General features: G+C 38.1%; 1 protein-coding gene across 1 annotated transcript; it reads left to right on the top strand.

Moving 5' to 3' along the window:
• The first annotated feature begins 18648 nt into the window (after nucleotides 1-18648).
• RBBP6 (RB binding protein 6, ubiquitin ligase) lies at nucleotides 18649-50805 on the top strand. Its single transcript, XM_029219690.1, has 18 exons — nucleotides 18649-19883; nucleotides 24488-24587; nucleotides 26857-26893; nucleotides 31274-31318; nucleotides 33409-33497; nucleotides 33612-33708; nucleotides 34060-34199; nucleotides 36932-37104; nucleotides 38531-38634; nucleotides 38750-39084; nucleotides 41270-41366; nucleotides 41472-41550; nucleotides 41661-41715; nucleotides 43009-43077; nucleotides 45161-45523; nucleotides 45807-45908; nucleotides 46746-48503; nucleotides 48808-50805. Exons 1-18 carry the CDS (start codon nucleotides 19718-19720, stop codon nucleotides 50387-50389), a joined length of 5391 nt encoding a protein of 1796 aa, XP_029075523.1. The 5' UTR covers nucleotides 18649-19717; the 3' UTR covers nucleotides 50390-50805.
• The last annotated feature ends 21284 nt before the right edge of the window (nucleotides 50806-72089 follow it).

Genomic DNA, 72089 nt, shown 5'->3' on the forward strand with positions numbered 1-72089 from the left:
CCACTTGCAGCAACAGGGACGGACCTAGAGATTATCATATTAAGTGAAGTAAGTCAGTCAGAGAAAGACAAATGTCATATGATATCACTTATATGTGGAATCTAAAAAAATGATATAAATGAACAGATTTACAAAACAGAAATAGAGTCACAGATGTACAAAACAAACCTATGGTTACCAAGGGGTAAAGGGGGTGGGGGAAGGGATAAATTGGGAGATTGGGATTGACATATACACACTACTATATATAAAATAGGTAACTAATAAGGACCTACTGTATAGCACAGGGAACTCCAGTCAATACTCTATAATGACCTATATGGGAAAGGAATCTAAAAAAGAGTGATTACGTGTATATGTATAACTGATTCACTTTGCTGTACAGCAGAAACGAACACGTTGTAAATTAACTATATTCCAATAAAAAATTTTTTTAAATTAAAAGTGTTGTGATTCTATGTGTTGGTATGAATGGAGATTCACAGACACTCCTTTACTGCTGGTGGAAATATGAGTGGGTACAACCACTTCGGAAAACAGTATGACATTATTAAAGTTAAAGATGTATAATTCCTCTCCTCGTGTATATATGCAATACATGTATACATCTGAGAACATTCATAAGATCATTGTTCATAATGCTGTTGGGAACTTCCCATATGTCCATCTATGGTAGAATGCATAAATAAATTATGGTATATTCATGCAATTGATACTATACAGAAATGATTATCTTTTTGATCTCAGGACTCCTTTACACTCTTAAAAACTACTAACCAAAAAAAAACTGCTAACCACCCCAAAGAGCTTTCGTTTACATTTATATCTATACGTATTTACCATGTGGGAAGTTTGAACTGAGAAACTTTTTAAGTGTTTGTTAATTCATTTAAAAATAATAAATATATACCATAACATAAATAATATTGTTATGAAAAATAACTTTTTTTAAAGCCTAGCAAAAATGGTGACATTACATATATGCAAATCTCTTTAATGTCTGCCTTAATAGAAGGCAACTGCATTCTCATATCTACTTCTGCATTCATTTGTTGCAATATCTCACCTCATGTAGTTCCTAGAAAGCTCCACAGTACATTTTTTCTAGAAAGCTACACAGTACTCATGAGAGAATAAAGATAAAAAAGGCAAATCTCTTCTTAGTATTTATATGCTATGTGTGTATACTTGGTACTATGAAAACAGTTTTGACCTCTTGGATGGTCTGATTTTAAGAAGCACCACTATATAGCGATGAAAATGAATGAGCTACATCATTATATGCCTCGTCGTAGAGAGTTCTCTCAAACATATTGAACAAAGGAAGCAAGATGCAAAAGAATACGCTCAGGGGAAGGGGGAGAATGGGGAGTTAGCGTTTAGTGGGTACAGAGTTTCAGTTTTCAGTTTTGCAAGAGTAAAAATGTTCTAGAGATGAGTGGTGGTGATGGTTGCACAATACTGTGGATGCACTTAATATCAGTGAAATGTACACTCAAAGCTGGTTAAGATGGTGAATTTTATGTTACATGCTGTTTTCCCCCCAGTTAAATGGTTCCTTAGATATGACACCAAAAGAAAAAATTGATACATTGCACTTTATCAAAATTATAAACTTTTCTGCTTCAAAGGACATCATCAATAAAGGGAAAAGGCAAACCATATAATGGGAGAAAATATTTTAAAATTATATATCTGATAAGGGAACTATATCCAGACTATTTAAAGAATTCTTAAAACTAAATAACAAAAAGATAAATAACCCAATTTTTAAATGTTCAAGGACTTGAATACATATTTCTCTGAAGAAGATATACAAATGGCCAATAAGCACATGAAAAGATGCTCAACACCATTAGTCATTCAGAAAATACAGGGACTTCCCTGGTAGTCCAGTGGATAAGACTCTGCGCTCCCAATGCAGGGGGCATGGGTTTGATCCCTGGTCAGGGAACCAGATCCCACATGCCACAACTAAGAGCCCACATGCTTCAAGTAAAGATCCTGCACATGGCAACGAAGATCCCGTGTGCCACAACTAAGACCTGGCACAGCCAAATAAATAAATTAATATTTTTTAAAAAGAAAATACAAATCAAAACCACAATAAGATACCACTTTATATCTACTTGATGGCTGTAATAAAAAAAGAGGCAATAACAAGCCTTGGTGAGGATGTGGAGAAACAGGGACCCTCATACATTGTTGATGGGAATGTAAAATGGAATAGCTATCAACTATACTTCAATTTAAAAAATTAAAAAAATAAAAATAGGGACTTCCTTGGTGGTCCAGTGATTAAGACTTCGCACTTCCAATGCAGGGGGCGTGGGTTCAATCCCTGGGCGGGGAACTAAGATCCCACATGCCGTGTGGCATGGCCAAAAATATTTATTTTAATTTAAAAAAATAAAAAATAAAAAAAATGGAATAGCTGCTATGGAAAATATTTTGGTGGTTCCTCAAGAAGTTAAACATAGAATTATCATATGACCTTGCAATTCCATTCCTATACTCAAGAGAATGGAAAGATCTGTCCACACAAACACTTGTGTATGAACATTCATACAGCATTATTCATAATAGCCCCAAAGTGGAAACAATCCAAATGTTCATCAGTTGATGAATGGATAAACAAAACTATACAATGGTATACTATTCAGCCATAAAAAAGCTGGACAGGGGACTTCCCTGGTGGTGCAGTGGTTAAGAATCCACCTGCCAATGCAGGGGACACGGGTTCGAGCCCTGATCCAGGAAGATCCCACATGCTGCAGAGCAACTAAGCTCATCATGTGCCACAACTACTGAGCCTGCTCTCTAGAGCCCGTGAGCCACAACTACTGAGCCCGCGTGCCACAACTACTGAAGCCCCCATGCCTAGAGCCCGTGCTCCCCAACAGGAGAAGCCACCACAATGGGAAGCCCACGCACTGCAATGAAGAGTAGCCCCCGCTCGCCACAACTAGAGAAAGCCCGCGCGCAACAACGAAGACCCAAGGCCACCAAAAATGAATAAATAAATTTATTTTTTAAAAAGTTACAGAAATTACTCCAGCCTCAATTTTTATAACACATTGTCTTAGAGACTTCTTTTAAGAATGATTAGCTTCTGTGTCACAGAAATATTTTTATTAAAGTATATTAATTCCTTTCAGTTTTTCTTTGTTAGTAAGTCCAAGTAAAATTAAATGTAAAACTTGTATTAAAAAACAAAAAAGAGAGAAGCCACTGCAAAGAGAAGCCCACGCACTGCAACGAAGAGTAGCCCCTGCTCGCTGCAACTAGAGAAAGCCCGCGCGCAGCAACGAAGACCCAAAGCAGCCAAAAATAAATAAATAAATCTATTAGGAAAAAAAAAACAAAACTGGACAATTATTTGGCAAAAAGTACTAATACATGCTACAACATGATGAACCTTGAAAACATGAGCTAAGTGAAAGATGCCAGACACCAAAGAGCACGTGTTGCATGATTTCATCTATATGAAATGTCCAAAATAGGCAAATCCTTGAAGACAAACTATGGTTTGGGGCAGGGTTGGGGGAGGGGAGGTGGGGTCAGGCAGGCATGCATGGAGAGTGACTGCTAATGGGTTTCTTGTGGAGGTGACAGAAAATGTTCTAAAATTAGTGGTGATGGCTGCGTAACTCTGTGAATATACTTAAAGCCACTGAATTTATATGTTTAAAAGGTAAATCTTATGGTATGTGGATTATACCTCAATAATGCTGTTATAAAGATATATGGTGGCAAACAAGCATGTGAAAAGATGTTCCTCATTATTAACTATTAGGGACATATATATGAGATACTCCCACATATCTGTTAGAATGGCCAGAAAAAGGAAAAAGACGGACAATATCAAGAACTGACAAGGCTGTGGACACACTGGAAATCTCATACATTGCTGGTGGGAATGTAAGATGGAGCCACTTTGGAAAACGGTTTGGCAGTTTTTTTGTAAAGTTACACATACACGTACCATAAGGCTCAATAACCTATTCCTAGGTGTTTACCAAAGAGAAATGAACACATGTTCATACAAAAACCTAAACATGAATTTTATAGCAGTGTCATTACCAGAACAAGAAAACCCAAGGACTTCCCTGGCGGTCCAGTGGTTAAGAGTCTGTGTTTCTGGTGCAGGGGGCGTGGTTTTGATCCCTGGTCAGGGAACTAAGATCCCGCATGCCGCACAGCACAGCCAAAAAAAGGAAGGGAGGAAGGAAGAAAGGAAAAAAAGAAAGAAAGAAAGGGATGACCCAAATATTCAAATGATGAATAACCAACCATGGTTCATCCATGCAATGCAAGAGGAGTCCGCAACAGAAAGGAATGAACTGTGGCTATAACAATATGGATGAACGTCAAATTAAATAGGTTAAATGAAAGAAGCCAGCCCCAGAAGGCAACGTACAGTATGATTCCATTTATAGGATGAGCTGGAAAAGGTAAAACTGTAGGGACAGGAGACAGGTCGATGGTTGTCAGGGGCTGGAAGTAGAGGGAGGGGTTGACTGCAGAGGAGCACACGGGAATTTTGGAGGCGACGGAAACAGCCTACATCTTGACTGTGGTGGTTGGTACGTGATTGTATGTGTCTGTCAAAATTTGGAAAACTGTAAACTAAAAAGAGTGAATTTTTATGTATGGAAATTATACTTCAGTGATTCTGACTTAGAAAAAAAACAAAACCAAAGGGGGAAAGAAAGTGGTTCTTCCTCTCATATGGTTGGACCAATCTAATTCCATTTTCCCTTCCGAGAAAGCAATCACTGCTACCAGTTTGTGTATCCTCTCAGCTTCTCAGAAATACTCTAGATATATACAAGTGCATATGTATATATGCATGTATATATATATACATGCACAGATATGTATACATACAATTTTAGAAGCCTATTATACACTGGTTTTTACTGTGCTTTGCACTTTATATATTTTGAATATCCTTCCATATCAGTACAGAGCAGGCTGTCTCATTCCTTTATTTATTTTTTTAATTAATTTATTTATTTTTATTTGGTTGTGCCGGGTCTTAGTTGTGGGCAGGCTCCTTAGTTGTGGCATGCGAACACTTAGTTGGGGCACGCAAGCGGCATGTGGGATCTAGTTCCCTGACCAGGGATTGAAGCTGGGCCCCCTGCACTGGGAGCGCAGAGTGTTAACCACTGCACCACCAGGCAAGTCTTTTTTTTGAAGCAGGCAGATAACTTGGCTGAACTCAAGCTGCAGGCTGCCCCCCGCCCCACCCCGGATCTTAGCTGAAGTGTATCCGTTCACTTTGTTTAACCGCAGCTGGAGTTGCCCTGTATACAAGGGTTCTGCTAGAGATTGGAGCAGGGCTCACGTATAGAATGGGGTGGGGGGGGTTCCTCTTCTCTGGATCTCCCTTTCCAGGATTGCCCCCTCAATTTCCAAAGGCCGTGTTCATGCACACTTAGCTCTCTGATTCTTCAAGCCAGTAAACCAGGCATTCTGGCAGAGATGCAGCCACCCCCACCCCCACCCCCTCTGCCCTGCCTTTGAAAATGGGACATACACCCGGGTCCTGTCCCTTTCTTCTACGTGACAACACCCCTTCAGCAACGGTCTGTTTTTGGTCATTCTCCAGTGCCCTCAGGTAGTTAAGTTTTTTACATTTTATCCAGCATTTACAGCTGTTAACTGCACAGGACTGATGTGGGGAGGTGCTCGGCCATGACTGGGAGAAGGATTTTGCCTCACTCTTTCTAATGGCCACATTGCACCTTCAGGACAACCCTGCAGGAAAGGTAATATTATTGCCCCCTGCCTGCAGAGCAGTGGGTCATATGGGCCCATTAGACCCCAGATCCTTTGAGCATTTTGGGATCGAGTGTGATTCTTTTTCCAAAGATTTTATTTTATTTTTTAACCATCTTTTAAAATTGAAGTAGAGTTAATTTACAATGTTGCATTAGTTTCAAGTGCACAGCAAAGTGATTCAGTCATATATATATTCTTTTTCAGATTCTTTTCCATTATAGGTGATTACAAGATATTGAATATAGTCCCCTGTGCTATACAGTAGGTCCTTGTTGTTTATTTATTTTCTATATAGTAGTGTGTATCTGTTAATCCTAAATTCCCAGTTTATCCCTCTTCCCCCTTTCCCCTTTGGTAACCACAAGATTGTTTTCTATGTCAGTGAGTCTATTTCTGTTTTGTAAATCAGTTCATTTATATCATTTTTGTTTAGATTCCACATATGTGATATCATATTATATTTGTCTTTCTCTGTCTGACTTACTTCATTTAGTATGCTAATCTCTAGGTCCATCCATGTGCTGGAAATGGCATTATTTCATTTTTTTATGGCTAATATTCCATTGTGTATATATACTACATCTTCTTTATCCATTCATCAGTTGATGGACACTTAGGTTGTGTCTTGGCTATTGTAAATAGTGCTACTATGAATGTTTGGGTGCATGTATCTTTTCTAATTAGAGTTTTTGTCTTTTCCAGATATGTGCCCAAGAGTGGGATTGCAGGATCATATGGTAACTCTATTTTTAGTTTTTTAAGGAACCTCCATATTGTTCTCCATAGTGGCTGCACCAATGTACACTCCCACCAACAGTGTACCAGGGTTCCCTTTTCTCCACATCCTCTCCAGCAATTTTTATTTGTAGACATTTTGATGATAGCCATTCTGACCAGTGTGAGGTGACACCTTGTTGTAGTTCTTTGTGGGTTTGTTTTTTTTTTTTTTTTGCCCATGCTACGTGGCTTGTGGGATCTTAGTTCCCCGACCAGGGATTGAACCTGGGCCCTTGGCAGTGAAAGCACAGAGTCCTAACCACTGGACCGTCAGGGAAGTCCTGATGCCTCATTGTAGTTTTGATTTGCATTTCTCTAATTATTAGCGATGTTGAGCATCTTTTCATGTGCTCGTTGGCCATCTGTATGTCTTCTTTGGAGAAATGTCTATTTAGGTCTTCTCGCCATTTTTTGATTGGGTTGTTTTTTTGACAGTGAGCTGAATCAGCTGTTTGTATATTTTGGAAATTAATTCCTTGTCAGTTGCATTGTTTGCAAATATTTTCTCCCAGTCCATAGGTTTTTTTCACTTTGTTTATGGTTTCCTTTGCTGTGCAAAAGCTTTTTTCTTTTTTTTGATTGACAATGTTTTATTTCTGTTGTACTGCGAAGTGATTCAGCTATACATATATATATATATACATTCTTTTTTACATTCTTTTCCATTATGGTTTATCACAAGATATTGAATATAGTTCCCTGTGCTATACAGTAGGACCATGTTGTTTATCCATTCTATATATACTAGTTTGCATCTGCTAATCCCAAACTCCCATTCCACCCATCCCCCACTCCCCCTTCCCCTTGGCAACCACAAGTCTGTTCTCTGTGTCTGTAAGTCTGTTTCTGTTTCATAGATAGGTTCATTTGTGTCGTATTTTAGATTCCACATATAAGTGATATCACATGGTATTTGTCTTTCTCTTTGACTTACTTCACTTAGTATGATAGTCTATGTCCATCCATGTTGCTGCAAATGGCATTATTTCATCCTTTTTTATGACTGAGTAGTATTCCATTGTGTATATGTACCACATTTTCTTTATCCATTCATCTGTCAATGGGCATTTAGGTTGTTTCCATGTCTTGGCTATTGTGAATAGTGCTGCTGTGAACATAGGGGTGCATACATCTTTTTGAATTATAGTTTTGTCTGGATATATGCCCAGGAGTGGGATTGCTGGATCCCACTCTGTTTTTAATTTTTTGAGGAACCTCCATACTGTTTTCCACAGTGGCTTCACCAACTTATATTCCCACCAACAGTGTAGGAGTTTTCCCTTTTCTCCATACCCTCTTCAGCATTTCTTATTTGTAGACTTTATAATGATGGCCATTCTGACCAGTGTGAGGTGGTACCTTATTGTAGGTTTGATTTGCATTCTCTAACAATTAGTGATGTTGAGCACCTTTTCATGTGCCTGTTGGCTATCTGTATGTCTTCTTTGGAGAAATGTCTATTTAGGTCTTCTGCCCATTTTTCTATTGAATTGTTTGGTTTTTTGTTATTGGGTTGTATGAGCTGTTTGTATATTTTGGCAATTAATCCCTTGTTGGTCATATCATTTGCAAATATTTCCTTCCAGTCTGTAGGTTGTCTTTTCATTTTGTCTATGGTTTCCTTTGCTGTACAAAAGCTTGTAAGTTTGATTAGGTCCCATTTGTTTATTTTTGCTTTTATTTCTATTGCCTTGGGAGACTGTCCTACAAAAACATTGGTATGATTCATAGCATACAGCTCTTAGAGTTTTGAAATGCAGTCTGTAACCACCACCATGATCAATGTATAGAACAGTGTCATCACCCACAAAAGTTACCCCATGCCTCTTTGTAGTCACCCCCTCTTCAAACCTCAGCTTTTGGAAAGCACTGATTTTTTTTTTGTCCCTATAGTTTTGCTTTGTAAGAATGTCATATATATATATATATATATATATATATATATATATATCTTTACTCTATTCTGTTTTATTGTTCTAGATATCTACACTATCTCTAGTACAGTGCTGTCTGGACTATTTTTTTAACATCTTTATTGGAGTATAATTGCTTCACAGTGGTGTGTTAGTTTCTGCTGTATAACAAAGTGAGTCAGCTATACACATACATGGGGATATATGTTTGGACTTTTTAGCTTTTATAGTAGGTCAGAAAATCAGGTAATGTGAATCTTCCAACATTGTTCTTCAATTTCAAAATTGTTTTGGCTATTCTAATTCCTTGACTTCTACAAATAAATTTTAGAATCAGCTTGCCAATTTCTACAAAAGTCCTGCAGGGATTTTGGATCAGAATTGCACTGAATCTGTAGATCAGTTTGGAGTGATCAGTGTTAAAACAAAAGCTTTTAAGTTCACTTAGGTCCCATTTGTTTATTTTTGCTTTTATTTCCATTATTCTAGAAGATGGATGCTAAATGACCACAATTCACGTCAAAGAGTGTTCTCCTAGGAGTGTTCTCCTAGTGTATGTTTTCCTCTTGGAGTTTTATTGTATCTGGTATGACATTTAGTCTCTAACCCATTTTGAGTTTGTTTTTGTATATACTGTTAGAGAATGTTCCAATTTCATTCTTTTATGTGCAGCTGTCCAGTTTTCCCAGCGCCACTTATTGAAGAGACTCTTTTCTCCATTGTGTATTCTTGCCTCCTTTACTGTAGATTAATTGACCATAAGTGCATGGGTTTATTTCTGGGCTTTCTATCCTTTCCATTGATCTATATGTTTGCTTTTGTGCCAGACCATACTGTTTTGATTACTGTAGCTTTGTAGTATAGTCTGAAGATGGGGAACCTGATTCCTCCAGCTCTGTTTTTCTTTCCCAAGATTGTTTTGGCTATTTGGGGTCTTTTGTGTTTCCATACAAATTAAAAAATTGTTTGTTCTAGTTCTGTGAAAAATGTCATTGGTAATTTGATAGGGATTGTGAATGTGGTTTTTTGTTTTGTTTTGTCTTTTTATTTTGGCATCTATGCACTTAACCACGTGCAACCTAGAATGTGGTGGTTCTTAATCCTGGCTGTGCATCAGAACCACCTGCATATCCCGCCAAGCCCTGCTGAATCAGACTCTTTGGGCTCTACTTTGGAAAGAAGCTCCATGGCTCAACACAGAGTCAGGGCTCAAATATGGGCATGCCTTTCCCCTCCCGTCTCCCTTTTTCTGCCTCCCTGGGGAAGATTTCTACCGCCAGCCTCTTCCTCTACCAAGTCTCAGACCTAGATAATTAGGGTTACCTTTGACCCATTCCTGCCAGATCTATGTCACCAGCCTGCACAACAGGTGGAACAGGCTCCAGGAGCTGCAGGAAGAAACAGCTATCCTTTGGATCATCCTTCTCCACCTGTCAGGAGGCATAACCCTGATTACGTGACTGCTGGGAAGGATGCTATGAGCCATGGTGTATGTGCCACCCAATCTCTGCATTTAAATAAACCACACCTGACAGCCCCATGCTATCCTGAGCCCCTTCAAGTTCCTGGAACCTCCCAGATGCTTCTGAAGGTAATTGTAGTTCAGCTGTGGTACCAGCCACACTTAAATTGCCCTGAATATTAACGTGGGAGGGAGTTCTCATACACCTCTAGGACATTCCTCTCTAAGTCAAAATTTGTTCATATGGCTTTTATGGTCCTATGTGATTGGGCCCCTGTGTATGCCTCTGGCCTAAGCCCTGTCACTCCCCATCGTTATCCATACCTCAGCCGTCCCAGCCTTTTGACTGTCCCTAGATCACACCTCAGGACTCTTGCACATGCCACTCACCCCAGCTAGAAACTTCTTCCCTTAGAACTTCACACTCAAATGTCACCTCCTCACAGAGGCCCTTCCTGACCAGCCAGTGTTAAGTCACCCTCACCCACCGCCCTGTCACTCTCCATCTCCCTAACCCAGTTTAATTTTCTTCATAGTACTTATCACATTCTACTGTTATCCTCTCTCTGCTTGTCTAGTTGCTTATTGTAGCTCTCCCCCACTAGATCGGAAGCTCCAGGATAGCAAAAGACTTGCGCATCACTGCTGTATCCTGCATGCCTCGAGCAATGCCAGGAACAAGCCGTCACTCAATAAGCAACCGTGAGAGAATGATACCTTTTTCATCAGCAGCAAACCAAAGACAGGTAGACACCTGAGGCAGGCACAGGGGACAGACACAGCGAGGAACCCCACACAGGGTAAGTCAGCTCACCCACTGGGTTTGAATCCTGGCTGCATCACTACTAGCTGTGACCTTGGTCTCACCTCTGGGGGATGTAACCTTGGACTTCCTTCTCTGATCCTCGGTTTTCCTCCTGCATAAAACCGGGAAAAGAATCAGACCTACCTCACAGTGTCATAGTAAAGGTAAAGGAGATACTACACTTTCAGCATGCAGCACAGAGCCAGGCCCATTGGATCAATAATCCTGGATGCAGAGTGGGATAGGGGCGTGCACAAAGCCTGAGAGATGGCCTGTGTACCTAAAGGCGCCCCTGTTTGCACTTCCTTAAAAGGTAGATTCAAGGCCACTGCCCTGTGTTAATCTACCAAGCTTGTTACTGCTGGAGAAGCCAGACAGAACCACTTATCAAGCGTCCTTTTGGGGCTCCACAAATAATTATCTGGGGCACCTGCCAGGTGCCTGAGGGAAGACAGGTGAAGCCGATGAGGTCTGTGCCCTCTGAGAACTTAATCCAGGAGCAGAGACAAGATAAAACACAGGATCAAAGATAACAGAGGGTAACTGTGAGACGGAAGAAGGCCGGGGACAGTCTGTTGGCAGTGGATCAGCTTTGCTCCTGGTACACAAAGATAGGATGCCCCTCCCCGTGGGCCCCTCCATAGGATGCCTCTGCTGTCAAATAGAGTCGTGGTTAGGAGACCGTCCTCCCCAGCCAGGCACACCCTGTTTTAAATCGTGGATCCTGTGTGACCTCAAGCACATGACTTCACCTCTCTGAACCTCATCACCTCGTTTATAAAATGGGGATAATATTAGGACCTATTTGCAGGGTTCTTGGGAGAATTTAAGGAGCTTTGCATTAAAAATACTTGGCATGGGGCGTGGTGAATAGGAAACGGGTGGCAAATGCCAGCCAGAGTTGTGATGGTGTTGTTACGTTTATCCAAATGGGAAGTGCGTCAAAGAAACATCTCTAGCATGTGCCACTTGAATTTATTTACATGGTGCTTGTGTGCTAGACAATGTCTTGACAAACATATGAGGAAGGTACTATTTTTTTCATCTTTTTTTTTTTTACGCATAACATAAAATGTATCATCTTAACCATTTTTAAGTGTACAGCTTAGTAGTGTTAAGCGTGTTTACTTTTGTTGTGCAACAGATCTCTAGAACTTTTTCATCTAGCAAAACTGAAACGCTTCCCATTTCCCCCTCCGCCAACCCCTACTTTCTGTTTCTAGGAAAACACTATTTTAACTCTGTTTCACCAATCAAGAAAACCAAGACCAGCTACATACTTTGTGGGACTCAGGACCAAATGAAAATGAAACTTAAAAGGAATGTCTAGACCGCAATATCAGAGCATTAAACCAAGCACAGGACCCTTCTGAGTGCAGTCACACAGGGCCCATGAAACAGGTCCCAGAGGAAACCAAGGTCCAGAGAAGTTAAAGTACTTTCCCAAGGTCACACAGCAAGTTTGGGAGCCTCTAAAATGACACGATTTCCCTAACTTATTGTAAACGCCCTGCAGGCAGGGGCTTTGATATGTTCACAGCGGATTGCCCAGCAGCCAGCACAATGCCTGCCACACACTGGCACTTGTTACAAAGTTCATATCTGGGGAAATGAATGAATAGGTCATATTCATCCTAGAGAGAAGAGGCTTCTCCAAGTTTCTGAGCTCTACCTCAGCTCTGACGCAATAACATTCCCATTGCCACTCGTCTTTTTTTTTTTCTTAACATCTTTATTGGAGTATAATTTCTTTACAATGGTGGGTTAGTTTCTGCTGTACAACAAAGTGAATCAGCTATATGTATACATATATCCCCGTATCCCCTCCCTCTTGCGTCACCCTCCCATCCTCCCTATCCCACCCCTCTAGGTGGTCACAAAGCACGGAACTACTCATCTTTTGCGTTTACCTAGAACCCTCGCATTCCTAGGAGAAGCAAGCGTGGCGTGTGTCTGTCTCTACATAATGTCCCCTGGCACTTTTATGAGGCCACACCTCTTCAGAACATTCCTGGTTTTGAGTTCCACTTTTATGAGGTGAAGTTAGAAGACACAGGACAACATGAGGTCCCTGGTGGCACGTTCTGGCTCCAGGTCCCTAGGTCACCCAGAGTCTGGTCTGAGGGTCAAGTCGCCTCTCCGATCTGAACACAAGAAAACTAGAACAGAAGTATAAGCAAAACATGAGGGGGCTTCCCTGGTGGCGCAGTGGTTAAGAGTCCACCTGCCGATGCAGGGGACGCAGGTTCGTTGCCCCGTCCGGGAGGATCCCACATGCCGCGGAGCGGCTGGGCCCGTGAGCCATGGCCGCTGAGCCTGCGTGTCCGGAGCCTGTGTCCCACAATGGGAGAGGCCACAACAGTGAGAGGCCCGCGTAACGAAAAAAAAAAAAACATGAGGTGTTTTTGTTTTGTTTTGTTTTGTTTTTTACAGTTATGGCATTAAGTGCTACAAGAGTTTAGGGAGCTAGCCTAATTTTGGTTTCTTTGAAAGGGACTTCATTTTTCTGTCTGTTTGTGAGATTCTTTGCTGGTAGTGGGAAGAAGGGAGGGCTGGAACTTCAGGAGCACATCAGTGGATTAATTATAACCCTGATCTCATGACCTCTTGTCATCATTGCTCTGTGCATGGCTCCCTTGTAGTTTAACTGTTCTTTCTTTCTTTCTTTTCATTAAAATAATGAATACCTGTGAACCTACCCAAGACCAAGATCATTACCAACAACTCTGGGTTCCTCTTCTGTATCTCACCCTTCCTTCTCAGAAGTAATGAGTCTCCTGGATTTTGTGTTTTCCAGTTGTCTTTTTGCCGATGTGTTATATCCATATAACTAACTAAATAACGCATTTAGTTGTACCAGTTTTTGAAATTCACAGAAAGGGTATTATATAATACGCCATCATCTGAGACTTGCTTTTTTGATTCAAGAACAGCTAAAAAGATTCCCATCACAATATTGTTACATGTAGCTGTATTTTACTTATTTTTCACTGCTGTACAATATTCTAGTGTCTGGATGGAGTTTAATGAATCTATTCTCATGGCATGGGCATTTGGGTTGTTTCAGCTTTTTGTTATTAAAAAGAGAGCCTCCATGAAATTCTTGTGCAAGTACATGAGTTAAATTTTGCCTTGGGTATATAACCAATATAATATGAGAAAGATACTATATATATTTTTTTGTGGGGGTGGGGGTGGGGGAGTGTTGCGTGGCTTCTGGAACCTTGGTTCCCTAACCAGGGATTGAACCCAGGCCCTCAGCAGTGAAAGCACAGAGTCCTAACCACTGGACTGCCAGGGAATTTCTGAGATACTATATTTCTGGTCTTTTTTTTTTTTTTATGTAACACAAAATTTATCATCTTAAACATTTTTAACTGTATGCTTTAGTAGTGTTAGATATATTCACTTTTTTGTGTAACTAGAATTAGAATTTTTTCGTCCTGCAAAACTGAAAGTCTATACACATTGAACATCTCCTCCTCATTTTCCCCCTCACCCAACCCCTACTTTCTGTTTCTAGGAAAGTAGCATTTTAACTCTGTTTCACAAATCAAGGAGTGGAATTACTGATTCATGGGGTATAGGAATGCTCAATTTTGCAAGAGAATCCCAAACTGTTTCTCCAAATGACTGTTCCAATGCACACCCCCCAATGATCACAGGGGATCCCACTGTTCCCCATCTCCCACACATGGTATTATCATTTTTTTTTTTTTTTGCCACACCACATGACTTACGGGGATCTTAGGTCTGGGACCAGGGATTGAACCTTCGCCCTCAGCAGTGAAAGCACCAAGTCCTAACCACTGGACTGCCAGGGAATTCCCAGTCAAACTTCTTACTTTTGCCAATTGAATGAGTGTTGAGTGAATACATGAATTAACGGTGGAGGGAAAATAGGTTGCTCATATCAATTTTCAAAAACTCAGTTCATATGAGGACTTAAATAATCAATGACCTTCAGCTTTCAGCAAATTAAATGTGCCTTAAAATGCTGCTAAGAAGGCAAAATGGAAGGAGTCAAACATAAGGTTGCAAAAATATTCTAAAAACTAAAATCACCTATTATAAATAGATGTAAGATAAAAATAGTTTAAAAACAAAGTCCCTTTATAGATCATATTGTAGTTTGCATCAAATCATAATATATATATTTATGCTTTTTTTCTTTGTTAACAATATATTTCACAATTTTATTTTATTTTTTAATTTTTTTTTAGAAAAGGGTTTTTTTTAAAACAAGTTATTTATTTATTTTCGGCTGCATTGGGTCTTCGTTGTTGTGCGCGGGCTTTCTCTAGTTGCAGAGAGCGCGGGGGCTACTCTTCATTGTGGTGTACGGGCTTCTCATTGCGGTGGCTTCTCATTGCAGAGCACGGGCTCTAGGCACATGGGCTTCAGTAGTTGCGGCATGCGGGCTCAGTAGTTGTGGCTCACGGGCTGTAGATCACAGGCTCAGTAGATGTAGTGCACAGGCTTAGTTGCTCTGCGGCATGTGGGATCTTCCCGGACCAGGGATCGAACACGTGTCCCCTGCATTGGCAGGCGGATTCTCAACCACTGCGCTACCAGGGAAGCCCCGCAATTTTAAAAGGGATAAAATCATCTTTGCTCTGTGTATCCTATACACAGAAATATTCAAATAGATTACAGAGTTTAATTTAAACTCAGGAAGCTCATACATAAACTAGAAGGACACGTAAGCAGATAAATATCTAAAGTGGGTACTGAATGGCCAGGAACTACTTTTTTAAGTATACAAATAAAGGTAAAAACCATGAAGGAGGGAATTCCCTGGTGGTCTAGTGGTTAGGACTTGGCACTTTCATTGTCGAGAGCACGGGTTCAGTCCCTGGTTAGGGAACTAAGTTCCTGTAAGCTGAGTGGTTCGGCCAAAAAAAAAAGTGAAGGGAAGAAGACTGATGGATTCTATTAAAAATGCAAAAATGTTTGTAGGCCCCAATATTAAATAAATATGAAGGTAATATAAGGGCAATCAATCAACTATCTGGGGAAGATACGTTGGTGGTATGGGGATATATGTATCTACCTTTGATGAATTTGGCCTCAGAGTGTGCAGGCCAGAGTAAGAATCTGGTGATGTCACTGCTACTGGGGCACTTGGGGGATTGGATTATAAAGGTATATAAATAAAGTCTCCGCGGGGGCAGGCCTCACTCTAACTTCTGGAGCCTGGGTAGTAGTCCAAGTCCCCTTCAGTGGACAGGCAGAGGTTCTTCAGTCTCCCAATTAGGAAATTTTAGCAAAAGGAAATAAGGTAGGAGATCTATTAAATGTATGTGTTTGGTGGAGGTGTGAGGGTACATTGGGTTTGAGAATGACAAAGGTATAAAATCCTAGATGTGAGAGCCCCAAAATTGCTACAGAGGAGGAGCTTGGAAAGGGATGCTTCATTCACCATAGGTATAGCACAAAAGGCTCTTCAAGGGTTTACAAAAATATTGGGGAGGTAGGTACAGCAGTGGCAGGGAATGTAGTTCCATATAACCGAAAGAAATTTACAAAATTGATATTAGTAAAGGAATTTAATGAAATGGACCAGATGTAACATTTCGCCAATTAGTCAGGCAGCTCAGTTAAATCTCATCAGGGACTTCCCTGGTGGTGCAGTGGTTAAGAATCCGCCTGCCAATGCGGGTTCGATCCCTGTTCCGGGAAGATCCCACATGCTGAGGAGCAACTAAGCCCCGTGCGTCACAACTACTGAGCCTGCAAGCCACAACTACTGAAGCCTGCCTGCCTAGAGCCTGGCTGCTCCTCAACAAGAGAAAACACCGCAATGAGAAACCTGCGCGCCACAAGGAAGAGTTGCCCCCGCTCGCCGCAACTAGAGAAAGCCCATGCACAGCAACAAAGACCCAATGCAGCCAAAAATAAATAAATTAATTAATTAAAAAAAAATCTCATCAAAAGTATATTTAATGTGGGTTGTGGGTACATTTTGACCTGTTTGACGCGATAAGGCGTGAGCTCTCCATAAATGAGTGCCAAGGGTGAGCAAAGCTTTGTAAAGGGCTCTTGGCTGAGGAGAACGGTTGGACCAAGTCATACCACTGACTGTATTCTTTCAAAGTACACTTACTCCTCTTCTGGCAGGGGTCTGATCTACTCTACCCTAAGGGTGTGGCCTCCTTTGAATCCCATCAGGCTGATTAATTAAATTGGGTGTGGAGGAATTAACCAAAGACCACTTTGGAGGCAGGGATACCAAGACGATTCACCATTCTCTTGTCCAGTTTTTCTTTCATTAGATGTGATTTTCCCCCTTTCATTCACACAGAGATTTTTTTCAAGAAAAGCAGCTGTTCTACAGTGGACCCAAGAGCAAGAAAATTTTAGTGAGTTACCAAAGATAAAGGAGAGAGAAATTTGTTACATGTGAAAAGCACTGATGATGTGGTTGAATTAAATTGTATTTGTGTCTCTGGGACTGCCCTTGATTTGCCAAAATCTTATCGCCATGGTATTTCTATAGGTTACATAAAAATGTATTTAGTTATTCAACAGATATTTCTTGAGTGCCTACTATGTCCAAGCAGTGTTCTAAGATCTGGGGATACAGTATAAGCAAAAGAGACAAAAATCCCTTTTCTCAGCTGAAGGGGAGACAGAGGATTTAAAAGTAAACATACACCCTGTAAGTAATGATGAGTGACTGCTTGGAATAAAATTAAGAGTAAAGGAATGGAGAATGATGACGGTGCTATTTAGATAAGGTGGCCTCAGGAGACTTTTACAATAAGATAATTGATTTAAACCGAGTTCAGTAAGAATTTGGAGTGTGTATTTAGGAAGTCCCTGGCAAACTTTGCCACATCTTGGCTGTGTGACCTTGCTCTCAGTGACTAACTTCTCTGAGCCCAGCCTGTAAAATTCAGAGAGGAAAATGTGGAAAATGCATTTGTAAATAATAGTGATTATTGCAGTTTATGAACACAATTTTATTACATTATGAATTTTATGAACGTAATAATAACTTCCCCATGCACCAAGGAAAAAATAGTCCAATCTACTGAGGGGGTTCTTGGTACAGTTCCCGGCATGTATAATTAGCGATGGAATTTCGGACCCCGCCACTGAGCAGACATTCCCCTGATTCTGCGAATTCAGAAAGTGCATGATCGCTCACTAGCTTCAGTTCCCTCATCTATAAATTGGAGATAACGGTAGTGCTGACCACCTCGGGTTTTTTGTTGATGTTGTTAAACTAACATTTATTGAGCCACATTGAACCATGTGCCAGGGACGGTCCTAAACAATGGATATGTATTCATTAATTTAATCTCTAACAACCCAGTAAACCAAATACGATTTTTTTAAACAACATTTTATAATATAACCGAGGAAACTAAGGCACAGAGGAGTAAAATCTAGAGTCCCCACAGCTAGGATTCCAACCCAGACAACTAGGCTCCCGAGCGTGAAAATACTGTAAAGCGCTTACCCCCATGCTTAATATATCAAGCATATACTTAAAGAGCTCAATATATCTTTACAGTAGTGGTTGTTATCAGTTCAAGCCCGGGGCTGCTCCAGAATTTCTCCTTAGGAAGAACGTTAGGTAACCAGTTTGTTGTAAGAGGAAGCTAGGGGGTGCTTGCATAGCAACCATAGTTTACTGCATTTCAACCATAATGCTTATTTAAACTGGGGAGAGGAATCGGTGGTTCCCCCCCGCCCTTTGAGGCAGATGGTTTCTTCCGTTCTCCCGGATGGCTTAGGTTACGCGCTCGGGAGTCACAAAGCGCGAGGTCACGTGGGCGGGCCGGTGCGCTTTGTGACGCCGCAGGCCCCGCCCTTCGTCCCGCCTATGCGCGCACGTCAGGCCCGCCCCGCGCGCGCCGCCCGTGCAATCCCTGCTTAAGAGACCCCGGAGTGGGGCGCTCGTCCGAAGCCAGGCCGCGTCCGCCATAGTGGTTGGCTTGGCGGTGTCGCCGGCACCTGGCGAGAACCCGAGAGCGGCAGGGGGGGCGAAACAAAAAGGGAGCCGGCGGAGCCCTCGCCGTTGCCCGGCGGTTTCCGGGCCTAATCTTTCGGTACTGGGCCGAAAGGCGACGGAAGCGAAAGGCGAGAGAAGCGCGGAGCACTCGGCGAGAGGAAGCGTCAGGGAGCCTCGGCGGTGTCGCCAGGGTCAGCCGAAGCCCCCCGGCCGCTGGCTGGGGCCCGGGGTGGTGAGGAGGCCCTGCAAGGCCTAGCCGAGGCCTAGTACCGGCTTTGTGTCTGAGGCGGCGTTGGCGGCGGCGGCGGCGGCGGGGGGGAGGCGGAGCTGGGGGCGGCCTGCGGGAAGGCCTCTCCTCCGCCGACCGCGCGTTTCGGCCTAGGCCGCGGGGCCGCCCGTGGCCTCCGGGGAGCAGGCGAAAGGGGTCTGTGTGTGGTGGGGGCCTGGGCCTGGGGCAGCCGACGCCGGTCGTCCGGAAGCCAGGAGGAGGCGAGAGGCCGCTCGTGGACTCCGGGCCTAGGCCCTCTCCCCTCAACCTTCTCCCGGGGCCTGGGTCACCCCCGTCCACGGAGAGAGAGACCAACCGGGAGGTGCGGCCGCGCTATGGACCCCTGACCCCGCGGGGTCGCTCGGACTTTAACGTGTGGACTGACCGCTACTGACTGCACCGCCTGCCCCCGTCTCCTGCCGGCCCTTAGCATGAGCGAGGGGGACCCAGCGGGGTGACATTGTGCCCGTTGGCGGATTCTCGCTTGCCCCCTGCCCCGTCCTCGTCCTCCTCCTCCCACATGAAGCGATTTTGAATATCCGGGGGGGGGGGTGTTCTGGATTATTGTTTTTACGAACCCCCGCTTGTGGCTGGGGGGTTATTTAATCTGAGGCCTTAGGGTCCTTCGGTGTCTCTTGAGTGTTCTGTGTGTGTACATATTTTGCTCTTAAGTTTATAAATATACATACATTGAGCGTGTCCACGTCTACTCGCTGAACCTTAGGAATCCTTTGGCACCATGTCCTGTGTGCATTATAAATTTTCCTCTAAACTCAACTATGATACCGTCACCTTTGATGGGCTCCATATCTCCCTCTGCGATTTAAAGAAGCAGATTATGGGGAGAGAGAAGCTGAAAGCTGCCGACTGCGACCTGCAGATCACCAACGCGCAGACGAAAGAAGGTAAGAGCCACAGGGGCTCCAGATCCTCGCTGGTGGAAGAGAGATGCTGGTGGCGAGGTGCCTGGCAGGAGACTAACCGCCATGATGTCTCTTGTGGGACTGTTCGTTCAAACACTTTGGGGACGACTTTCATTGATAGCCAAGGGTTGCAGCAGTCGGCCCTGGAGTTTGACTTATTTGATTTCTGCGTACTTGGATCATCTGGAACAGGCTGATCCCCAGTCGTGCGAAGTCTGATGATTCCTCCCAAATGATTTTTTAAAACGAGGATTTCCGTGGCACAGGATGGGGGTGTCGTCCAGGTTCTCTGAGTGCTTGCCCTGGGGCGTTTTCTAACCTGTTTTTCTTCAGAAGGAGGGGAGGAGCGCATAAGCCAGGCTGCTTATTTGTTAAAGCAGCACTAGAGATACTTTTCTAACTTTCTAACCTAACCACGTTTGGGGGTTTAATGGCAAATTCTGTGTTCTCTTCTCCCTCTCCTGATTTATTTAGTTAGTTTTAAATTTTGGAGTTGCCTGCGTTGTGGTGAAAGATCCTCACTTTAATGTTTTAGAGGATTTAATCCAGCCAGTCTTTAATGTTGGAATTGCTTTTGGAACTTGGTATATTCCGGTGTGACCACTTTTGTCTTGTGTGTAAATTCCAGAATTAGTAATGCAGTAATTAGGTAGTTGAACTCTTAGTTCATCACATTACTCTCAAACTTTAGCAATTTCGTAAAGATCAAAAGTACAGGTTTTTTTTTTTTTTTGAATAGTAATTGCTAGACTTTACATGATTATGTTGATACTAGGATACTGAAAAATAGTCAGCTGCTACCATATGAGTAGCTTATTTATAGAAGCCACTCATTGGAATCTTTAAGTTCTTTCTCCTTTTTAAAAGCATTTTATGCAATATTGAGAATGTAGCATAGGTATGAGAATGAGACAAAATGGCCTTTTCAGATTCTGGCTTTGAGCTTGTTTTGGTTTCTTTTTCGCATTACTGTAATGCTGATGTGTAGTTTTTAGTAGGTCAGTCTTTTGAGTTTTACTGATGGGATGAGAAGTAAAGTGAAGTGCTAGTTAGGGTATTTCATTGATCACTACATTTGGCTTAAGGTGGAACATGGGTTCTTTTAGTTGAAATTTGGGGGGGGCCCCCACATCTAGCATATAGTTTGGTAGGTAGAGTAACTCTTGTCATGTACAAGAGCTGTTTTCCATTTATCAGTACATCCAGACATAACTAATTGTGTTATGTTAAGAAACTACTACTGGCATATCACAACTCAAAAATAATAAGGAAGAACTTTATATACTCACTTGATAACACGTGAAAGAATAGTCTCCACTTCCCCCCGATACTTTTTTCAGTGTATCAGACCTGAGGGCCACTTCATGTGAGGCTTTAGTAATTGTAATTATGTGGGGAAATTATTGGGGATCATGAACAGTTGAGAAACAGCTTTTAAAAATATTATTCAAGAAAATACCTTAAAGAAGATATTCTTTAAGGCCACAAAAGCATCCCTTAAGCATTATAGTCACGCTTAACAGAACAGATGGATTTACACGAATTTTAGGCCATCTTTATATGTTAGTGATACTTAAAGAATGAGAGGAAAGAAAATATAAATGAAATTAGAGAATATTAAGGCAATTTTAATCACATACTACGCAATTTCATATTTTACTGGAGTATAACAGGATTTAATCATTTAAGGCTAGACTTTGTCCATCTTTTCCACCTAATAATTGATAACAACTTTGTTAAACTGGAGTAAATTATTGTTGATGGAATTCTTGTCCGTGAATTTAAGAGTTTTGTCATGTGTTGTTTTTTTTTTCTAAGCCAGGAAATTATATGATACGTTATTTTTACAAACGCTGAAAGCAGGGAAGTGCTTTGCCCAGCAGCATATTTTTTATGTATTTGTGAACTGTCATTATTGGAGAAAGCTTTGCTATTAGATTGGTTAAGAGAAGAGAAAATTTGCATCTTATGCAGTCCTCATATTAGGAGAGAAAAAGATATCTAGGCACTTAATGAGTTTTATGAGAAATAGCATCCAGTGTCACAAGGTAGCTGAGTAAGAATGCCACTTGGTTTTAGCACCATCCAGTGAATTAAAGAGGACGGAATAAATAGAGCTTCCTAGTTAGGAGATTGCCTAGGAAAGAATGCCAAACTGGATCACTTTCGTTTGTTTGAATTAATATTTCTATCATGTTTCTATAAAACATTCCTTACAGTTTTGGAAATCTGTCCATGTTTAGGACTCTTACATCTTAATTAGACTAAAATGCTTGGATCAGAATTTCATGTTTTAGATTTAAGAATTCTTCTTTATTTCTAGCCTGTATTTCAAAATGAATCTCAAATTATCTTTTTTAATGTTTTTCCTGAATAAACTTGTTTTCCTAATTTTCTGCTTATTTGCAATCCCCCTCCAAAAAAAAAAAAAACACACGCGCGCACACACACACACACACACACACACACACAACAAAACAAGCTTTATCCTGAACTTAGTGTGAAAGATTTGGAAGCTGAGGATGAAGTATTTTCAAGACTGTTTCTCCATTTCTTAAATTCATCTTGTTTTTCATTTCATCCATAGTCTTCATGTTTTTGGATCCGAAATGACAGTGTTGCATAGAAAGGGTCTTTTGAAGTTAACAGACTACTTATTAAGGAGGTATTTAAAGGGTAAGAAATCATCAGTGTAACTCAGATACTTTAAAAGGTCGATTAGAAAGCATGTGGCATCAGGGCACCAGACTTCAAGCTTGACAGAGCACTGTGTTGATCAAATGAATAAGTTGGATTGGAGAGCTCATGAACATATTTGCTATTTGTTCCCACAGTGAACTCTTTTGAGGGTTGTTACATAGGTAGAAGCTTAACTGTCCTGTGTTTGACACCAAGTTTTGGTTCCAGAATTTTTAAAAGATACCCCATCTCCCCTGCTCCCAGTTTTTCTTACTCAGATCTTGCTTGGAATTTGGGACTATCCTGAACTATCCAAAAGATAATGATGGTAGCCTTACATTGGTATGCGAAATCTAGGAAATTGCATCACTCTAATTGGATCCTTGTGAAGATGCAGCTTACTACCTGAAATATACTGAAAAGAGCCCTTTCCTGAACACTTTAGTTTATAACAGGAAATAGTAATAGTGTGATTAAAAATAATAGAGCTGATACATATATAAAAGCTTAAAATGCTTACATATGTGATAAACTTAAAATAATTAGAACAGTGGTAGTCAGCCCCTAGGTGCTGAGTAACATTAGTGAATCAGGTAAACTCAGTAATCTTAAAAGAGTGAACCCTGATACCTGATTGTGTGATTAAGGGAGATGGGTACATTTTTACATTTGTCTCCCTGTAGTGGATTATTTTTCTTTTTGGTAATTTTACAAATTCCTTTCATAGCAAATCTTTTTTTTTTTTTTTTTAACCATAGTTGAATTCATTGGTCCAGCTTCCTTTTTAATTTCGTTCTTAGGAAAGTATTGCAAGCAATAGTCCAAAGAGTAGAAAAATTCTTCTCCCTGTTTGTCTTCTGAGAAAGTGACATCCTTGTTCATCCAGTTGCTTAAGCCAGGAACCCAGGAATTCATACCTGATTCCTCTTTCACCTTCATCTCTGCCCCCGCATCCATCCGAAAGCCTTCGTTCTACCTCAAAACACTCTGACTCTTGATTTCTCTGTCACATTCCAGAACAGATCATTATTCTCTCTTACCTAAACTACGCAGCAATCTTCATATTAGTCACCCTGTTTCTATTCTTGTTCCCATGCAGGTTCATTCTCCACTTACCAGAGTTATCTTTGTTTTTAATATTGTTTTTAAAATTGTCATCATTTTTATTTGAAATCCTTCAGTGGCTTCCTGTTGTACTTAGAAACAAGATATGAATCAGTATATATAATGTGTACCTTTCTACCTGTATTTCAAGTCATTCTTTCATTTTCATCAGCTCTTCTGGCCTTTTTGTGTCATTTTTTCATATGCTTTTCCCTCTATCTGAAACATTCTTTGTCCGGTGTTTTTGCACATCTTGCTGGCTTCTTAGTCTCACATGTCAGTTCCTCAGAGGGGCCTTCCTTGAATCAACATACTATCCAAAGTTGCATCCACTTTTAATTCTTTATTACAAAGCCCTTTATTCTGTATTTGAAATGTGTCATATTTTAATTTTTTACTGTGTCTTCCCCAGTAATACTGTGTTTAGGGCCTAGGAGAGATAGAATGTTTGCATTCTAAATAACAGCTTTTTCTCATATAGTTCAGATGTTCTGCATTACTGGCTAAACAGAGAATGACTTAGTCTTACTGAGATTTGGGGTTCCACAAAAGTAGAGGTGCCAGAGCCAAGAACCTGCTGATACTATTGGGTGTCCTTTTAAGAGAAACCCCTTATGGCTTTGGATATTTGTTCTGACAATTTCAGTAATCTAGATGTAAGGAGCATGTAGGTACTAATGCTCCTTTATATTTAAGATCATTTCCCGTAACATTTATGTCTGGTTGAAGTTTTCTATTTCTTGAGGACTATGAATTATCCAAATCCCAAATAGAAATTCAAATCTTTATCTTTTTGTTTACAGAATATACTGATGATAATGCTCTAATTCCTAAGAATTCATCTGTAATTGTTAGAAGAATTCCTATTGGAGGTGTTAAATCTACAAGCAAGACATACGTTATGTAAGTATTTATTAAATCCCATGTTTAAGTTCTCAAAATAGACTTTTTTTGTGAGAAAGAACAAGTATATTTTAGAACTGAACTCATTACTTTACCCTAATAACTATGTCTTCTTAATCCTTAAAATTGTGAGGATGAGTTTGTTTTTTCCTGATTTCTTCCCCCAGCTAACTTAACCTCTAGTTAGGAGTAAGAGCTAATTAGAAAGATTTTTTGCTCTGTATAGGTAATATTTACAAAGACAAGAAAATGATGTTCAAATTAGTGAATAAATATTTCTGAACCCTTCTTTGGTTTTTATTTGCCTGTACACTTTTTCCCCCTACCATTTTTTCACTACAGAAATGTATATTAAGTGTCTTAAGAGATCTGTCCTAAATGTTGTGTCAGCATCAAGAGTATTCAGTAATGCTAACATTTGTTCCTAATCAGTACGGGGCTTTTGTTTGGAAGCAACCACAGACACTGGAATCAGGCTTAGGTTTGACTCCATTTACTGCTTCCCACCAGTTGTGTGAAGTTGTATTTGGGTAAGTTACCTAAAGTCTGTGACTCAGATTCCTCAAAATAAAATAGGGATATGAGTATTTAACTCCAGGGAGTTGTAGGAATTAAATAGTGCCTGGCACATGGTAAATGCCCTTTATTGGAGTAAGAATGTGGTAATATCTTAGGAGTAGTCTAGAGCTTAAGAAATTCACTAAAGGGGCAGGATTAAAACTTTATATCTAACTTTCTCTGCTTTCTTGAAATTTCAATGGTGATAACAATTAAAATATGTGAAAAGGGTAGCAATTTGAGCTATTTAAAGCGTAGAGATTTTTACCTTACTTGAAATTCTGGCAAATTCTGCTTTTGGTCAATGAAACATTCTGGAATTTGCCAGTCCTAGGAAATGGAATGTGTTCTTGGAATTGAGGGAAAATAGTCATTTCCTGGAGCTTTACCTCATGTGGACAAGTTTTCTAAGAATATTCTCATTAGTTTAGTGTAAAGTTATATTCCATACGTTAACGTTTGGAGGTTCTTTTGTGTAATATCTTCTGTATAGCAACAACTTAAAAAGCTGAATACTTTTTTTTTTCGTGTAAATACCAAGTGAACTATGTGCCTTTTACTTTACATAATTTTGAGACATTGTAAGAGAAGAATTAATTCTTAGAATCTAGTGTGAAGTTATTCCTTAATTTACCAAGTGCTTTTTAAAAATAGCAAGCGTTCGATTTCAGTAGATTTTTTTGATATTCAGAGACTTTGAGGAGAGAATTGTTCAAAGTATCAATACTAGGGAAAATAGTTGCCCCTTAAAGAATTAAATGTGAATTCACTATGTATATGATTTCCTTTGTGATATACTTGCCTCGTGAAGTGCCTTTGAATTTGTTGAGCAAATACTAGTAAATTAAAACTTCATTTTTATCTCAGGATTTCCAAATCATGCACAAATTTAGAAACTCCATTCATACGCTGTCTGACATTTCTTTGTAGTCAGGATAGCGTAAACTTAAAACTAAAACTAAGCCTTTAAAGGCTGTATTTTAGCAACTTGACTCTTGTCCCCTTTTCTGTGTGGACTTTTAAAGGAATTTCTCCTTGAGCTTATTTGTGTATGTATTTTAAAAATCAATTTGTTCAGTTCTCCATAACCAACTTATTTAACTTATTCTTTTAACCAAAATACTCTGTCAGACTGTTGATTTTTTTGGAACTTAGAATTCTTATTTAGTCTTTGGTCATTGTCTTGAGACTTTTAAAAAATTAAACTGCCAACCTTTCTGGATTTCAAATTTAGTTTTTGGAGCACAGCAATTTCTCAGGGATCCAAATTTAAAAATGTTAACAACAGTGGTCTTGCTTTAAGGAAATCCGATGTATGAAAATTCACGTCTGTACCTATTAAGAAACTGAGGAATAATATTATTGTTCAATCTATTAAGAAATAACGGCAAAGTTTCTTAAATAACAAAATCCTCATACTACCTTTCAGAAAACATTTATTGTATAAGTGGCAAGATACACATCTATTCTAGAATTCCCCAGTATGGATTTTTTTTTTTAAAACCAGAAATGCATCTTAAACTGTTCAAAGATAGTAAAGATTAATCAAGGTAGTGTGTTTATTACTTCTGAAATTGGCTGTTTTAAAATCTTTATGCCAAGGAAAAATTGTGTTCCTAAAAATGTGTGATTAGAGAGATGTTTTTATCACAAAAATTCATTAATAGCTACTCACAGAGAGCTAATGCTGACTTTCTTTTTGTCGTTTTAGAAGTCGAACTGAACCAGTGATGGGAACTTCAAAAGCAGTATGTAAAAACACAATCTCACACTTTTTCTACACATTGCTTTTACCTTTATAATGTAGCAGTGAAGTAAATCATTTTAGAACTTAATATCCAACTGATCATAGTACATATTGTAAATAAAATGTATTTGATTACAGCTCAGTTGAATATGGATATATGTGGCATAACTTGCACACTTTATTTTGTAGAAATGGGTAGTTTGTGCCCAAAAAACACTGTTTCATATTAAATATGATAGCATTCTTCCTGTATGACGCTGTGTTGTACAGTTAATGTATGATCTTTTTTTAGATCATGTAGGTTTTACACTAATGAACATGGTAACATGTTCTACATCTGTCTGTCTATAGTTAGTATTTTGTATGTATGTACAGGCTGTTGTGTGCTTTTTGTTTCTTGCAATAAAAAATGTTTGGAGTGTATATTTTGCCATTTTCACGTTGTATCACTTAGTTTTTCTTTTTTTGGTTTTTGGTTTTTTTTGGTTTTTGGTTTTTTTTCTGCCTGATTGATGGCTTTGAAAAATGCATTAGCAACATCCAAAGCATATATTTAAGGTTTGATTCTTTCTCCAGTTTCAGACACGTCATAGAAAAGAGCTTTCCAGAGACCATTGATGCAGCTTTTATTATTTACTTTTGCTTTATTTGGCAATTTTGAGCTCCTATTCTTTGTTTATATCTGTACTGTAAAGTGAAACCTGGAATTGGGCCCCCTACAAGTATATCAGTGTCTCGTCGATGATTTTGATGATTTTATACAATTGAGTACACCGTTCTCAAGTTTTAACAGAGGTCTTCTACTTCTCTAGTCTGCTCAGTTGTCCAAATTAAAATATTTCCTGTTTCTCATAAGATATTAAAATGCTGCATTAATTGTAAGCCAGCTGAAAGCTGTAGCTTATCAAAGGTAACTCCCCTTAACCAGGGTAACATCTTAACCTTAAGTATGACACCATTTTGACTTTGAGCTTTTAAGTGAAAGGTAGCAGCATTCCTAAGTTGTGGGGTGAAACATCCGTTTCAGAACAGAGATCTGTAGTAATTGGGTTCTGTAAACTTGATGGTGCTCTAAACATTTGACTGCTCAGGCTTGATTTGTACACAATACAAGATGTCTGAAATCTTCACGTAGAATTTAAGGGTATTGCTTGCTGTTTCAACTTTATCCTTTTAAAATGCTACTGATCTTTTAATTGTGTATCAGGCATTTCACTAACCTTGGATCATTGGATCTTAAACATGATAACATAGAATATCTGAACTTTGGACTTGTTCTCTATAAAGTATATGGCCTTTAGTTCTCATGGAACTAAATATAGTGATTCAAAAATCACAACTCTTAGTGTTTGGGGGTTTTTTTTTCCCCTCTTTGGGGTATATGGGTTTTTTTGGGGCGGGGGTTAAAGCGTAATGCTGTAAAGACTGTCCACAGTTTCTGTTTTGCTGGTGATTGGTTTAAAACTGATTTTTATGTATCCAAATGCTAGCACAAATCAGATTGACTATACTGGTGACTGTAGTAGTTAATGTAACACATTTTGTATAAAGTACATTTTATATAGTATTTAAACTAATTCAGATGAAGTTTTATTTCTTGAAAACAATTATTTCCTTTTTGTTTATTAGCATGTGTATAAACACAGATCACATGTTCATAAATAAAGTTAACGTTCTTTTAGCCTTGTGTGTTCCCTGGCATGTCTGTATTACACTTACAAGAAGCAGTTTATTTTATGCTTATTTAGGTTTCTCTTTTCTTTCTTCTTTTTTTAAAAAATAACTTTAAAAGTGGCTTTGATTTTTAGGTAGAATAATTTTAAGTGGAGATATTAAGTAACTTAATATCCCCATCATTTATTTGCTTGGGGTACACTTGCTGACATTTAAGATTTGAGAGAATATATTCATAAAGTGTAATTAGTGCCCATCTTAGGAGACTTACGTGCATTGTGCAAATTCACAAAAGCCAATTAAGACAGAATCACTAAACCAGATTTTTTAATTCTAATTAGTAAAAGTAAATGTATGTACACTTTTGATAATTTAAGTCAGCTCTAATCAAGGATGACTGTTTCTATCTATATTCCACAACTTTTGTTTGTAGTCATCTTTCTATGTTGGTACTCCAAAGCTGCGGGTTCTTCCTGCTTACATTTTGTAAGATCCTTTAATTTCAAGCAAATATAGTTGGCATAAAAGATTTCAGATTCTTGCTTCCAGATGCAAGACCACAAATTAGATGTGAGAATGTGGGTTAATTTTGATGTCTATGGTGTGCATTAATCAGTGTTTTTGGAGACTATTTTTTTTAAGTAGCGTTTTTTTTTAAATCTGAAAGTTACTGTTTTTATTGATGTTTAGCACGTATAAATTCCTAGTTTCTAAAGCATTTCTTGTCAGCATTTTACACTTATTTCTTAGTACCTTGCTATATGTAGAAAACAATTGGATGCCTTTCTAAATTGGTGGTAAATTTGACTTGTGAATTATAAGGTATTAAAGTGTTATAGGGATTATTTGATGGAAAAAGATGATTTAGATGCTCTTGAATATCTGAAACCACCAGATAAATATACACTACTAATAACAGGTTGGCAGAAATCTAAAAGAAACGATAGGAAGGCCCAGCATAATAACAAAAAGACAGCTATATCTTAGGAGTGGGAAGAACAAAAAAAGTTAGTTTTTTAGTTCCAGCAATAAAAAAGGGTGATATAACTGATTGCTTTCTTTCTAAGGAAATGATCAGTATGTATATTCTAGACAGTAATAGGCTATTTTTAAAGGCTATTAATTTCATGGATTGACAGCAGTTTGTTCAGTCCTTGTTTCTTAAAATTCAGGTAATTCCTGGTTGATATATCAATAAAATGTTACCCTCTTCAAGATAGATTGAATAGGTCAGAATTTGTTCTGGATAAAAATAGTCTACGTGTTCTTTCAATTTTTCTTTTTTAAATTTACCTCCTGAGATACTCGTTCTTTAAGGAAAGAACACTTCAAAGCTGCACGAGAGTGGGTTATATGGCTAGGAATGTATGTGGGATTAGTGCATTATGGACTCTGTAGTCCCTCAATGTGGAGCTAAGAACCTTTTGTTTAAATAAACATCCCAGTAATAATATCCATCAAACTAACATTTAAAACTCTTAAGATATTTATAAGATGTATTTTAAATTTAGCCAACATCAGTTTTGTTTCCATTTGTTGAATTGCTGCTGTGGTGGGCATTGGGCTAAGAACTTCGTATCGAAACTGATGACATTTCTGTTTGGGGCTCGAAGTCATGCTGCTTTTATTTTAATACTCTTAGTTCTCTGGAATACCTGAAAAATACATGGTGAAGACTCACTTTTTTTTCTTTGATGCAGACAACTTGTTACATTCTCTCCATTTTAAAGAAGAGTTCTGACCAATAATGCATGAGAAATTTATAACATGTCGAATAAGCAGCCCACTTACTGCATAGGAAGCTAATGTTTTCATTTTGGTACACTTGTAGGGAAATCATATCTTTAGAGTTAGAGGCTGAAGGTGTGTGTATACACACATACATAAACATTTTTTTAAACTGATATTAACATATTCAGGGGAACAATAAGAAGTTTTAAATGTCACATTTGAAAAAAAATGTTTTTTAAAGCCCTTTTATATCCATGTTTAATACTTGCTCTGTTTGATTAAATTAACTTTCTTTTCTCTGCATATTAAAGTCCATTCTGTAACTGCTCTGTTTGCCCTGCCCCGGGGTACCTTTTGTTTCCCTTTATTTGGCTTAACATCTTTGCCCTGATAAAGCTGTGGTTTCTTTGGCAAGATTAGTTATTGTTACTCTTTGTATGGGAGAATAAATGAACTTATTCAGACTGAGCAGTACATACTCAAAGAAGGAAAAGTAGCAATTATCTGGAACCTGTTTTATTAAAGCAATTATCTGAGCCTTTAAAGAGCTGCTTGTTTTTACAGTGTTATATAATGGCATTACGGGAAAGTTTGAAAGATTTCTTATTCTCTCTTCTAGTGTACATTGTCTTGAGCATTATCAAATTTAGAGACCATTGATAGACATGGGACTCTTTCTTAGTGTTAAACCACCACTCTGAACAGGTCTCCTATGTGATATAGTGTTCTTTACCCTGTTTTCTCATTGTAATTGAGTCCCTATCAACAGTTAGCCTTTATTTACTGTATGTGGGATGGGTGGAGAAGGATAAGTGGGGTGAGTTACATTTCAGCTTTAAAACAAGATAACATTCTTTAGAAAACGTCTAAGAAAAATGCCCAGTATTTGAACATTAAGTGGCAGTAGGGACTAAATGATCACTTTCAGATGTTTTCAGTGTGGAACTTGAATGTGTGTTTAATTTTTTGTGAACAGATTGATGACTCTTCTGCGTCTATTTCTCTGGCCCAGCTTACGAAGGTATATATATATATATATATATTCTTGAAAATATAAATCTTTTTCTAACATCGTATTTTTTTTGTTGTTGTTTAATGTGGAACAGTGTTTTAAGAGGGGTTGGGGGAGGAGATATTTTGCAGACACATTGTACGTACTATTACTATCCTGTAAAGAGTAGTTGCTGTTTTGAGAAGATAGGGGGAGTATTTTGCAATCAGCTTCACCATAATGTTGGAGTATTGTTCATCTTCAAGACAGAAGAAACACATGAAGCTACACTTACTCGCTTTTTTCCCCTCATACATTTTGTTTAATTATACATTGGAAACTAGCAAATTTCTGGAGGAATTCCCTGGTTTTGGCTGTAAATTATGTGGACTTTACGCAGCCAAAATAGAAGCTTTCCTTTACACGGACGATTGCGTGGTTATTTCTTGAATATTTGAATTGATCCCTTGAAGGTCAACATTTTAAATGTGATACAATTGTTTCTTTATGCTATAGACTTGTAGTCTGTCTGCATTAGAAAAAGTTTTAAACAACCTAATTTGTTTGAACACAGACTACATGAATTGTGTAAATGTATAAAGTTGTTTGCAGGAATATACCAATGTGTATGTTTGGCAGAGGGGAAAATTGTTACCTCCTGAAATCATTGTATATGCCATGTTTTGCGATAAGATTGCTTGCAATTTTCTGCTCAACAATGTGTACCTTTTGTTTGGGAAAGCACTAGTGATGGATTAATTTTTAAAACAACAGACTTAGTTTGCAAATTGTGCCTTTAGGGGAAAAAAGGCAAATATTACAGATCAGGCAGATTTTTGAGGGCCAAGAAGGAAGTTTTCCAGTTTTCCGAAAATTGTTTTTTCCCTATCAAGAAATGTAAAACCAAATTTAGCAACCGAGGTTAATGAGTTAGATGAGTTTTCCATTAGTGCTGTCCCTATCTTGTCTTTGGCTTTGTTATAGGTTTTGTCCTTATCCCCTAGAATGTATCCCCCAAAATGTCCTAGTAACAAATACAGCTTCTTAAGTTCCTGTTGTGGGAAAAGTAAACATTAAAGTTGATGATTCTAAAACATGAAGTGGGCTAAAACCAATCTCTATAATTTTTTAATGCAAAGTGGTTTAGCATAGAGTTAACATCTAGCAATTTATAGTTCACTGTTTTAATTCATGTGTACTGTAAGGACCATATTTGAGTTTTGGTCTATTCCTACCATTGTTTCTTTGTGGGAAGCAGTTGCGGAGTTTTGGAGGTTTGGGGGATTTTTTTTTTTTTAAACTATCTGTAAGTTACTGTTTGGGTTCAAACAAATTAGTTGTTCAACATCTGTAATCCAGTTTTCTGTAAATGTTGCTGTTGTTCTAAGCTCTGTTAATGTTAAGCATTCTTTGTATATAAAATTACAATAAAGTGTTAAAACTGGTTGCTTGTTTTGTGGATGAATGTAAAGCTAAAACCTAATGAATGGCTGATATGAGTGCTAGATGCTTGAAGATTCAAGTTATTAGGACTCACTCCCTTAGACCCTGCTTATATCTAGACTATTGTATGTAATACCTTAAAGTTCATAAATCTTTGGAGAGTTGGATTTAAAATTTGAATGCTCTGTGCATGTGCTTTGCACTTAGTTTGAAATTTGACACCACTACCTAAAGAGCCTTCTGACTTGTAGTATCTGCTGCATAATATGTTCAATTGTTCTACCCCCAACCCTACCTCCAAGTTATATGCTTGACATTTGATGCTTAATGCTGTGACACTTGAACTATTTTTAAGACTTAAAAACATCAAGTGTTTCTCTCCTAGCTTAATCTCAGTTTTTAACTCTTAGAAGAGTAGTATGCAAATCTTAAATGTAAGGTACAAACAGGGTCTAAGGTTTGAGTGCCCCCAGAAAGACTTTCTTCAGCACCATAGACACCCAAACATCATGTAATGACCTAATGAACTCCCAGTGCGTCTTCTAGGTTATACTTGTAAATAACTGTTTTTATGCAAGATTAGATACTGCTCTTTACAGGATGAGTGGTGTTGTCTTTGGCTGTGTGGTCTTAAATGTGTTTCTAATGTGTGTGTCAAATAATTACCTGTTAAACAGACTGCCAATCTGGCTGAAGCCAATGCTTCTGAAGAAGATAAAATTAAAGCAATGATGTCGCAGTCTGGCCATGAATACGACCCAGTCAAGTAAGTTCATAAATACTTTATACTAATAGGTACTTTGGGATGGGGTCTCCCCCCCATATCAAAAGCATTTTTTTCAAGTCTTTGTGTACATGTAATTTTTTTTTCCCCTTTCAGTTACATGAAGAAACCTCTAGGTCCACCACCTCCATCTTATACTTGTTTCCGTTGTGGTAAACCTGGCCATTATATTAAGAATTGCCCAACAAATGGGGTAAGTTCAAAGTAGAAGCTATGATACACCTTATTTTTCTTAAAATCTTTTCTTAGCCATATTATTTTTCTTGGTAAATACTGCCTTCTCTATTACAACGGCAAATGAGCATAGCTTTTAGAGCCAAACTGCCAGGCTTCAAATCTTGACACTGCCACTGAGTGAGCAAGTTACTTGATTTCTCCAAGCCTGTTATTTCTTCTCTGTGAAATGGAGGTAATAATAGTACTTACCTCAATGGCTGTTGTGAGGATTAAATGAGATCATATATGATAGCACTGCGTGTTAGCTAATATTAAATAAAGGTAACTGCTTTTTCTCTTCCTCCTCTCTCCTTTCCCATACATATAGGATAAGAACTTTGAATCTGGTCCTAGGATTAAAAAGAGCACTGGAATTCCCAGAAGTTTTATGATGGAGGTGAAAGATCCTAACATGAAAGGTGCAATGCTTACCAACACTGGAAAATATGCAATACCAACTATAGATGCGTAAGTATTCAAATTAGGTATGATCTATGGAGACTACAGTCAGTCCAGGTGATAGTGTTTTATTTAACCTTGGGCTTGTAAGTTGGCTACTTGGATTCCTTATGAACGTTGTATACCAAGACTTAGTCTGCACATGTTGCATTTCTGTGTTAAGAATGAGAGGCTGCAGTCTGCTCCACTTAAAGCAAATTTAAAATGGATTTGGGGTTTTTTTGCTGCCAGTGAGTGCCACTTCCCTTGTGATCTTCTAATTTTTCTTTTTCTGTCATTCCCTGCTTTCTTCCTCATTCACATACATACTCCCACATAGTCTTATATGCTGTTTGCATCCTTTAAAAGAACAAGACAAGTATCTTAAACTTTCTGAGAAGCAGGACGGTTAAGAATAAAAGTTCTGTAAGATATCAAGGCAAATTTAAGTGCCAAGATTAAAGGAAATGCTGAGGTATCTTGAATAAGTTTGGATATACTGTGTGAGTCTTAAGATTCTGAAGTGTGGTTTATTTTATAAACCATTAGTTCAGATCAGCTATAGCTCTATAAGCTATACCTTAATGCTTATTTTTAATGTGTTTTCAGATTTTATTTTATGAGCCAATTTTTAACGAAATGAATAGACAGTAAACCTAGAGGCATAGTTCAACTAGGTAACTTCCCATTTTATATGCTTTTATTAATACATTTAATTACCTTTTTGATTACCATCAACAGTTGTAAAGTCTCCCAATATAAAACACAATATTAAGTGTTCTTTGGAATATGGTTCGCTAACTTAATCGTGCATAAGAATCTTACAAAAGTGTGTTAAATAACCTAGGTACCCTGCCCCGCCCCCAGGGATTATATGATGAGACTCTGAGTCTGCATTTTTTAACAAGTCCTCGAGGAGATTATGAGTTTAGGGGATCCTTAGGGCATACCTTGAGAAACATCAATTTAGAGAGTAGATGTCCATGTTCTTAGTGACAAAATGTATATATATTAAGAACAGTTTTCCTCAGCTTCATGCTATATTGTCAGATGTGGTGAGCAGGTAAGGATGATGAAAATGGCTATGCTTACAGAATGATACTGAAAAAAGATTGTGTTTTTGAGTAGGTAAATACATTGTTTTTGAGTAAATACATTGTTGTAGTTCACAGATAAGAATTAATGTTTTCCTAAACTCCCAACCCTACTCACTTTCTCAACTTCACTCCCATCTATTTTTTATCAGTCTACCATCCTGTGTTTTTGTGGTTCATCTTAGAACAATTTGTTGTTATGCTGTTTCTAATTCAGACATTTCATACATGATTCCAAACAGCTTTAGGTTGAAATTGATGACTTTTACAGACACAATTTAAGAGCAGACGGCTACATATTAATATAATATGTAGATATTAAAGTATTTAAATAGAAATTTGTGTTGGAAAAATTAACATCACCTGTGAACCCCTACTAATAATTAACTTCATTGCTTTTGAATACTGAAATACAAAAGCCCATCTGTGCCAAACACACAGCAAATACTGGGGAAAATGGGAACCCAAATATTTTAAATGAAACTTTCACCTTCTCCACTAACACCACTGATAAGCAACTTAGACTCTTCTTCTGTTTCTTTTTCTATCCTCTCTTCTCCTCTTTTTTTTTTTTCTTTTCTCTCTTTTGGGCAGTGGGAGACTCCTCTTTCACAAATTGGGAACAGTGGGGCATAAGCAAATTGATACATATTTCTGGAATCGTGGTGATGTCTATGGAGCAACTGCAACACAAATAACACACCTAAGGTACCCTGCTCTGTCCAGATGAGATTCTTTCATTTTAGCACTTGAGATGAACACACTCTGTTCCTGAATGAAACAGAAAGGATTTCTCTAGGAATTCCTGTGTTTTACAAATGTGCCTGATTACAAAGATGAGGGTGTTGGAAGCACTGGTGATAAGTCTGAGAATAGAATATTTTGGTTTTTTATTTTTAATATATTTAATACCCAACATTTCTGCAAAGTACATTTCTATGAAAAATGGACCTCCAAATATCTAATGAGGTGTTCCTTTAAATTTTTTACACATATTTTTAATATTTAAGTCATGAATATTTCTTAATTGACTATACATAGATTAATCTCTCTTAAAATGTTAAGTATAGTAGACCACTGTTTTGAAGTCTAATTCTGGCTATTAATTACTGGTGTGATTAGTGACATATTTCCCTTGAATTATCCCCCTTAATTGTGTAATGTCAGTTCCAATTTTAGTTTCCCATATTGTGGTATTCACATTAGTACCTTCACAGGTTTTGGGGGCTGTTAGACTATGGAGGAAGAAAAAACAATTTTTTCCCCCAAGAAACATGGTAGTATAGAAAATAGTGATTAGGGTGTTGTCATAGCTTAAGCTCAAATCCCGTCTCTGCCACCCATATAAATATAACTTTGTGGCACTGATTGTGTCGCTTTACTTCTCTGGCTCTCAGTTCTTAGAGTTACAGATTCGAAGATCCTTTTAGCCACTTTCATAGCATTTTTTTTCTTTTTTGTTATACTTGTTTAGGATTTTGTTTTATATCTTTTTGTTCGGGGAGGATGTTCATAACTGCTCCCTTATTTTGGGAGGTACACACTTATATAAACTGATTTGACATTGTACTGAATTATAAGTACCCATTATGGTATAGTAGAATATATAAATTTTTTTGGAAATACTTTGCCTTAACAATGTTAAAACACTAAAACTTTCTTTTACAGAGAAGCATATGCAATTGGGAAAAAAGAAAAACCACCTTTTTTACCAGAGGAACCATCATCATCTTCAGAAGAAGATGATCCTATCCCAGATGAATTGTTGTGTCTCATCTGCAAAGATATTATGACTGATGCTGTTGTCATTCCATGCTGTGGAAATAGTTATTGTGATGAATGTAAGAAATGTTGAATCTTTGACAATACATAATTTAGAGTATGTGTATTTCCTTGGAAAGGCTGTTAGCAATATTGTATATTTTAATAATATGAATTATTGATAAATTAATGAGCATTTATTAACTTTTTGTTGCTACTTTTTTTTAAAAAAAAACAACCACCTCCTTGTCCTTTTAAATATTAGAATTGACTACATTCTTTACCTTCATCAAGGTGACTTTACTGAGGTTTTATAAAATGTAGGATTTTTATTTCCTCTGTGTTTTAAATGGTATACAGAAATTTAAAAGCCTTTTGGGCTTTAGATATTCTAGAAGTACTTTTAAATGATATCTAAGTCCCTTTCTAGGAATGTGAAAAATAGCTTATTCTAAAATTCTTAAGTGTGATTGAGAACTACTCTGTAAAGATATTACCCAACATTTGCCAGGGGGTTACTTGTGAATCATTTATATTCTATTAGCACTTGATTTTTTTCTGCCACTTAATCTTAAGTTTGTCCCTTCTTACGTCATCTGAAAATTTCATTGCTCAGTCCTGCTCTGGTCTTCATCATTTCTAAAGATAGTTTGGGGGGACTTCCCTGGCAGTCCAGTGGTTAGGATTCCACACTTCTACTGCAGGGGACGCAGGTTTGATCCCTGGTCGCACGGCCACAAAATAAAGGTAGTTTTGGAATACAAATCTTTTTTATGGGCCCTCTTTAGTGAAGACCAAAGTCAAGAAGAGGTCACTTAAAAGTTGTTTCAGAGTGTGTCTTGAATTTAACAGACCACTTATGATTGGATTTTTTGCAACACTGAAGCATAGTCAGTGCATCTATAATTTAGTGTTGGTTCTTACCTGCTGTGCTATAGATGTCTCTGATTTCCTTGCCTGAATAATGCTTCTGTTATTTATAATGCCCTTTTCTAGTGATGCTTTTTTTCTTAGCACCACATACCTTGTGGGATCTTAGTTCCCCTACCAGGGATTGAACCCGGGCCCTCAGCAGTGAAAGTGCGGAGTCCTAACCACTGGACCACCAGGGAATTCCCAAGTGAGGCTTTTTTAAAAGCCCTATATTAGCCATATAATGTTTTTGTCTCTTTCTAGACTATTTCTTTTTTTTTTCCCTATAATATTCCGATTACTAGCTAAACAAAGAGAATGGTATTTGGGAAAGAGCATCTTTTCTCTCAGTTTAAATGTTTGTTTAGCTTATATCCATTACTTCTGTTTTTAAGATAGAGATTAGAGCAGAGGAGTGCTATCAGGCGAGAAATTTTACTTTTAAATTTCTTAATCTAAGAATAGAAATGGTTAGTGATGTGTGCTTGAAAAACAGTAATGTAACTGAACACATGTAAACTGTCTTTTTAATTCATTCAGTAAAAACTGGGTTCCTAACTATGCTTTTGTTAATATTTAAAATCTTATACATAGGTATAAGGACAGCTCTCTTGGAATCAGATGAACATACATGTCCAACATGTCATCAGAATGATGTCTCTCCTGATGCTTTAATTGCCAATAAGTTCTTACGACAGGTAGCTATATTTGTATCACTTATGAAAAATATAAAAAAATCTTTTAATTGATTTAACCGTACTTGAGTAAATACTACATTACATTTTTCTGCATTTTTATGATTGGTGTCTATAGGCTGTTAATAACTTCAAAAATGAAACTGGTTATACGAAAAGACTAAGAAAACAGTTACCTCCACCCCCACCCCAACTACCACCTCCAAGACCACTCATTCAACGGAACCTACAACCTCTGATGAGATCTCCAATATCAAGACAACAAGATCCTCTGATGATTCCAGTGACATCATCAACTCACCCGGCTCCATCCATATCTTCATTAACCTCTAATCAGTCTTCCTTGGCCCCTCCTGTGCCTGGAAATCCATCTTCTACCCCAGCCCCTGTACCTGATATAACTGCAACAGTCTCCATATCAGTCCACTCAGAAAAATCAGATGGACCTTTTCGGTAAGTCTATGTATTTCTCGCTGTTAGGAAACAAGTGAGATCAGTGATGTAGTTTTTTTTTTATTGTATATTGCTTTAACAGTTGTTTTAGTGACCTTCAGTCTGTTGCATCCCACTGTGCTCAGTAAGGTGGATGACTTGTAAGAAATGACGTAGTCTTTGGGAATTCACTGGCAGTCCAGTGGTTAGGACTTGGCACTTGCACAGCTGGGGCCCAGGTTTGATCCCTGGTTGGGGAGCTAAGATCCCACAAGCCACACGATACAGCCAAATTTAAAAAAAAAAAAAAAAAGAAATGGCTAAGTTTTACTGGAGGAACAGACAAATGAAGGAGATTCATTTGCAAATTATTAAGCATCCCAAGGTCAAAAACTATATACATTGCCAGCAAGTCACATTAAATGTTGAATAATATCCCATGACAGCTCTGCAGTTCACAAGAGGGAGAGGTCACTTATGGGTCACCTCTTATGGTGTTATTAGAAAAGAGTAGATTTGAGCAGAACTAAGAACAATTTGGATAAATAGAGAAAGAGGGGATGAAATACTGGTAGAAGTAGAGAGGTCACGAAATAATTGTTTTGGAGCATAATTATGTAGGAGAGTAGTGAAAACTCACTTAAATCCTACCACTCCTGAAATGAAAGGGACCTTTATAGTCCAATGGCTCATAAAGGCTTAAAAAATCAACCAGCTTTTAAAAAATAGATGCCAGGGGTTTGTTCCCAGAAACAAAATCTTTAGGAGTAGGACCTTTACAAGTACATTTAAGAAATCCCTGCAAAGTATTATATATAGGATGGATAAACAAGGTCCTGCTGTATAGCACAGGGAACTGTATATTCAATATCGTGTAATAAACCATAATGGAAATGAATGTGAAAAAGGATGTATATATATGTATAACTGAATCATTTTGCTGTACAGCAGAAATTAACAGAACATTATAAATCAGCTATACTTGAATAAAAATAAACATTTTTTTAAAATCCCACTTAACCTATTTTCAGCCTTTTATTTGATTGATAGTGGGAATAAGGCCCAGAGAGTTCATTGACTTATCTAAGGTTACCCTTTTGATTTAGTGGTAGAGGTGGAAGTAGAATTTACTCTTAATCCTTTATTTATTTATTTTGTCTCTCAAGTTTTTTTTTTTTTAGCTTTACTAGTCTTAAAACTGAACCAATTTCTGTCATATCTATCATAGATTGTACTTCTTTTTTTTTTTTTTTTTTTTTTTGCGGTACGCGGGCCCCTCACCGCTGCAGCCCCTCCGATTGCGAAGCACAGGCCCCGGGCGCGCAAGCCCAGCGGCCATGGCCCACGGGCCCAGCTGCTCTGCGGCACACGGGATCCTCCCGGACCAGGGCACGAACGCACGTCCCCTGCATCGGCAGGCGGACCCCCAACCACTGCGCCACCAGGGAAGCCCGATTGTACTTAAGGAGGCTTCTTCATTTTACATTTCACTTACATATGAAGAACTCTTCAAAAGTCCAGTCCTCTCTCACTTTCCCCAGAAGTTTTCATCATCTTTGATGTAACTCATCTTAATGCAAGTGTGATGGATGAACAGTAACAAGATGTGATTTTTACTCTTTATTTTCCTTTGATAATTTTTACTCATTACATGCAGAAGTAAACTTTATAATCCTATTATCACAGATTATGTATTCCCGAAATAATATTTGTGTAATGCAGACATTTCCTTCAGGTCTATTATTTTTCAAACTTTGCAAGTATTATATATAGAGGCCTCTTAAATATGACTCAGATCCTTGTAACATGGAATTTTTTTTTTCAAAAATATGGAAAATATTGCCTATTTTTTTCCAGTTTTATCGAGAAATAATTGACATACATCACTGTATAAGTTTAAGGCATACAGTACAGTGATTTGACTTACATACATTGTGAAATAATTACCACAGTAGGTTCAGCTAACATCCGTCTTCTCATGTGTAAATACAATAAAAAGGAAAAAAAATTTTTTTCCCTTGTGATGAGAACTCAGGATCTATGCTCTCTTAACAGCTTTCCTATATACCATACAGCTGTGTTAGCTATAGTCATCATGTACATTACGTCTCAAGTACTTATTTATCTTATATAACTGGAAGTTTGTAACTTTAATCCTCCATTTCTGGTGACTTTTTAATGTATTATAAATTATATTATTATCTAGGGATTCTGATAATAAAATACTGCCAGCTGCAGCGCTTGCATCTGAACATTCAAAGGGAGCCTCTTCAATTGCAATTACTGCCCTTATGGAAGAGAAGGTAAGTTTCACTGGCTTTTAAATTTGGAGATTTTTTATTATTATTATTACAGTAGAGTTTTTTGTTTTGTTTTTTTAACTATACCTTTTTGGTTTTTTCCTAAAGGGTTACCAGGTGCCTGTACTTGGAACCCCATCTTTGCTTGGACAGTCATTACTGCATGGACAATTGATCCCCACAACTGGTGAGTAAAATCATTTTGGTTTGAACTTTTTTCCTTAAAAAATAATTTTAACTTTATTTAACCTGTAATTTTATATTTACTTATTGGTTTTGTTTATTTTTGTTTCCAAGGTCCAGTAAGAATAAACACTGCTCGTCCAGGTGGTGGTCGACCAGGTTGGGAACAGTAAGTATATGTCTCAAATAATCTTCAGATGATTGCTTTCAAACCGGATGATGGAAATTACAATCTCAGCAGTGTGTGCTGAGTGTCTTTTACTGTGAACTCCTCTTTTATATGCCATGTTAACACAGTTTTTATGTAAAATGTCACAAATTCAAGACTATATGAAGAATTCTTCTTAAAAAATTATTAATTCTTTTCTATAATAATAAGATGTAAATCCTTTTTACTTTTTTGACTTAACAAATGGTGATCTTGGCAGAATCTCAGTTAATGAACAGATAAGAATTACTTGAAAGAATATTTTAAATACTGAATCAGTTATTATGCTGGTAGATTAAACTTTCCTCTTTAATTTGGATGTTTTTGATTTGAGTAAATAAACACATAATAAGATTAAAGTCTGTCAAACACAAAATTTCTCATTTTGACTAGCTATGTTAATGAAATTTTATTGCATATTAAAATCTGTAGGGTGTGGGAGACACTGCTTTGTGAATGATCCCTGGTGTTCTCCTTACTGCTGCAAGTAATAAATCCTTCCGTCTCCCAGAAGAAAAAAACAAAAAATTCTTTAGGGTATGATTTTCTACCCTGGAGTACTAAGAACTTTGATCTTCTATAGGATGTTCTATGGCATTAAAAATCAGATTTATTTATTGTTTTTATATAATTATTTCTGTTTATGTGACCCATATAAATGGGCTCATATATTTATGTAAACTGGCTTATGTTCTAAAACTTTAATCTTTTTGTTTGAAAGATAAACCAAACTTCTTATAGAAAAAGTATGTTAGTTGAGAGACTAGCAGAATATATCAGTAGAAAGAACACGGGATTTGGAGACAGACCTGGGTTTGAGTCCCATCTCCTGCATTTGCTAGCTATGTGACAAGGGTATGTGATTCTACTTCTCAGCCTCCATTGCCTCATCTGTAGAATTGGAATGGTGCTACTTACCTCACATGTCAAATGCCTCTGCATAGTGTCCAGCAGATAAAAGAGCTCTTTTCCTTTTCTATAACAATAAGTTCATAGAGTAACTTATAGAATGCTAATTAAAATACAATATTACATAAAATATATATTGAAGCTTAATTGTTTATGTTAATCAGAAAGAATATTTCATTTTAAGTAAATATGACACTTGATCATATCTCTGTCTGAAACAAGTTTAAGAATCAGGATCAGGGAGTAAGGAAAAGTTTTCAAAATAGTTAAAATAGGTATATTAAAGTCTACACACGAAAAGCTGTGTATAATACTCAAGCCTATTTTATCCTTCTTTCCACACAGTTCCAACAAGCTTGGATATCTGGTTTCTCCACCACAGCAAATTAGAAGAGGGGAGAGAAGCTGCTACAGGTAGGCTTGCTAAAAATCTTGAAAAACAGTAATCTGATGACACACTGAAAAATATAACACAAATTAAAGCACAATAGTGGTAGGGGGAGTGGGTTCATTTGGTTTATACTTTCCTCACTTAAATCTTAAGTAGTTGCCCTTAAGAGGCCTATAAAAGAATAGATTACATTTAATATTTTATATATATATATAAATTTATTTACTTTTGTCTGCGTTGGGTCTTCATTGCTGCACGCAGGCTTTTTCTAGCTGCAGCGAGCAGGGGCTACTCTTCGTTGCCATGCGTGGGCTTCTCATTGCTGTGGCTTCTCTTGTGGAGCACGGGCTCTAGGCACACGGGCATCAGTAGTTGTGGCACATGGGCTCAGTAGTTGTGGCACATGGGCTCTAGTGCGCAGGCTCAGTAGTCATGGTGCACGGGCTTAGTTGCTACATGGCATGTGGGATCTTCCTGGACCAGGGCTTGAATCCATGTCCCCTGCGTTGGCAGGTGGATTCTTAACGAGTGCGCCACCAGGGAAGTCCCTACATTTAGTGTTTTAAATGGTTTTTAAAATTTTTTATTTTTATTTATTTATTTATTTTTAAATGGTTTTTTTTAAGGCTACATCTTTACTACTCCTTCCCAAGGACTACTTTCTCCCTGTCAGCACACAGCAGAATACTGGCTTACATTTACTCTGTTGAGTGTAGAGGGCGGTCAGTAAGGCCCAGACAAACTAAGGTGTCGATTTAATTTAAGATGGATGTTAACGAGCTCAGCTCCCAAATGCGAAGAAGACTTGGATTTATTTCTCCCCTAGACTCAGTTATTCCCATCTTCTACTATCTTCTCTTCCAAAAGGTTAGACAGAAGATTGTTAGGGGCCCTTGCCCAGAAGATGCACAAGCAGTGTTAATCTAAGAAGTGAGCCATACAGTTCTTACTATCTAGGTCATACTTAAGGGTATCTTCTAGTGCTCCAAAGAGAATTGCTAAGCTTATGAAAGATAACTACTGTTTTGTTGCTAGATCACATATTTAATAAGATATTTACTAATCAGACTCTGAAAAGAGACATGAAATCTAAATCCCAGCTGCTGCTATTGTATACCAGTTACCTATAATTTAAAGATCCTTTTAGCTTAACAGAAATAAGCCCACTTTTTTAAAGAAGCCACTGTTTGTTTGATGAGGCAGAATTTAGAAACTTTGGCCAGCACTGTTAATTTTAACCTAACCCTTTGAGAGAAAAAGTGAGATTTTCAGTTGTTAATTACAAATGTTAAAACTAGTATTTATTCTACTTTGTTTGTTTTTAAATAAATTTGTTTGTTTTTGGCTGTGTTGGGTCTTTGTTGCTTGCATGCGGGCTTTCTCTAGTTGAGGCGAGCAGGGGCTACTCTTTTTTTGGGGGGGGGCTACTCTTCGTTGCGGTGCATGGGCTTCTTATTGCGGTGGCTTCTCTTGTTGCAGAGCATGGTCTCTAGGCGTGCGGGCTTCAGTAGTTGTGGAATGCAGGCTCAGTAGTTGTGGTGCACGGGCTTAGTCGCTCCACAGCAGGTGGTATCTTCCCAGACCAGCGATCAAACCCATGTCCCCTGCACTGGCAGGTGGATTCTTAACCACCATGCCAGCAGGGAAGTCCCATGTTTATTCTACTTTGAAGGGTCTTATTTCCTCAAAAAGATTATAGGAAGTGGGTTTTCTTCATTTAAACATTTGGTCTTGGAAGGCATTTTGGGGAGAAATAGGTCACAGAGACATTAACCTGTCAGTTCCTTTAAATGACAGATTAGGAAGTAATGAGATCATTGTGGAGTGATATTTGGACTTCACAAAAGATAACTCTTATCAAAAGATAAAAGTATGGCATCTCCATATAAAGAAGACCTTGTAAACTTATCCCAGTCCCTAACTGGCCTTAAAAGTTGTTTTTAACATATAAATGATGTTACTTTTACATATAAACAATATCTGTGTCCCTGTGCTTATTTGAATAGTTGATTCTTTTCCATTGTTTGTGGATTGAAAAGATTATGAGTAGAAAAGATAAGGTTACTTGTCTCAGATGCTTTAATATCTTGGAATTTATTTTTCCAGAAGTATAAACCGTGGACGACACCACAGCGAAAGATCACAGAGAACTCAAGGCCCATCACTACCAGCAAATCCAGTTTTTGTACCTGTCCCACCCCCTCCCTTGTATCCTCCTCCTCCCCACACGCTTCCTCTCCCTCCAGGTGTTCCTCCTCCACAGTTTTCTCCTCAGTTTCCTCCTGGCCAGCCACCACCTGCTGGGTATAGTGTTCCCCCTCCAGGGTTTCCTCCAGCTCCGGCCAATTTATCAACACCTTGGGTATCATCAGGAGTACAGACAGCTCATTCAAATACCATCCCAACAACACAAGCACCACCTTTGTCCAGGGAAGAATTCTATAGAGAGCAACGACGACTAAAAGAAGAGTAAGTGTTTGAATTTGAAATTACACTTTCATTTTCTGATGTAACGTTAAATAGGTATCTTCGGAAGCATTTTCCAGTGTTTCTAGTTAGTATAAGAAAAATCACCTAAAAATTAAACCAAGCCATACAAGCAGCTTCCTCAGGGATTCCTAGTTATTTATAGTTTTAAAGTGGAAAACTAATGGCAATTTCATTCATTTCATTCATGATCTAATTACATTTGTCTTGTTAGTTTTCTTAAATGGTTTTTGTTAACTTTCGCTCTTTAACTTTATTTTACTAGGGAAAAGAAAAAGTCCAAGCTAGATGAGTTTACAAATGATTTTGCTAAGGAATTGATGGAATACAAAAAGATTCAAAAGGAGCGTAGGCGCTCATTTTCCAGGTTAGTGTTTTGCAAGCCTTCACAACAGAATTACAAATGGGACTTTGAATATCCAGGGATTAGCTATGGATATAAATAACATTGCAGTGATGGAATTTTTCTGATTCGGTCTAGGTTTATAAAAATGGAAATGTAGCTTATTTCCCAATATCTGTTTATTGAAATATCTCACTGTAAATTCTATTGTGTAGAACTAGCAGTTATGGGGATTAAATTGCCCTCGTCCCTTGAAGTTATTTATAGTGTGAAATAATTGGGAAATGTTTGTGGAAGGAAAAAAATAGTGGACTAGCCAAAGATTACATTTCTGAGACCCCTTTTACCTAAGGCTACAGCTTTTTGCTGGAACATTAACCTGTGTGATTATGAACTAACAGTAGAATACAAGTTGCTTTATTGATAGAAAAACTGAATTATAAATATTCCCAGGAAGTTTGTTTAAAAGACTTATTTTTTATGCTTGAGATGTTCCTTTTAAAGCTAGACTATTGGCCAACGTAGGACAAAAAAAGTTACTCCTACTTAATAATCAGATAGGAAGTAATGTTTAAATTTAATTGGCATTTTATTTGATGCTAGGCAATATAACTCACGGTACATTAATGCACTTCACTCTAATTGTTAAGATTTCACTCTTGTTTTATAACAAGTGATTGCTCTGATCTTTGTGTACTTTACTCCATTCCAGTAGAGGTCACTGTGCCTCTTTAATCATCTAAGATGAAACGATATAAATAAATAATGAACCATGAGGAGAACATACTGAAATCTGAGAGTCTGTATTTTATTTTGTATATATTTCTCAACTATCAACTATTGTTTTATTTTTGCTTTTAGGTCCAAATCTCCCTATAGTGGTTCATCCTATTCAAGAAGTTCATATACTTATTCTAAATCAAGATCTGGTTCAACACGATCACGTTCTTATTCTCGATCGTTTAGCCGCTCACATTCTCGTTCCTATTCACGATCACCTCCATACCCCAGAAGAGGCAGAGGAAAGAGTCGAAATTACCGTTCACGGTCTAGATCGCACGGGTATCATCGATCTAGGTCAAGGTCACCCCCATATAGACGGTATCATTCACGATCAAGATCTCCTCAAGCATTTAGGGGACAATCTCCTAATAAACGTAATGTACCTCAAGGAGAAACAGAACGTGAATATTTTAACAGGTACAGAGAAGTTCCACCACCTTATGACATGAAAGCTTATTACGGGAGGAGTGTTGACTTCAGAGACCCATTTGAAAAAGAACGTTATCGAGAATGGGAGAGAAAATATAGAGAGTGGTATGAAAAATATTATAAAGGCTATGCTGCTGGAGCACAGCCTAGACCATCAGCAAATAGAGAGAACTTTTCTCCAGAGAGATTTTTACCACTTAATATCAGGAATTCTCCCTTCACAAGAGGCCGCAGAGAGGAGTACTCTGGTGGACAGAGTCATAGAAGTCGAAACGTAGGTGGCAACTATCCAGAAAAGCTTTCATCAAGAGACAGTCACAATCAGAAGGATAATACAAAGTCAAAAGAGAAGGAGAGTGAAAATGTTTCAGGAGATGGTAAAGGAAATAAACATAAGAAACACAGAAAAAGAAGAAAGGGGGAAGAAAGTGAAGGCTTTCTAAACCCAGAGTTATTAGAAACTTCTAGGAAATCAAGAGAGCCAACAAGTGGTGAAGAAAATAAAACAGACTCATTGTTTGTTCTCCCAAGTAGAGATGATGCTACACCTGTTAGAGATGAACCAATGGATGCTGAATCCATTACTTTTAAATCAGTGTCTGAAAAAGACAAGAGAGAAAAAGATAAACCTAAAGCAAAAGGTGACAAGACCAAACGGAAAAATGATGGATCTGCTGTGTCCAAAAAAGAAACTGTTGCAAAACCTGCTAAAGGACCTCAAGAAAAACTAGATGGAGAGCGTGAAAAATCTCCTCGATCTGAACCTCCACTTAAAAAAGCCAAAGAGGAGACTCCAAAGACTGACAATGTGAAGTCATCATCTTCCTCTCAAAAAGATGAAAAGATCATTGGTACCCCCAGAAAAGCTCACTCTAAGTCAGTAAAGGAACACCAGGAGACAAAACCAGTCAAAGAGGAAAAAGTGAAGAAGGACTACTCCAAAGACGTCAAGTCAGAGAAGCTAACTAGTAAGGAAGAAAAGACCAAGAAGCCTAATGATAAGAGTAAACCACTTGATAGCAAGGGAGAAAAAAGAAAAAGAAAAACTGAAGAGAAAGGTGGAGATAAAGATTTTGAGTCATCTTCAATGAAAATCTCTAAATTAGAAGTAACTGAAATAGTGAAACCATCACCAAAGCGCAAAATGGAACTTGATATTGAAAAGCTGGATAGGACGCCTGAAAAAGACAAAATTTCATCATCAACTGCTCCAGCCAAAAAAATCAAGCTTAACAGAGAAACTGGTAAAAAAATTGGAAGTACAGAAAATATATCTAATACAAAAGAACCCTCTGAAAAATTGGAGTCAACATCTGGCAAAGTTAAACAAGAAAAAATCAAAGGAAAGGTCAGGCGAAAAGTGACTGGAACTGAAGGATCCAGCTCAACACTTGTGGATTATACCAGGTATCTGATAATGGGCGGGTGGAAAAAGTGGAATATGATAATTAAGAATGTATTGATGTTGGGGGTTAGCTGGTTACTCTTGTCTTTGAAGAAAGGAATTGTTAAAAGATAAGTAGATTTTTGGGGGTGAGCCACATTTGTTTTTATATAATCATACACTTAAATCTTTATATCTCAGAGCAAAATAAGTGGCTTTTGAAAGTTAAAAGGACATTTATCATGTTTAAGTTGGTCTTTTTATACTTATCAATGTTTAATAACTGTAAGTTCTTCATTAATTAAAAAATATTTTAATTCTTTTTAGTACCAGTTCGACTGGAGGCAGTCCTGTGCGGAAATCTGAAGAAAAAACAGATACAAAGCGAACTGTCATTAAAACAATGGAAGAATATAATAATGATAACACAGCTCCTGCTGAAGATGTTATTATTATGATTCAGGTTCCTCAATCCAAATGGGATAAAGATGACTTTGAATCTGAAGAAGAAGATGTTAAATCCACCACACAGCCTATATCAAGTGTAGGAAAACCTGCCAGTGTTATAAAAAATGTTAGCACTAAACCATCAAATGCAGTCAAATATACTGAAAAAGAAAATGAGTCATCAGAGAAAATTCAGAAACTCACCAAGGAAGTGAGCCATGAAATTACACAGCATGAGGTCAAAAGTTCTAAAAACTCTGCATCTAGTGAAAAAGGGAAAACCAAAGATCGAGATCATTCAGTGTTGGAAAAGGAAAACCCAGAAAAGAGGAAGAACAGCACTCAGCCAGAGAAAGATAGTAATCTGGACCGTCTGAATGAGCAAGGAAATTTTAAAAGTCTGTCTCAATCTTCCAAAGAGACTAGAACTTCTGGCAAAGAAGATAAGCATGATTCCATTCGAGGTTCCTCAAATAAAGACTTCACTCCCAACAGAGACAAAAAAACTGATTATGACAACAGAGAGTATTCAAGTTCCAAACGTAGAGATGAAAGGAATGAATTAACAAGAAGAAAAGACTCTCCTTCTCGCAGTAAAGACTCTGCAGCTGGACAAAAAACTAAGCCAAGGGAGGAGAGAGATTTGCCTAAAAAAGGAACAGGAGATTCCAAAAAAAGTAACTCTAGTCCCTCAAGAGACAAAAAACCTCATGATCATAAATCCACTTATGATACTAAACGTTCAAGTGAAGAGACGAAATCTGTAGATAAAAATCCCTGTAAAGATCGTGAGAAACACGTGTTAGAGGCAAAGAACAATAAAGAGTCAAGTGGCAATAAATCACTGTATATACTTAACCCACCAGACCCACAGATTGAGAAGGAGCAAGTTACTGGGCAAATTGATAAGAACACCATCAAGCCTAAACCCCAGTTAAGTCATTCCTCTCGACTGTCCTCTGACTTAACTAGAGAAACTGATGAAGCTGCTTTTGAACCAGATTACAATGAAAGTGACAGTGAAAGCAATGTATCTGTAAAAGAGGAAGAAACTTCAGGGAAAATTTCTAAGGAACTGAAAGATAAAGTAATGGAGAAAGCAAAAGAGAGCCTGGACATGGCAGCAGTCAGCCAAGTAGGTGTAACCAGGAGCCAGAGTCAAAGCAGCCCTAGTGTCAGTCCAAGTAGAAGTCATAGCCCTTCTGGAAGCCAAACCCGAAGCCACAGTAGCAGTGCTAGCTCTGCAGAAAGTCAGGACAGCAAGAAGAAGAAGAAAAAGAAAGAAAAGAAAAAGCACAAGAAACATAAAAAACATAAGAAGCATAAGAAACATGCAGGCACTGAAGTAGAATTGGAAAAAAGCCAAAAACACAAACATAAGAAAAAGAAGTCAAAGAAGAGCAAAGATAAAGAAAAGGAGAAGGAGAAGGATGACCAAAAAGTGAAATCTGTCACTGTGTAAAAGGGCAGATTTTAAAAATTGACTTAATTACTAAGTCATCTGTATTAAATTTTGTTATAATGTAAAGAGATTCAAGCCTTGTAAATAATGATATGGAAGACCCTGTGCTGCACTTAAAATATTGCTGCTTGATTATTTGATTTTTACATCAGAGCTTTATAACACGAACTTTTGTACAGAATTGTGAGTTGTGACCATGTAACATGAGAGGTTTTGCTAGGGCCTATTATTTTTAACCACCATTAATTAGTTGGGGTGGAGTTTACTGTACTGTGAAATTTTCACATTGAATTTTTTTAATTGCCTGGCAAAAGCTGGTATCAGTTCTAAAATATCAGCAGAATGATTTGCTGAATTCATTACAACTCCGTTATGTCACTTTTTGATTACAATAAAAGTTTTCAGTAAACTTTTCAGATGTTGAATATCTGCCTTATTTGAAGGAAAGTGTGTCATGTCTCTTCCCCCTTCCATTTTCATATTTAAAATATCCTTTGAGGCTTTAGTATAAGCTGAGCTGTATATGTAAAATTCTGAAGTAAACATGGAAAATGTACTTCATTAGTGGGCTGGTAATAGGTGGCCAGAAATAAGAAATCATGGTTAATTGGAGATCTGGTTGAATAAATCTGGAAGGGTCTTAAATATAGTAATTAGAAGTTTGGACATGAATTTTAGAGATGAGGAATTTTGATTTGTTTATGGTTATGTATTTTTCTTGAAACCCTGATAAATGAGTATTAAATTCCTTGATAAAGTACTAAATAACACAACAGTCTGTGGCCTACCCAATCTGTCCAGTTGACAGAAGCAAGCAGCAATAGGAGGCAAGAAGCACTAGGTAAGGCTACAATGGATTTCCTTAAAGGCTCTGGTTTAGGAAGTTTATTGTAAGCAATAAAAAGCTATTGAAAGGATGTCGGGAAGTAGGATAAGAATGGTACTTTAGAAACATAGCTGTATAAATGGAGATTAAGAAGACAATGGCTAAAAGCAGGAGAAGACCAGTTCTAGTGTGAGGTAGTGGTCCTAAAGTACTTTGGCAGGGGGCATTGGACTATGGTGGTAGAAGAGGAAAGGGTTTACATTAGCAGCAACTTTTATTAACTTCCTGTCTTGCCTTGATACATTATTTCCAGAGCGTACAGTACAATATTTACAGTATTGTATACCATTGTTGGTACTCGGTTTTAGATGGTATCCAAACATACTTAAATGTGTGTAATGCAGCGTTTAATATTTAAGGAAAAAGTGATTTAAAGAGAAATTGTAAGGCTGATAGTAAGAATGCTATTAGCCTTATGAAAGCCGTTCAGGACTGAGTTAAGTTTGGGAAATGTGAAGTTTGGGAAATGCTGGGAAAAGTTTGGGAAATGTGAAGTTTGGGAAATGCTGCCTTTAAATGAAACCGACTTGACTTTCTGAAGTCACATTTTTTTATTCCTAGACATCTCCATCACTGGGGATGGGATGCCTGTTCTACCCACTGCCAACCTCACCCCACCCTACCCACAACACATACCACTTGTATTTTCAGATACTCCAGCAAGACTACACTTTTTAAAAATCATTTATTTTTTGGCTGAGATGGGTCTTTGTTGCTGCACGCGGGCTTTCTCTAGTTAACGGCAAGTGGGGCCCACTCTTTTTTGTGCACAGGCTTTTCATCGTGGTGGCTTCTCATGAGCACAGGCTCTAGGCGCGTGGGCTTAGTTGCTCCGCAGCATGTGGGATCTTCCTGGACCAGGGCTCAAACCCGTGTCCCCTGCCTTGGCAGGTGGATTCTTAACCACTGCGCCACCAGGGAAGCCCAAGACGACACTCTTAATACTTAACGAATCTCGACCCAAAATCTAAACTATATCTCGCACGTTCACCGAGGATTTTGGCGTCTAGAACTCACTTTTTATCATAAATTCTGTCATGTGAGGTCAGTTTCATTACCTAGGTGCATTGTTATTTCAAGCTCAACTCCACTTTAATTGCAGTCCACTCCTATGACAATTTTCCGGAGTTGTTAATCACCTGTCACCATTCCCATCTTAAATTAAAACTCCATTATGTCATCTGCAACCTGGTTTTTCAGCTCCATTCTCTATTGGCCTGAGGTTTCAACTCATCCCGTAGTTATTCTTTGATTGTCCTTCCTTCTATAGTTGCCTATATCCCATCATTTCAGCCACATGCTAACACTCCCAAAACCTGCTCCCCCTTGTCCATCTTGCTGTATCTGAAGAGGTTAAACCCCAAATCTAGATACAGGTGCTGCATGCTGCTTAACAAAATTAAAAGGCTTGAAAGAAAATTTAAGAAATAAGTGCCGGGTACTGTGCTAGGTGCAGTACTTGATCCTTAAAAATCCTGATGGCTCATGTTGTCTAATGCTGGTTTGAGCAGGCAACTCCACTGCCTCTGAAGGTTCAGTCCAGCCTTGGGTACTCCACTAGTGCCTGACTTGTCCACCTCACCCCTGCCATTTGGTGTTGGACATGTGAAACCTCTCCAAAAAGACAAGGTTATATCTGAACTCAGTTGGCTGTTTCACCTGGCTGGAATTTCCTTCCTCCTCTGCCTGTCTTCACAAGTTCCTACCCATTGTTTGAGAGTTAGCTTGATTGTTTTGAGTTCTCTCAGTGCTGTCTGCCATCCTCAATATACATGTTCAAGATGCAGTAGAATCACTGAATATGCTATAGTAACACCAAAGTGCTTACTAACAGGCTCTGTTTGGTTGTCTCCCTCAATGGATCATGGAAACCAGGAATATGTCAACTTTTTAAAGACAGGAAAAAACTTTTGAGCTACTATAAACTTGGGTGATAGTATCATCCTTCCAGTGACTAGCTGCGTCAGTGTGCCAGGGAAACTCCAAAGCCTTACAATTAGGAATCTAAAAATAACTCCTTTGCTAGTCTCAGCATGACAAAAGAAGAAAGCAGATCCCCTCCAAAATGTTTAGGGCAGGGATTCAGAGAGGTAGGAAGCTAGTTAATGGTTTATGCATCCTGATTTGTGTAAGTGTCCTCATCTATGTCTTGTCCACTTTTTCCTGCCTTTAATTCCTTTAATGAGCACTGTTCTTATTGTACAAAACTACATAGAACAGAACCTCTGATTTGGAACTTCCTTCTGAGTGCTTTTACACCACTGCCATTTACTTAAGCTAGCTTCAGTGGGTCTCTTAACAACAAAGGCCTCTCTAATACATGTATATAGTGTACCCTGCTTTTTCTTTTTATATATCATAATCACATCCTTTTGACATTAACATTTTTCACATTTTTTAAGAATTGAGAATGATCATGAAAAGAGAACTGAATAAAAGTAAACCATTTAACTCCTTGATAAAGGGTAATGTAGAGCTGCTAGAAGTGAATAACAGGCATACAATGTGAAAGAAATGGGGTTAACAGGAATATTCAAAGATTTCACGTGAATTTTTTCAGTAACCTCAAGTATAAACAGTTTATCAAGTCTTTGTGGCCTTTGAGATTATTTTTAAGATCATGTTAAAAGGACCTTTTTAGGGCTTCCCTGGTGGTATAGTGGTTAAGAATCCTCAGTGCAGGGGACAAGGGTTCGAGCCCTGGTCCGGGAAGATCCCACATGCTGCGGAGCAACTAAGCCCGTGCGCCACAACTACTGAGCCCGTGCGCCTAGAGCCCGTGCTCCGCAGCAAGAGAAGCCACCACAATGAGAAGCCTGTGCACCGCAAGGAAGAGTAGCCCCCGCTCACCTCAACTAGAGAAAGCCCGTGTGCAGCAACGAAGACCCAATGCAGCCAAAAATAAATTTATTTTTAAAAAAATTTTTTAAAGACTTTTTAAAAATAGCTATTGATAATTTCGTTATGCACTTAAAGCTGGAGGGTGAACAGTGATCTTTTATTAAAGCCAACACCAACATGAATCTTTTCCACTTTGCAATGTGGCTGTTTAGTAATTTGCTATGAAATTGGCTTGGCCAGTATGAATCTTTCTCAATTTAATGTTAACGTCTTTAGTAGTAAAAGATACTAATACAAGAGTGGACATACATTTAGGATTTAAAAGAAAATATTCTTTTGTAGAGACGTTAGCACCTTAAAATTATAATAATTGCTTATAAATGTTTTTACCTAGGCTTAATGATATATGAATAAAGCTGGTAGACTCATTCTTTTTCATGTCCTAAAAATTAATAACAAATTTAATGAAAAATGAACATGAGGGGGGCTTCCCTGGTGGCGCAGTGGTTGAGAGTCCGCCTGCCGATGCATCAGGGGACGCGGGTTTGTGCCCCGGTCTGGGAAGATGCCACATGCCGCGGAGCGGCTGGGCCCGTGAGCCATGGCCGCTGAGCCTGCGCGTCCGGAGCCTGTGCTCCGCAACAGGAGAGGCCACAACAGTGAGAGGCCCACGTACCGAAAAAAACAACAAAAAAAATGAACATGAGGCAAACTGTATCAGTGCTAGATACCAGGTAAAGCATAGGAGGGGCAGACATAGAAGTGTGTAATTTCTGCCACAATACCACATTTTTAAGGTTTTTTGGTTTTGTTTTTTTGGGTTTTTTGGTCACTCATTGGTGGGTGGCCATCTGGTGATTATTACTGTTGGAAATATGCTAAGAATAAAAGTAGCAGTTCATCAGTTAGTAGCAATTTTTCTATTAAGAAAAGGCTGAAACTGACAATTCATGAAATTTTGAACCCCCTGAATTGAACTGATATTTTGGAAGGATTTCAATTTGACTTCATCAAATTAATTCAGATTCAAAAAGAATCCAATCCAAGAATCCAAAGAATCTTGGCTTTACTGGAGTCAGAATCTCAGGCTAAAGAACAGACTTCCTGTCATGCAATCAATCATTACCTCTTGTAATTACTCTGGGAAATGTTATTTTTCTATATCTAGTGTGTATTTCTTAATTTAATAATATATATTTAAATAATTATCTTAAATATTAATTGGCTTTGGAAATATAAATTTAATAAATATCAATTTACAAAATCACATTGATTAATTTTATTTATTTTTATATATATATTTTTTGGCTGCATTGGATCTTCGTTGCTGCGCACGGGCTTTCTCTAGTTGTGGCGAGTGGGGGCTACTCTTAGTTGCGGCGCGTGGGCTTCTCATTGCAGTGGCTTCTCTTTGTTGTAGAGCATGGGCTCTAGGCGTGCAGCCTTCAGCAGTTGTGGCATGCAGGCTCCATAGTTGTGGCTCACGGGCTCTAGAGCGCAGGCTTAGTAGTTATGGTGCATGGGCTTAGCTGCTTCACGGCATGTGGGATCTTCCCGGACCAGGGCTCGAACCCGTGTCCCCTGCATTGGCAGGCGGATTCTTAACCACTGCACCACCAGGGAAGTCCCTATCTTGTCATTTTAAATGTTTCTAATATCAAAAAACCTAATTAGCACAACTCTTATTATATATAACTGACATAACCTGTTTAAGGTGTATAATCTGTTGATTTGATAGATTTATATATTGCAATATGATTGCCAGCATTGTGTTAGCCAACATCTCTATCACGTCATGTAATTATTATTTATTTTTGTGGTGAGAACAATTAGGATGTAGTCTGTTAGCAACTTTGAAGTTTATAATACAGTATTGTTGGCTATAAAAAAAAAGTAAACACCTACAATTTTTTTCCTTGAGAAAGCAGATGGCCTCTTGAGAAGTACAAATAGATCATCACAGGCATTATGAACACCTTGTAAGTTGGAGGGACAGGGTAGGTTGTGGAGCACATGAGGAATATTCCCTTTGAGTCCACTTTTGATATGATGGAAATTGCACTTCAGGTTTCCTTAACCTGGATCTTAGGCTACAGTGTTGATTGGTAAAGGGGACGATTTTATCCAAAAATAGATTGCTATACCTGGTCTCATTGCCAGGAAGAAGGCTAGGCCACACAGGCCTCATTCCCCTTGCTGTTACAGGTAAGGGGAAAAAACAAAGATATATAATTTTCAAATCATTATGGTATTGGTACTAGCAAGGGCAGACAATTAAGTGGAATTGAATAAAATTCCAGAAATTGATCCAAGTATAAGAGTAGTAACAGCTTCAGCATAAATAAATGTGAGAAGGATAGATTTTTCAGTAAGCAGTTTGAGACAACTGGATAGCCATTTAAAGTAGCTTTTTTTCACATCTTAAAATTCTAGACAGATTAAATATTTTTTATCCAAAATTTTGTTTTATTGCATAACTCAAGTGTTGATCAGTTTTCCTCCAGCCTTGTAGAATCACCTTTTCTTTACTAGTTTAGGTCTTTATTTTTCAAATCAGACAATTGGAAACCCAGGTCCTTCCTCATTATTTCTTTTTTTTTTTTTTGTGGTACGCGGGCCTCTCACTGTTGTGGCCTCTCCCGTTGTGGGGCACAGGCTCCGGACACGCAGGCTCGGCAGCCATGGCTCACGGGCCCAGCCACTCTGCAGCATGTGGGATCTTCCCGGACCAGGGCACGAACCCGTGTCCCCTCCATCGGCAGGCGGACTCTCAACCACTGCGCCACCAGGGAAGCCCCTTCCTCATTATTTCTGATGGTACTTGTTGAGATTTGTTTATCTTGGTTTACCCCTTTTTGATTTCCTGATGTCCATTCTTGGTGCTGATTTTTCTCTTCTAATCTCACTAGGGTCTCAGTCTTCATAAGTTTTATGACATTTCTCCTAGAACAAATTTTCCTCTCATTTTTCTATGTACAGCATCATCCTTCTTTTCAGTCCTATACCATAGGCTCTTCATCTTTTAAACTGAAATTAATCATTAAGTTATTTTTCTGAACCAAGAAACAATTCTTCTGTGATGAATTATGCCATTAGGGGGCAGAAGAAGCTACAGTTTGTTCTTTAAAATAGCAACTTTTTTTCCCTCTACAACTTTTAAAAATTACACTCAGCTATTACTCAGTAATACAAATGGCCGGTTAACATCTGAAAAAGATGTCACTGATAATAAAATTCCAATAAAACAAAGTTCCATTGCCCTCAGGTGTTTAGAATTACAAGTCCAAAGCCAACCTGATTCTCCATTCTCCCCGCACCTTGACATTTCCACCAGGATTTGTCTATGATGGTTAGTTTTTTCATGAAGTTCACCCAGATCATGATTTACACATTCTCAATTGGAAGGCTTTTAAATTTTGTTTTTAACAAAGTTGTACATAGTTTTAAAAGTCACAAATTGCCTCAAGACTTCACATTCAGTCTCCTGCCCTAACCCATTGCACCCTGACTCCAATTCTTCAGAGGCAATTTCAAGTCTGCTAGTTCTTTCTTTAACAATAAAAGCAAAACCCAAAACCCAAAAATAGAGCATTCGCCTCTTATTTCTTGATTTTCCAGTTTCACGTATTAACTATTACTTTAGCTCTTCCTTGTCCCTACCTGCCCCTTCCCCACCACATATACATCCTCTCCCAGCCTCCAAATAAAAGTTTCACTATTTGGGCTAAATCGAATGGTGTGTACATTATGATATATTCAGAATCAAGTCATTTGGTATATTAGGATTTCTTTCTTATGAAATTTTGTTTTTCCTGGAATTAATAACTGCCTCATTTTAAAATGTGTTTTGTTTCCTATGGATTACCAAAAATGTAAACAACCTCTTGGCATATTCAAATAAATCCTGTTCCTTCGGTTTTATCTTTTTTCTTGTGACAATTCTAGAACCTTCTTTATATCTATTCCTATTTTAAAAAAATGGGTTCTCTTCTAGGCCTGCTGCACAGCTCTGATCCCACAAGCTTATTTTACTATTCTGGGAATTTTCCTCACCCTCTCACCTGCACTCTATCTTTGTGTTTTCCATCCTGTGTGCCTCTTTCTAGGTTTGTTTCCTCATTTGGGGTGGAGGGCACATGCTCTAGTAAATTCCTGAGAGGTAAATTTTTTGAGCTCCTATAATATTAAAAGTGTTTTTACTCCACCCCACATTTGATTTATGGCTTGACAAGGCATAGAATTCTAGGTTGGAAATTATTTTCACTCGTACTTGGAGGCCTTTCTCATGATACAGCTTGGCATTGCTGATAAGGAGTTCAAATCCATTCTGACTTCTAATCCATTTGTTTATTTTTTTTTTTCTCTCCCAGGAAACTTTTGGGAACTTTCTCCTATCCTGGGTGCATTAAAAAGCCCAGTGATGTACATCAATGTATTTTTTAATTTATTTTGCTGAGTGCTCTATGAGCCCTTTCAATCTGGAAATGCATGTCTTTCAGTTCTAGAAAACATTCTTTTATTACTTGTGGGACAATATCCCCCCATTCCATTTTTCTCCTGGGACTTATTATTTAGATGTTAGATTTCCTGGACTGATTGTCTAATTTTCTTACCCCTTTTCTCTTATTTTCTATCTATGTTTTTTATGGTGAAGACTCCTCAACATTTCCCAATTTTTATTCCTGCTAGCATATTTTTAATTTCTCAGAATTATTTCTTGTTTTATTCCCTTTTTGTAACATTTTGTTCTTTTTTCATGGATATAATAGGACTTGTGGAGAGATGATAGGTTTTGAGTTTTTTTTTTTCTTTTGGTTGGTGTCCCTTGCATTAGAAACTGTGTGTGACGTTTGTCAAGTGGGTTCTGTTGTTCTTGTTGGATCATTTCATTAGGGGAGCCCCAGCTGCTAGTATCTCCCAGACATTTTTCTTGGGCTAGTTTCCCCAAAGAGGAATTTTCCACTCTTCAGAATGGGATAGAGGAGGTAAAATATAATTATGAAGCTTGCTACCAGGAACTTTTGGGGAGCCAGGTAGGCTTCATTCAGTATATAGACTTAGAGTCGATCTTCCTATTCTCATTATAGCACCCCTGATGCCCTCAAATCCGGAGGCTTTCTGTTCAGTGGTTCTCACTGGGCTGCATATTGAAATTACCTGGGGGGCTTTAAAAATACTGAAAACTGGGTGAATGCTACCCTCCAGAGTTTCTGATTTAATACATCTCCCCAGGGGATTCCAATGTGCAGCCAAGGTTTGGAACCACTGCTCTAATTGAGCTAGTCTTCATTCTTCTGCAGGATGAGCTGCTGTGTATTCACCCTTCTGGCCCTACCTGCATCCCTGCTTTCAGTAGTATCTGTCACCTGTGTATTCTGATTCTTCCTGGGCTTCTATCTTATGAATAGCCTCGCTTTGGGCTACTGATTTAGACCTCTGATTTTCTGGTCAGTTTCTACTTTTCCATATGAATTTCACCTTCCAAAAATGTGTTGCTATTATTTCTTCTCCTTGTTCTTGTTCATTTGTGCCCCTTTTCTCCCTTTATTATCATTATAGTGAATTTTCAGGAAGAATCAGAAGGAATTATATTCAGTCCACTATGTTTAGCTGGAATCCCTCAATCCGACTCTCTATCATCAATAATATTGTTAAACAATGTCAGCTGGGAGCTTGCCAAGTCCTACAGATTAGCAAAACGTGAGCCTGTAAAATGTCAAAGTTTTCCCCCAAGATTCTATAAATTTCTGGACTTCTCATGTTTTCAAGGCCATTCTAGATTTGTGCCTAGAATCCTTGGTCAACTATATCAACCTAAGTTTTTCCTTTAGATCAGGAACTTTTTCTTCCACTCTTTCCTTATTTCTTCTTCTCTTCCTCCACATCTTTTATTCTGTTGGTAACTCTGGTTCTTTGTAGGGTATAGTTAAGGGATTTGTCTTCCATATACCTTTCCATGAGCTTGTTTTTTAATTAAAAATTTTTATTGAGTTATAATGAAATAAAATATATTAGTTTCAGGTGTATGACATAGTGATTCAATATTTTTATACATTATAAAATGATCACTGCAGTAAGACCAGTTACCATCTGTCACCATGCAAGTTGTTACAATATTATTAACTATATTGCCTATGTGTACATTACATCCCCATGACTTATTTATCTTATAGCTGGAAATTTGTACCTCTTAATCCCCTTCACCTATTTTGTCCATTCCCCCCATCCCCTGCCTGGCAACCATCATTTTTTTTCTCGGTATCTGAGTCTGTTTTTGGTTTTTTTGTTTGTTTCTGTTTGGGTTTTTAGATTCCACGTATAAGTGAAATCATAAGGCATTTATTTTTCTTTGTCTGACTTGTTACACTTAGCATAATAACCCTCCATGTGTCTATCCATATTGTCACAGCTGGCAAAATTTCATTCTTTTTTATGACTGAGTACTATTCCATTGTGTGTATATATATATATATATATATATATATATATATATATATATATATATACCACATTTTCTTTATCCATTCATCTATTGATGGGCACTTAGGTTGCTTCCATATCTTGGCTGTTGTAAATAAAGCTTCAGTGCATGTAGGGGTACATATATCTTCTTGAACTCGTGTTTTTGCCTTCTTTGGATAAATACCCAGAAGTGGAATTTCCAGATCATACGGTAGTTCTATTTTTAATTTTTTGAGGAACTTCCATATTTTCTATAGTGGCTGCACCAATTTACATTCCCACCAACAGTGCATGAGTGTTCTCTTTTCTCCACATCCTCACCAATACTTGTTATTCTTGTCTTTTTGATAATATCCATTCTGATAGATATGAGGTAGTATCTCATTGTGGTTTTGATTTACATTTGCTTGGTGATTAGTGATGTTGAGCACCTTTTCATTTGCCTCTTGACCATCTGTATGTCTTCTTTGGAAAAATGTCTATTCAGGTCCTTTGCCCATTTTTTATCAGGTTTTTTTTAAATACTGATTTGTATGAGCTGTTTGTCATTTTGGAATTAGCCCCTTGTTGGTTCACATTGTTGGCAAATATTTTCTCCCAGTCTGTAGGCTGTCTTTTCATTTTGCTAATGGTCTTATTTGCTGTGCAAAAGCTTTTAAGTTTGATTAGGTCCCATTGGCTATACCACTTTTTGTTGATCCATCAATTGATGGGCATTTGACTTACCGCTCCTTTTTGGCTAGTATGAATAATGCTGCTATTGAACATTCATGTGCAAGTTTTTTGGTGGATGTATATTTTAAATTCTCAGTCTTGTGTATTTGCTGGGTTACATGCCAAATTGTTTTCCAAAACAGCTGTACCATTTTATGTTCCCACCAACAGTGTGAGAATTCCAATTTCTCTACATTCTCCTCAGCACTTGTTATTGTCCATCTTCTTGTTTATAGCCATCCTGGTGGATGTAAACTGATATTTCATTGTGGTTTGGATTTGCATTTCCCTCATTCCTGATGATATTAAGCATTTTTCATGTGCTTATTGGCAATTTGCATATCTTTTGGGGAGAAATATCTATTCAGATTCCCTGCCCAACTTTTTCTTGGGCTATTTGTCTTTCCTCTGTTGAGTTGTAAGAGTCCTTTGTATAGTCTGGATCCAAGTCCCTTATCAGATATACAGTTTGCAAATATTTTCTCCCAGTCTTTAGGTTGTCTTTTTATTTCTGCTATGGTGTCTTTTGAAGCACAACAGTATTTAATTTTGATGATGTCCAATTTATCTTATTTTTTCTTTTGTTAATTTTTGTGTCACGTCAAAGAAAACTTGCTTAATCTAAGGTCGTGAAGATCTACTCCTACATTTTCTTCCAAGAATTTTATTATTTTACCTCTTACACTGAGGTCTATGATGCATTTTGAGTTAATTTTGGCCTATGGAAGGAGGTAGGGGTCTAAATTCATTCTCTTGCATCTGGATGTTCACTTGTACTAGCACCATTTGTTGGAAGACTACTCTTTCCCCGTTGAATCTTGACACATTCTCCAAAATCAATTGCCCATAAATGTGAAGGTTTATATCTGGATTCTTAACTCTATACTATTGACAATATGTGCTTATCTTTAAGCCAGTACCACATTATAGTAAGTTTTTAAATTGGGAAGTGTGAGTCCTCCCCCTTAGTCCTTTTAAAATATAATTTTTTGGCTATTCTGAGTCCCTGACATTTCCATATGAATTTTAGGATTAGTTTGTCCATTTCTGCAAAAAAAAAAAAGGGAGTTGGAATTTTGATAGGGATTACATTGAATCTGTAGATCTCTCTTGATAGTATTGCCATCTTGATAATATTAAGTCTTCCAGTCCATGAACAGTGGATATCTTTCCATTTATTTATATCTTCTTTAATTTCTTTCAGCAGTGTTTTGTGGTTTTCAGTGTACAAGTTTTGTGCATCCTTGGTTAAATGTATTCCTAAGTATGTTTTTTCATGCTATTGTAAATGGAATTGCTTTCTTAATTAGATTTTTGGTTGTTCATTATTAGTGTATAGAACTACAATAGATTTGTATATATTGATCTTGTATAGTACAGTATTCTTGAGTGAGCTTTGATCATTTTTGTCTTTCCAGGAATTTGTCTAATTTATCTAAGCTGTAAAATTTATCAACATAAAGTTATCATAATATTCTCCATTATCCTTTTTTTTTTTTCCTTTTTTTTTTCCATTATCCTTTTTAATATCCATAAATCTGGAGTGTTATCTCTCTCATTCCTGATATTGGTAATTTGTGTCTTCTCTTTCTTTTTTCCTGATCAGTACGGCTAGAAATTTATTAATTTTATTGATCTTGAAAATATCCGGGTTTTTTTCATTGATTTGTCTATATTTTCAGTTTTCTATTTCATTGATTTCTGTTCTAATATTTATTATTTCCTTTCTTTTGTTTACTGTGTGTTTCGTTTGCTCCTTTTTCTCTAGTTTCTTAAGGTAATAGCTAAAGTTATGTAGTTGTGATCTTTCTTTTCTAAAATATTCACTTAGTATTACAAGTTTCCATTTAAATATTCCATTAGTTGCATTCAACACATTTTTATATGTTGTGTTTTCATTTTCATTCAGTTCAAAATTCTTTCTAGTTTCCTTTTTGATTTCTCCTTTCACCCATGGGTTATTTGGAAGTGAGTTTTTAAATATTTTTTCCACATCTTTATTGGAGTATAATTGCTTTACAATGTTGTGTTTGTTTCTGCTGTACAACAAATTGAATCAGCTATATGCATACATATATCCCCATATCCCCTCCCTCTTGAGCCTCCCTCCACACTCCTTATCCCATCCCTCTAAGTCATCACAAAGCATCAAGTTGATCACCTTGTGCTATGCAGCAGCTTCCCACTAACCATCCATTTTACAGTTGGTAGTGTGTATATGTCAGTGCTACTCTCACACTTCATCCCAGCTTCCCCTTCCCCCACTGTGACCTCAAGTCCATTCTCTATGTCTGTATCTTTATTCCTGCCCTGCCACTAGGTTCATCAGTACCACTTTTTTAGATTCCATGTATATGCGTTAGCATACGGTATTTGTTTTTCTCTTTCTGACTTACTTCACTCTGTATGACAGACTCTAGGTTCATCCACCTCATTACAAATAACTCAATTTCATTCATTTTTATGGCTGAGTAATATTCCATTGTATATATGTGCCACATCTTCTTTATCCATTCATCTGTTGATGGACATTTGGTTGCTTCTATGTCCTGGCTATTGTAAATAATGCTGCAATGAACATTGTGGTGCATGTATCTTTTTGAATTATGGTTTTCTCAGGGTATATGCTCAGTAGTGGGATTGCTGGGTCATATGGTAATTCTATTTTAGTTTTTTAAGGAACCTCCATACTGTTCTCCATAGTGGCTGTATCAATTTACATTCCCACCAACAATTCAGGAGGGTTCCCTTTTCTCCACACCCTCTCCAGCATTTTTTTAAATTAAATTTATTTAATTAATTTATTTATTTTTGGCTGCATTGGGTCTTCATTGCTGTGCACAGGCTTCTTCTGGTGCTGCGAGTGGGGGCTACTTTTCGTTGCGGTGCGCTGGCTTCTCATTGCGGTGGCTTCCCTTGTTGCTGAGCACGGGCTCTACGTGTGCAGGCTTCAGTAGTTGTGGCATGCAGACTCACTAGTTGTGGCTCATGGGCTTAGTTGCTCCACAGCATGTGGGATCTTTGCGGACCAGGGATCGCACCCATGTCCCCTGCATTGGCAAGTGGATTCTTAACCACGGCACCAACAGGGAAGTCGAGCCAGCGTTTATTGTTTCTAGATTTTTTTTTTTTGCTGTACGTGGGCCTCTCACTGTTGTGGCCTCTCCCGTTGCGGAGCATAGGCTCCAGACGCGCAGGCTCAACGGCCATGGCTCATGGCCCAGCCGCTCCGCGGCATGTGGGATCTTCCCAGACCGGGACACAAACCTGTGTCCCCTGCGTCAGCAGGCGGACTCTCAACCACTGCACCACCAGGGAAACCCCCATGTTTCTGGATTTTTTGATGATGGCCATTCTGACCAATGTGAGGTGATACCTCATTGTGGTTTTGATTTGCATATCTCTAATGATTAGTGATGTTGAGCAGCTTTTCATGTGCTTCTTGGCCATCTGTATGTCTTCTTCGGAGAAATGTCTTTTAGGTCTTCTGCCCATTTTTGGATTGGGTTGTTTGGTTTTTTTTTGATATTGAGCTGCATGAGCTGCTTGTATATTTTGGAAATTAATCCTTTGTCAGTTGCTTCCTTTGCAAATATTTTCTCCCATTCTGAGGGTTGTCTTTTTGTCTTGATTATGGTTTCCTTTGCTGTGCAAAAGCTTTTAAGTTTCATTAGGTCCCATTTGTTTATTTTTGTTTTTATTTCCATTACTCTAGGAGGTGGGTTGAAAAGGATCTTGCTGTGATTTATGTCATAGAGTGTTCTGCCTATGTTTTCCTCTAAGAGTTTTATAGTGTCTGGCCTTCCTTTAGGTCTTTAATCCACTTTGAGTTTATTTTTGTGTATGGTGTTAGGAGGGTTCTAGTTTCATTCTTTTACATGTAGCTGTCCAGTTTTCCCAGCACCACTTATTGAAAAGGCTGTCTTTTCTCCGTTGTATATTCTTGCCTCCTTTATCAAAGATAAGGTGACCATATGTGCATGGGTTTACCTTTGGGCTTCTTATCCTGTTCCATTGATCTATATTTCTGCTTTTGTGCAAGTACCATACTGTCTTGATGACTGTAGCTTTGTAGTATTGTCTGAAGTCAGGGATCCTGATTCCTCCAGCTCCATTTTTCTTTCTCAAGATTGCTTTGGCTATTCGGGGTCTTTTGTGTTTCCCTACAAATTGTACAATTTCTTGTTCTAGTTCTGTGAAAAATGCCATTGGTAATTTGATAGGGATTGCATTGAATCTGTAGATTGCTTTGGGTAGTATGGTCATTTTCACGATGTTGTTTCTTCCAATCCAGGAGCATGGTATATCTCTCCATCTGTTTATGTCATCTTTGATTTCTTTCATCAGTGTTTTATAGTTTTCTGACTACAGGTCTTTTGCTTCCTTAGGTAGGTTTACTCCTAGGTATTTTATTCTTTTTGTTGCAATGGTAAATGGGATTGTTTTCTTAATTTCTCTTTCTGATTTTTCATTATTAGTGTATAGGAATGCAAGAGATTTCTGTGCATTAATTTTGTATCCTGCAACCTTACCAAATTCATTGATTAGGTCTAGTAGTTTTCTGGTGGCATCTTTAGGATTTTCTATATATAGCATCATGTCATCTGCAAACAGTGACATTTTTACTTCTTCTTTTCCAGTTTGTATTCCTTTTATTTCTTTTTCTTCTCTGATTGCTGTGGCTAGGACTTCCAAAACTATGTTGAATAATAGTGGCAAGAGTGGACATCCTTGTCTCATTCCTGATCTTAGAGGAAATGCTTTCAGTTTTTCACCATTGAGAATGGTGTTTGCTCTGGGTTTGCTGTACTTGGTTTTTATTATGTTGAGGTAGGTTCCCTCTATGCCCAGTTTCTGGAGAGTTTTTATCGTAAATTGGTGTTGAATTTTGTCAAAAGCAGTGAGCTTGAGTTGCTATAAACTTCCCTCTTAGAACTGCTTTTGCTGTGTCCCATAGGTTTTGGATCATCATGTTTTCATTCTCATTTGTTTCTAGGTATTTTTAAAATTTCTTCTTTGATTTCTTCAATGAATTCTTGGTTATTTAGCAGCACACTGTTTAGCCTCCATGTGTTTGTGGGTTTTTTTTACAGTTTTTTTCATCTGTAATTGATTTCTAATCTCATAGCATTGTGGTTGGAAAAGATGCTTGATACCATTTCAATTTTCTTAAATTTTCCAAGGCTTGATTCATGACCCAAGATGTGATCTATTCTGGAGAATGCTCTGTGTGCACTTGAGAAGAAAGTGTATTCTTCTGCTTTCGGATGGAGTGTCCTATAAATATCAATTATGTCTGTCTGGTCTATTGTGTCATTTAAAGTTGTGTTTCCTTATTTATTTTCTGTCTGGATGATCTATTAGTGTAGGTGGGGTGTTAAAGTCCCCCACTGTTATTGTGGTACTGTGGATTTCTCCTTTTATGGCTGTTAGCGTTTGCTTTATATATTGAGGTGCTCCTATGTTGGGTGCATAAATATTTATAATTGTTATGTTTTCTTCTTGGATTTATCCCTTGATCATTATATAGTGTCCTTCCTTGTCTTTTGTAACAGTCTTTATTTTAAAGTTTATTTTGTCTGTTATGAGTATTGCTACTCCAGCTTTCTTTTGATTTCCATTTGCATGGAATATCTTCTTCCATCCCCTCACTTTCAGTCTGTATGTGTCCCTAGGTCTGAAGTGGGTTTCCTGTAGACAGCATATATAAGGGTCTTGTTTATGTATCCATTCAGCAAGCCTGTGTCTTTTGGTTGGAGCATTTAATCCATTTATATTCAAGGTGATTATCGATATGTATATTCCTATTACCATTTTCTTAATTGATTTGAGTTTGTTTTTATGGGTCTTTGTTTTTTCTCTTGTGTTTGCTGCTTAGAGAATTTCCTTTAGCATTTGTCATAAAGCTGGTTTGGTGGTGCTGAATTCTCTTAGCTTTTGCTTGTCTGTAAAGAGCTTTTGATTTGTCTGTTGAATCTGAATGAGATCCTTGCTGGGTAGAGTAATCTTGGTTGTAGGTTTTTCCCCTTCATCACTTTAAATATATCCTGCCACTCCCATCTGACCTGTAGAGTTTCTGCTGAGAAATCAGCTGATAACCTTATGGGAATTCCCTTGTATGTTATGTTTTGCTTTTCCCTTGCTGCTTTTAATATTTTTTCTTTGAATTTAATTTTTGTTAGTTTGATTAATATGTGTTTTGGTGTGTTTCTCCTAGGGTTTATCCTGTATGGGACTCTCTGCACTTCCTGAACTTGAGTGGTTATTTCCTTTCCCATGTTAGGGAAGTTTTCATCTATAATCCCTTCAAATATTTTCTCAGACCCTTTCTCTTTCTCTTCTTCTTCTGGGGCCCCTGTTATATGAATGTTGGTGTGTTTAATGTTGTCCCCAAGGTCTCTGAGACTGTCCTCAATTCTTTTCATTCGTTTTTCTTTATTCTGCTCTGTGGCAGTTATTTCCACCATTTTATCTTCCAGCTCACTTATTCCTTCTTCTGCCTCAGTTATTCTGCTATTGATTCCTTCTAGAGTATTTTTAACTTCTGTTATTGTGTTGTTCATCACTGTTTGTTTGCTCTTTAGTTCTTCTAGGTCCTTGTTAAACATTTCTTGTATTTTCTCCATTCTGTTTCTGAGATTTTGGATCACCTTTACTATCGTTACTCTGAATTCTTTTTCAGGTAGGTTGCCTATTTCATCTTCACTTATTTGTTCTTGTGGGTTTTTACCTTGCTCCTTCATCTGTAATGTACTTTTTGTCGTTCCTTTTTTTTTTTTTTTTTTGATGGGTGAGACTGAATTCCTGTCTTACTGGTTGTTTGGCCTGAGGCATCCAGCACTCGAGTTTGCAGGCAGTTGGGTAGAGCCAGGTCTTGGTGCCAAGGTGAGGACCTCTGGGAGGCCTCATTCCAATTAATATTCCCTGGGATTTGAGGTTCTCTGGTAGTCCAGTGGTTTAGACTTGGCGCTCCCACCACAGGAGCTCAAGCCTGACCCCCAGCCTGGGAATCAAGATCCTGCAAGCCGCGTGGTGAGGCAAAAGAAAAGAAGAAAAGAAGCAGTACAATAACAAAGAATAAAAAATAAAATAAAACTAGAAAGGTAAGAAATATATTAGGAAAAATAAAAATATAATTGAAACAACTGCAACAAGGTAAAAGAAAACCACAGCAGAAGAAAGGAAAAAAAAAGGAACAAGCCAAAAGGAGCAGAACAATAACAAAGTATAAAGAATAAAATAAAATTAGAAAAATAAAAGATTAGAAAAAATAAAAATATAAGCGAATCAACAACAGCAAGGTAATACAGAGGCCCAACCTAAAAGAAGAAAAAAGAAAAAAAAAAAGGCCCGGAAAGGCCTTGACTAGGGGGGGCAGAGCCTAGATGGGGGTGTGGAACTTAGGCAGGGGTGGGGTTTAGGGTGGGGTGGGGCCTAGGCTGGGGAGTGCAGTTTAAGCATGGAGTGGGGCCTAGGCTTAGCACCTGTGCAGAAGTGGAGAGGGGGCACGTCCAGAGGGGGGCCTTCAAAGTGTGGAGTTCCGGAGTTTGGAGGTAAGTCCCTGGGTGAGGGTGTGTGGATGCGGTTTAGGCCCAGGGCAGTTGGAGGGGGTCTCGGAGTGCCACCTGTAGAGGTAGGGCTCTGGGTGGGGGTGTAGGGGCAGAGCTTGGGCTCTGCACAGCAGGGGGGAGACTCTAAGGGCAGAGGATTAGGCCCAGGAGCCCAACAGGCTCCCCGGTGCCCAAGTGGACAGGGAAAATGCTGGCTGCGGTCCCTTCCGTTCCTCCACCCCATCCCCCTCCAGAGTCTCCTCCGTCACCTCTGGAACCCTAACTGTGGGTGGGTCCCACCAGGTGTAGGAACTCCTCCCCTCCCCCAGCCACCCCTCAGGGGTGCTGGTCCCAGAGGTCCGGCCTTTACTTTTGCTCCCCCTTCCCTCCCTCCCATTCCCTCAGGACCCGCGTGGCTGGATGGGGCCTTAGCGTGCGGAGGATCAGGCCTGGGATCTCAGCAGGCTTCCAGGGAACCAAGTGGACAGGCTAAACGCTGGCCATGCTCCCTTTTGGTCCTCTGCCCTCCCAAAGGTCCCCCCCTTTTCCCCTCCAGGCCTCGGATCCCTTTCCCCCGCCCAGCCGCCCCTCAGGGGCGCCGATCCAGTCCAGCCTCCACTTCTCCTCTCCCCTCACTACTCCCCACATCCTACCCAGTTTCTGGGGGTTTCTCCCATCCCCTTAGGTGTCCATGGTCCCCCACCGGTGCCTGGTAGGTGGCCTAGTTGTGCAGAGACACGAATTCCTCGTCCTCCTAGTCCACCAGCTTGACTCTGCCCCTAGAAGTGTGTTTTTTAGTTTCCAACTATTGGGGGCTTTTTCAGATTTATTTCTATTATTGATTTCAAATTTAATTCCATTTTGGTCAGAGAAGGTACTTCATATAATTTTAATCCATTTTCTTGAGATCTGTTTTATGACAGAGACCATGGTTTATCCTGGTAAATGTTTTATGTACACTGGAAAAGAATGTGCACTCTGCTGCTGTTACGTGGAATGTTCTATAAATGTCAAGTAGGTCAAGTTGGTTAAAATATTGGGTCTTTTATACCCTTACTTATTTCCTGTCTAGTTTTTCTATGAATTATTAAAAGAGAGATGTTGAAATATCTGCCTATAATTGTGGATTTATCTGCTTCTCCTTAGTGATTTATCCATATCTATATGCAGTTGTGCTCCTCTTAGCTTATTAGCTATGACTCTTAATTATGTTATTTTAGGGGTTGCCTTGGGTTTACAGTATGCGTCTTTAACTTATCACATTCTACTTTCAAGTGATATTTCACTTCACATATAGTTAGTATAAGAATCTTACAGCAGTATATTTCCATCTCCCCCTCCTGATCTTTATGCTATTTTCACCATCCATTTTACTTCTATTTATTTTGTATACCCATGGTACGTTGTTATTACTTTTGCTTTAAACATTATTTTCAAAGAGATTTAAATAATAAGGCACAGAGTCTTTATGTTTACCTGCATAGTTACTATATCTTGTGCTCGTCATTCCTTTATGTAGATCCAGATATCCATCTAGAATTATTTCCCTCTGTCTGAAGGATTTCCTTGAACAATTCCTATAGTGTGGGTCTGCTGGTGATGAATTCTTTCAGCTTTTATATGAATTAAAATGTTTTTAATATGATTTCATTTTTGACAGGTTTTTTGGGGTGTATAAAATTCTAAGTTGATTTTTTTCCTTTCAGTACTTTAAAGATGTTGTTACTGTCTTCTCACTTGCATTTTTCCGACCAAAATTTTGTTCTCATTCTTATCTCTGTTTCCTTTATATGTAAAATGTCTTTTCCTCCATTTCATTGCTTTTTAATTATTTGTAACAATTTAATCAAAATATAATTCACATCCTGTATGATTCACACATTTAAAGTATACAATTCAGTGGTTTTTTAGTATATCCACAGAGTTGGCAGCAATTACCACAATCAATTTTAGAACATTTTCATCACCTCAAAAAGAAACCCTGTAGAAAAAAAAAAAAAAAAAAAGAAACCCTGTACCCTTTAGCTATTATTTTCCAATATCCTCATCTCCTTCAGCCCTAACCTCTTTTCTGTCTCTACAGATATGTCTATACTGGATATTTCATATAAAGAGAATCATAATATGTGGTTCTTTTGGTGACTGGCTTCTTTCACTTAGCAAAATGTCTTCAAGGTTCATCCATGTTGTAGCATGTATCAGTATTTAATTTATTTTTATGACCAAACGATATTCCATTGTGCTTATCCATTCATCATTGGTAGATATTTGGGTTGTTTCCACCTTTTGGCTATTGTGATTAATGCTACTATGAACCCGCATATACCAGTTTTTATGTGAACATATGTTTTAATTTCTCTTGGTTATATACTTAGGATTAGAATTGTTTGTTCAAATGGTATTCTTAAATTTTTGAGGAAATACAAGACTATTTTCCAAAGTGGTTGTTTTTTACACTTTACATTCTCAAAAGCGCAGTGTATGCGGGTTCCAATTTCTCCACATCTTGGCCTACACAGATGATATTATCTTTTTTTTTTAATTATTGAAGTATAGTTGATCTACAATGTTGTATTAGTTTCAGGTGTATAGCAAAGTGATTCAGCTATACATAAATGGAGAGATAGATAGATAGATATTTATTCTTTTTCAGATTCTTTTCCATTATAGGTTATTACAAGATACTGAATATAGTTCCCTGTGCTATACAGTAGGTCCTTGTTGTTTATCTATTTTATATATAGTAGTGTGTATCTATTAATCCCAAACTCCTAATTTATCCTTCCCATGCCTTTCCCCGTGGGTAACCATAAGTTTGTTTTCTATGTCTGAGTCTATTTCTGTTTTGTAAATAAGTTCATTTGCCTCATATGTGTGATATCATGTGATATTTGTCTTTGGCTTACTTCACTTAGTGTAATAATCTCTAGGTCCATCCACGTTGCTGCAAATGGCATTATTTTGTTCTTTTTATGGCTGAGTAATGTTCCATTGTATATATATACTACATCTCCTTTATCCATTCCTCTGTTGATGGACATTTAGGTTGCATCCATGTCTTGGCTATTGTAAACAGTGCTGCTATGAAAATTGGGGTTGATGTATCATTTTGAATTAGAGTTTTCTCTGGATATATGCCCAAGAATGGGATTGTTGGAACATATGTTAGCTCTATTTTTAATTTTTTGAGGAACCTCTACACTATTCTCCATAGTGGCTGCAGCAATTTACATTCCCACCAACAGTG

Source organism: Monodon monoceros, unplaced genomic scaffold (genome assembly GCF_005190385.1).
Source record: "Monodon monoceros isolate NGI ecotype Baffin Bay Population unplaced genomic scaffold, NGI_Narwhal_1 Super_Scaffold_13, whole genome shotgun sequence".
In the NCBI taxonomy this organism is placed as follows: Eukaryota; Metazoa; Chordata; class Mammalia; order Artiodactyla; family Monodontidae; genus Monodon; species Monodon monoceros.

Coding starts and splice junctions, on each gene's coding strand:
- RBBP6 (XM_029219690.1), top strand. CDS start 19,718: ATGTCCTGTGTGCATTATAAATTTTCCTCTAAACTCAACTATGATACC. Junction 41,367..41,471: donor CTGCCCTTATGGAAGAGAAG/GTAAGTTTCACT, acceptor TTTTTCCTAAAG/GGTTACCAGGTGCCTGTACT. Junction 43,078..45,160: donor GGGGAGAGAAGCTGCTACAG/GTAGGCTTGCTA, acceptor TTATTTTTCCAG/AAGTATAAACCGTGGACGAC.